Below are 71,899 nucleotides of genomic sequence, written 5' to 3' on the forward strand. Positions count from 1 at the left end.
GTTTGCAACTGAAAAGAAAGTTTGTGTTCCCAACACGCTAGGTGAAGGACGGCTTTCACACACAATTATCTCTCAGAACTGAGCAAGTGGAGAGACGTTCGTTCATCTAGCACCAAGGGAACGGGTTGCAGGAGACACTATTTCTCTGCTTTCTCAGTCTGTTTCCTAGTGCCGGTTTGAAGTTCCTGCAGTTTTCACTGTAAAACCGAGTTGGAGTTTGTACCTGCCCATATATATGTATGGAATGGAGTTTGCAACTGAAAAGAAACTTTGTGTTCCCAACAAGCTAGGTGAAGGACGGCTTTCACACCCACATATCTCTCAGAACTGAGCAAGTGGAGAGACGTTCGTTCATCTAGCACCAAGGGAACGGGTTGCAGGAGACACTTTTTCTCTGCTTTCTCAGTCTTTTTCTTAGTGCCGGTTTGAAGTTCCTGCAGTTTTCACTGTCAAACCGAGTTGGAGCTTGTACCTCCCCATATATATGTATGGAATGGAGTTTGCAACTGAAAAGAAACTTTGTGTTCCCAACAAGCTAGGTGAAGGACGGCATTCACACACACTTATCTCTCAGAACTGAGCAAGTGGAGAGACGTTCGTTCATCTAGCACCAATGGAACGGGTTGCAGGAGACACTTTTTCTCTGCTTTCTCAGTCTGTTTCCTAGTGCCGGTTTGAAGTTCCTGCAGTTTCACTGTAAAACCGATTTGGAGCTAGTACCTCCCCATATATATGTATGGAATGGAGTTTGCAACTGAAAAGAAACTTTGTGTTCCCAACAAGCTAGCTGAAGGACGGCTTTCACACACATTTATCTCTCAGAACTGAGCAAGTGGAGAGACGTTCGTTCATCTAGCACCAAGGGAACGGGATGGAGGAGACACTTTTCTCTGCTTTCTCAGTCTGTTTCCTAGTGCCGGTTTGATGTTCCTGCAGTTTTCACTGTAAAACCGAGTTGGAGCTTGTACCTCCCATATATATGTATGGAATGGAGTTTGCAACTGAAAAGAAAGTTTGTGTTCCCAACACGCTAGGTGAAGGACGGCTTTCACACACAATTATCTCTCAGAACTGAGCAAGTGGAGAGACGTTCGTTCATCTAGCACCAAGGGAACGGGTTGCAGGAGACACTTTTTCTCTGCTTTCTCAGTCTGTTTCCTAGTGCCGGTTTGAAGTTCCTGCAGTTTTCACTGTAAAACCGAGTTGGAGTTTGTACCTCCCCATATATATGTATGGAATGGAGTTTGCAACTGAAAAGAAACTTTGTGTTCCCAACAAGCTAGGTGAAGTACGGCTTTCACACCCACTTATCTCTCAGAACTGAGCAAGTGGAGAGACGTTCGTTCATCTAGCACCAAGGGAACGGGTTGCAGGAGACACTTTTTCTCTGCTTTCTCAGTCTGTTTCCTAGTGCCGGTTTGAAGTTCCTGCAGTTTTCACTGTGAAACCGAGTTGGAGTTTGTACCTCCCCATATATATGTATGGAATGGAGTTTGCTACTGAAAAGAAACTTTGTGTTCCCAACAAGCTAGGTGAAGGACGGCTTTCACACACACTTATCTCTCAGAACTGAGCAAGTGGAGAGACGTTCGTTCATCTAGCACCAAGGGAACGGGTTGCAGGAGACACTTTTTCTCTGCTTTCTCTGTGTGTTTCCTACTGCCGGTTTGAAGTTCCTGCAGTTTTCACTGTAAAACCGAGTTGGAGCTAGTACCTCCCCATATATATGTATGGAATGGAGTTTGCAACTGAAAAGAAACTTTGTGTTCCCAACAAGCTAGGTGAAGGACGGCTTTCACACACACTTATCTCTCAGAACTGAGGAAGTGGAGAGACGTTCGTTCATCTAGCACCAAGGGAACGGATTGGAGGAGACACTTTTCTCTGCTTTCTCAGTCTGTTTCCTAGTGCCGGTTTGAAGTTCCTGCAGTTTTCACTGTAAAACCGAGTTGGAGCTTGTACCTCCCATATATATGTATGGAATGGAGTTTGCAACTGAAAAGAAACTTTGTGTTCCCAACACGCTAGGTGAAGGACGGCTTTCACACACACTTATCTCTCAGAACTGAGCAAGTGGAGAGACGTTCGTTCATCTAGCACCAAGGGAACGGGTTGCAGGAGACACTATTTCTCTGCTTTCTCAGTCTGTTTCCTAGTGCCGGTTTGAAGTTCCTGCAGTTTTCACTGTAAAACAGAGTTGGAGTTTGTACCTCCCCATATATATGTATGGAATGGAGTTTGCAACTGAAAAGAAACTTTGTGTTCCCAACAAGATAGGTGAAGGACGGCTTTCACACCCACATATCTCTCAGAACTGAGCAAGTGGAGAGACGTTCGTTCATCTAGCACCAACGGAACGGGTTGCAGGAGACACTTTTTCTCTGCTTTCTCAGTCTGTTTCTTAGAGCCGGTTTGAAGTTCCTGCAGTTTTCACTGTCAAACCGAGTTGGAGCTTGTACCTCCCCATATATATGTATGGAATGGAGTTTGCAACTGAAAAGAAACTTTGTGTTCCCAACAAGCTAGGTGAAGGACGGTATTCACACACACTTATCTGTCAGAACTGAGCAAGTGGAGAGACGTTCGTTCATCTAGCACCAAGGGAACGGGTTGCAGGAGACACTTTTTCTCTGCTTTCTCAGTCTGTTTCCTAGTGCCGGTTTGAAAATCCTGCAGTTTTCACTGTAAAACCGAGTTGGAGCTAGTACCTCCCCATATATATGTATGGAATGGAGTTTGCAACTGAAAAGAAACTTTGTGTTCCCAACAAGCTAGCTGAAGGACGGCTTTCACACACACTTATCTCTCAGAACTGAGCAAGTGGAGAGACGTTCGTTCATCTAGCACCAAGGGAACGGGTTGCAGGAGACACTTTTTCTCTGCTTTCTCAGTCTGTTTCCTAGTGCCGGTTTGAAGTTCCTGCAGTTTTCCCTGTCAAACCGAGTTGGAGCTTGTACCTCCCCATATATATGTATGGATTGGAGTTTGCAACTGAAAAGAAACTTTGTGTTCCCAACAACCTAGCTGAAGGACGGCTTTCACACACACTTATCTCTCAGAACTGAGCAAGTGGAGAGACGTTCGTTCATCTAGCACCAAGTGAACGGGTTGCAGGAGACACTTTTTCTCTGCTTTCTCAGTCTGTTTCCTAGTGCCGGTTTGAAGTTCCTGCAGTTTTCACTGTGAAACCGTGTTGGAGTTTGTACCTCCCCATATATATGTATGGAATGGAGTTTGCAACTGAAAAGAAACTTTGTGTTCCCAACAAGCTAGCTGAAGGACGGCTTTCACACACACTTATCTCTCAGAACTGAGCAAGTGGAGAGACGTTCGTTCATCTAGCACCAAGGGAACGGGTTGCAGGAGGCACTTTTTCTCTGCTTTCTCTGTCTGTTTCCTACTGCTGGTTTGAAGTTCCTGCAGTTTTCACTGTAAAACCGAGTTGGAGCTAGTACCTCCCCATATATATGTATGGAATGGAGTTTGCAACTGAAAAGAAACTTTGTGTTCCCAACAAGCTAGGTGAAGGACGGCTTTCACACACACTTATCTCTCAGAACTGAGCAAGTGGAGAGACGTTCGTTCATCTAGCACCAAAGGAACGGGTTGCAGGAGACACTTTTTCTCTGCTTTCTCTGTGTGTTTCCTACTGCCGGTTTGAAGTTCCTGCAGTTTTCACTGTAAAACCGAGTTGGAGCTAGTACCTCCCCATATATATGTATGGAATGGAGTTTGCAACTGAAAAGAAACTTTGTGTTCCCAACAAGCTAGGTGAAGGACGGCTTTCACACACACTTATCTCTCAGAACTGAGCAAGTGGAGAGACGTTCGTTCATCTAGCACCAAGGGAACGGGTTGCAGGAGACACTTTTTCTCTGCTTTCTCAGTCTGTTTCTTAGTGCCGGTTTGATGTTCCTGCAGTTTTCACTGTCAAACCGATTTGGAGCTTGTACCTCCCCATATATATGTATGGAATGGAGTTTGCAACTGAAAAGGAACTTTGTGTTCACAACAAGCTAGGTGAAGTACGGCATTCACACACAATTATCTCTCAGAACTGAGTAAGTGGAGAGACGTTCGTTCATCTAGCACCAAGGGAACGGGTTGCAGGAGACACTTTTTCTCTGCTTTCTCAGTCTGTTTCCTAGTGCCGGTTTGAAGTTCCTGCAGTTTTCACTGTCAAACCGAGTTGGAGTTTGTACCTCCCCATATATATGTATGGAATGGAGTTTGCAACTGAAAAGAAACTTTGTGTTCCCAACAAGCTAGGTGAAGGACGGCTTTCACACACACTTATCTCTCAGAACTGAGCAAGTGGAGAGACGTTCGTTCATCTAGCACCAAGGGAACGGGTTGCAGGAGACACTTTTTCTCTGCTTTCTCAGTCTGCTTCCTAGTGCCGGTTTGAAGTTCCTGCAGTTTTCACTGTCAAACCGAGTTGGGGCTAGTACCTCCCCATATATATGTATGGAATGGAGTTTGCAACTGAAAAGAAACTTTGTGTTCACAACAAGCTAGGTGAAGGACGGCATTCACACACAATTATCTCTCAGAACTGAGCAAGTGGAAAGACGTTCGTTCATCTAGCACCAAGGGAACGGGTTGCAGGAGACACTTTTTCTCTGCTTTCTCAGTCTGTTTCCTAGTGCCGGTTTGAAGTTCCTGCAGTTTTCACTGTAAAACCGAGTTGGAGTTTGTACCTCCCCATATATATGTATGGAATGGAGTTTGCAACTGAAAAGAAACTTTGTGTTCCCAAAACGCTAGGTGAAGGACGGCTTTCACACACACTTATCTCTCAGAACTGAGCAAGTGGAGAGACGTTCGTTCATCTAGCACCAAGGGAACGGGTTGCAGGAGACAAATTTTCTCTGCTTTCTCAGTCTGTTTCCTAGTGCCGGTTTGAAGTTCCTGCAGTTTTCACTGTCAAACCGAGTTGGAGCTTGTACCTCCCCATATATATGTATGGAATGGAGTTTGCAACTGAAAAGAAACTTTATGTTCCCAACAAGCAAGGTGAAGGACGGCATTCACACACACTTATCTCTCAGAACTGAGCAAGTGGAGAGACGTTCGTTCATCTAGCAACAAGGGAACGGGTTGCAGGAGACACTTTTTCTCTGCTTTCTCAGTCTGTTTCCTAGTGCCGGTTTGAAGTTCCTGCAGTTTTCACTGTAAAACCGAGTTGGAGCTAGTACCTCCCCATATATATGTATGGAATGGAGTTTGCAACTGAAAAGAAACTTTGTGTTCCCAACAAGCTAGGTGAAGGACGGCTTTCACACACACATATCTCTCAGAACTGAGGAAGTGGAGAGACGTTCGTTCATCTAGCACCAAGGGAACGGGTTGCAGGAGACACTTTTTCTCTGCTTTCTCAGTCTGTTTCCTAGTGCCGGTATGAAGTTCCTGCAGTTTTCACTGTGAAACCGAGTTGGAGTTTGTACCTCCCCATATATATGTATGGAATGGAGTTTGCTACTGAAAAGAAACTTTGTGTTCCCAACACGCTAGGTGAAGGACGGCTTTCACTCACACTTATCTCTCAGAACTGAGCAAGTGGAGAGACGTTCGTTCATCTAGCACCAAGGGAACGGGTTGCAGGAGACACTTTTTCTCTGCTTCTTCTGTCTGTTTCCTAGTGCCGGTTTGAAGTTCCTGCAGTTTTCACTGTAAAACCGAGTTGGAGCTAGTACCTCCCCATATATATGTATGGAATGGAGTTTGCAACTGAAAAGAAACTTTGTGTTCCCAACAAGCTAGGTGAAGGACGGCTTTCACACACACTTATCTCTCAGAACTGAGGAAGTGGAGAGACGTTCGTTCATCTAGCACCAAGGGAACGGGTTGGAGGAGACACTTTTCTCTACTTTCTCAGTCTGTTTCCTAGTGCCGGTTTGAAGTTCCTGCAGTTTTCACTGTAAAACCGAGTTGGAGATTGTACCTCCCATATATATGTATGGAATGGAGTTTGCAACTGAAAAGAAACTTTGTGTTCCCAACACGCTAGGTGAAGGACGGCTTTCACACACACTTATCTCTCAGAACTGAGGAAGTGGAGAGACGTTCGTTCATCTAGCACCAAGGGAACGGGTTGCAGGAGACACTTTTTCTCTGCTTTCTCAGTCTGTTTCCTAGTGCCGGTTTGAAATTCCTGCAGTTTTCACTGTGAAACCGAGTTGGAGTTTGTACCTCCCCATATATATGTATGGAATGGAGTTTGCTACTGAAAAGAAACTTTGTGTTCCCAACAAGCTAGGTGAAGGACGGCTTTCACACACACTTATCTCTCAGAACTGAGCAATTGGAGAGACGTTCGTTCATCTAGCACCAAGGGAACGGGTTGGAGGAGACACTTTTCTCTGCTTTCTCAGTCTGTTTCCTAGTGCCGGTTTGAAGTTCCTGCAGTTTTCACTGTAAAACCGAGTTTGAGCTTGTACCTCCCATATATATGTATGGAATGGAGTTTGCAACTGAAAAGAAAGTTTGTGTTCCCAACACGCTAGGTGAAGGACGGCTTTCACACACAATTATCTCTCAGAACTGAGCAAGTGGAGAGACGTTCGTTCATCTAGCACCAAGGGAACGGGTTGCAGGAGACACTATTTCTCTGCTTTCTCAGTCTGTTTCCTAGTGCCGGTTTGAAGTTCCTGCAGTTTTCACTGTAAAACCGAGTTGGAGTTTGTACCTGCCCATATATATGTATGGAATGGAGTTTGCAACTGAAAAGAAACTTTGTGTTCCCAACAAGCTAGGTGAAGGACGGCTTTCACACCCACATATCTCTCAGAACTGAGCAAGTGGAGAGACGTTCGTTCATCTAGCACCAAGGGAACGGGTTGCAGGAGACACTTTTTCTCTGCTTTCTCAGTCTTTTTCTTAGTGCCGGTTTGAAGTTCCTGCAGTTTTCACTGTCAAACCGAGTTGGAGCTTGTACCTCCCCATATATATGTATGGAATGGAGTTTGCAACTGAAAAGAAACTTTGTGTTCCCAACAAGCTAGGTGAAGGACGGCATTCACACACACTTATCTCTCAGAACTGAGCAAGTGGAGAGACGTTCGTTCATCTAGCACCAATGGAACGGGTTGCAGGAGACACTTTTTCTCTGCTTTCTCAGTCTGTTTCCTAGTGCCGGTTTGAAGTTCCTGCAGTTTCACTGTAAAACCGAGTTGGAGCTAGTACCTCCCCATATATATGTATGGAATGGAGTTTGCAACTGAAAAGAAACTTTGTGTTCCCAACAAGCTAGCTGAAGGACGGCTTTCACACACATTTATCTCTCAGAACTGAGCAAGTGGAGAGACGTTCGTTCATCTAGCACCAAGGGAACGGGATGGAGGAGACACTTTTCTCTGCTTTCTCAGTCTGTTTCCTAGTGCCGGTTTGATGTTCCTGCAGTTTTCACTGTAAAACCGAGTTGGAGCTTATACCTCCCATATATATGTATGGAATGGAGTTTGCAACTGAAAAGAAAGTTTGTGTTCCCAACACGCTAGGTGAAGGACGGCTTTCACACACAATTATCTCTCAGAACTGAGCAAGTGGAGAGACGTTCGTTCATCTAGCACCAAGGGAACGGGTTGCAGGAGACACTATTTCTCTGCTTTCTCAGTCTGTTTCCTAGTGCCGGTTTGAAGTTCCTGCAGTTTTCACTGTAAAACCGAGTTGGAGTTTGTACCTGCCCATATATATGTATGGAATGGAGTTTGCAACTGAAAAGAAACTTTGTGTTCCCAACAAGCTAGGTGAAGGACGGATTTCACACCCACATATCTCTCAGAACTGAGCAAGTGGAGAGACGTTCGTTCATCTAGCACCAAGGGAACGGGTTGCAGGAGACACTTTTTCTCTGCTTTCTCAGTCTTTTTCTTAGTGCCGGTTTGAAGTTCCTGCAGTTTTCACTGTCAAACCGAGTTGGAGCTTGTACCTCCCCATATATATGTATGGAATGGAGTTTGCAACTGAAAAGAAACTTTGTGTTCCCAACAAGCTAGGTGAAGGACGGCATTCACACACACTTATCTCTCAGAACTGAGCAAGTGGAGAGACGTTCGTTCATCTAGCACCAATGGAACGGGTTGCAGGAGAGACTTTTTCTCTGCTTTCTCAGTCTGTTTCCTAGTGCCGGTTTGAAGTTCCTGCAGTTTCACTGTAAAACCGATTTGGAGCTAGTACCTCCCCATATATATGTATGGAATGGAGTTTGCAACTGAAAAGAAACTTTGTGTTCCCAACAAGCTAGCTGAAGGACGGCTTTCACACACATTTATCTCTCAGAACTGAGCAAGTGGAGAGACGTTCGTTCATCTAGCACCAAGGGAACGGGATGGAGGAGACACTTTTCTCTGCTTTCTCAGTCTGTTTCCTAGTGCCGGTTTGATGTTCCTGCAGTTTTCACTGTAAAACCGAGTTGGAGCTTGTACCTCCCATATATATGTATGGAATGGAGTTTGCAACTGAAAAGAAAGTTTGTGTTCCCAACACGCTAGGTGAAGGACGGCTTTCACACCCACTTATCTCTCAGAACTGAGCAAGTGGAGAGACGTTCGTTCATCTAGCACCAAGGGAACGGGTTGCAGGAGACACTTTTTCTCTGCTTTCTCAGTCTGTTTCCTAGTGCCGGTTTGAAGTTCCTGCAGTTTTCACTGTGAAACCGAGTTGGAGTTTGTACCTCCCCATATATATGTATGGAATGGAGTTTGCTACTGAAAAGAAACTTTGTGTTCCCAACAAGCTAGGTGAAGGACGGCTTTCACACACACTTATCTCTCAGAACTGAGCAAGTGGAGAGACGTTCGTTCATCTAGCACCAAGGGAACGGGTTGCAGGAGACACTTTTTCTCTGCTTTCTCTGTGTGTTTCCTACTGCCGGTTTGAAGTTCCTGCAGTTTTCACTGTAAAACCGAGTTGGAGCTAGTACCTCCCCATATATATGTATGGAATGGAGTTTGCAACTGAAAAGAAACTTTGTGTTCCCAACAAGCTAGGTGAAGGACGGCTTTCACACACACTTATCTCTCAGAACTGAGGAAGTGGAGAGACGTTCGTTCATCTAGCACCAATGGAACGGATTGGAGGAGACACTTTTCTCTGCTTTCTCAGTCTGTTTCCTAGTGCCGGTTTGAAGTTCCTGCAGTTTTCACTGTAAAACCGAGTTGGAGCTTGTACCTCCCATATATATGTATGGAATGGAGTTTGCAACTGAAAAGAAACTTTGTGTTCCCAACACGCTAGGTGAAGGACGGCTTTCACACACACTTATCTCTCAGAACTGAACAAGTGGAGAGACGTTCGTTCATCTAGCACCAAGGGAACGGGTTGCAGGAGACACTATTTCTCTGCTTTCTCAGTCTGTTTCCTAGTGCCGGTTTGAAGTTCCTGCAGTTTTCACTGTAAAACAGAGTTGGAGTTTGTACCTCCCCATATATATGTATGGAATGGAGTTTGCAACTGAAAAGAAACTTTGTGTTCCCAACAAGATAGGTGAAGGACGGCTTTCACACCCACATATCTCTCAGAACTGAGCAAGTGGAGAGACGTTCGTTCATCTAGCACCAACGGAACGGGTTGCAGGAGACACTTTTTCTCTGCTTTCTCAGTCTGTTTCTTAGAGCCGGTTTGAAGTTCCTGCAGTTTTCACTGTCAAACCGAGTTGGAGCTTGTACCTCCCCATATATATGTATGGAATGGAGTTTGCAACTGAAAAGAAACTTTGTGTTCCCAACAAGCTAGGTGAAGGACGGCATTCACACACACTTATCTGTCAGAACTGAGCAAGTGGAGAGACGTTCGTTCATCTAGCACCAAGGGAACGGGTTGCAGGAGACACTTTTTCTCTGCTTTCTCAGTCTGTTTCCTAGTGCCGGTTTGAAAATCCTGCAGTTTTCACTGTAAAACCGAGTTGGAGCTAGTACCTCCCCATATATATGTATGGAATGGAGTTTGCAACTGAAAAGAAACTTTGTGTTCCCAACAAGCTAGCTGAAGGACGGCTTTCACACACACTTATCTCTCAGAACTGAGCAAGTGGAGAGACGTTCGTTCATCTAGCACCAAGGGAACGGGTTGCAGGAGACACTTTTTCTCTGCTTTCTCAGTCTGTTTCCTAGTGCCGGTTTGAAGTTCCTGCAGTTTTCCCTGTCAAACCGAGTTGGAGCTTGTACCTCCCCATATATATGTATGGAATGGAGTTTGCAACTGAAAAGAAACTTTGTGTTCCCAACAACCTAGCTGAAGGACGGCTTTCACACACACTTATCTCTCAGAACTGAGCAAGTGGAGAGACGTTCGTTCATCTAGCACCAAGTGAACGGGTTGCAGGAGACACTTTTTCTCTGCTTTCTCAGTCTGTTTCCTAGTGCCGGTTTGAAGTTCCTGCAGTTTTCACTGTGAAACCGTGTTGGAGTTTGTACCTCCCCATATATATGTATGGAATGGAGTTTGCAACTGAAAAGAAACTTTGTGTTCCCAACAAGCTAGCTGAAGGACGGCTTTCACACACACTTATCTCTCAGAACTGAGCAAGTGGAGAGACGTTCGTTCATCTAGCACCAAGGGAACGGGTTGCAGGAGGCACTTTTTCTCTGCTTTCTCTGTCTGTTTCCTACTGCTGGTATGAAGTTCCTGCAGTTTTCACTGTAAAACCGAGTTGGAGCTAGTACCTCCCCATATATATGTATGGAATGGAGTTTGCAACTGAAAAGAAACTTTGTGTTCCCAACAAGCTAGGTGAAGGACGGCTTTCACACACACTTATCTCTCAGAACTGAGCAAGTGGAGAGACGTTCGTTCATCTAGCACCAAAGGAACGGGTTGCAGGAGACACTTTTTCTCTGCTTTCTCTGTGTGTTTCCTACTGCCGGTTTGAAGTTCCTGCAGTTTTCACTGTAAAACCGAGTTGGAGCTAGTACCTCCCCATATATATGTATGGAATGGAGTTTGCAACTGAAAAGAAACTTTGTGTTCCCAACAAGCTAGGTGAAGGACGGCTTTCACACACACTTATCTCTCAGAACTGAGCAAGTGGAGAGACGTTCGTTCATCTAGCACCAAGGGAACGGGTTGCAGGAGACACTTTTTCTCTGCTTTCTCAGTCTGTTTCTTAGTGCCGGTTTGATGTTCCTGCAGTTTTCACTGTCAAACCGAGTTGGAGCTTGTACCTCCCCATATATATGTATGGAATGGAGTTTGCAACTGAAAAGAAACTTTGTGTTCCCAACAAGCTAGGTGAAGGACGGCATTCACACACACTTATCTCTCAGAACTGAGCAATTGGAGAGACGTTCGTTCATCTAGCACCAAGGGAACGGGTTGCAGGAGACACTTTTTCTCTGCTTTCTCAGTCTGTTTCCTAGTGCCGGTTTGAAGTTCCTGCAGTTTTCACTGTAAAACCGGGTTGGAGCTTTTACCTCCCCATATATATTTATGGAATGGAGTTTGCAACTGAAAAGAAACTTTGTGTTCCCAACAAGCTAGGTGAAGGACGGCTTTCACTCACAATTATCTCTCAGAACTGAGCAAGTGGAGAGACGTTCGTTCATCTAGCACCAAGGGAACGGGTTGCAGGAGACACTTTTTCTCTGCTTTCTCAGTCTGTTTCCTAGTGCCGGTGTGATGTTCCTTCAGTTTTCACTGTAAAACCGGGTTGGAGCTTTTACCTCCCCATATATATTTATGGAATGGAGTTTGCAACTGAAAAGAAACTTTGTGTTCCCAACAAGCTATGTGAAGGACGGCTTTCACTCACACTTGTATCTCAGAACTGAGCAAGTGGAGAGACGTTCGTTCATCTAGCACCAAGGGAACGGGTTGCAGGAGACACTTTTTCTCTGCTTTCTCAGTCTGTTTCCTAGTGCCGGTTTGAAGTTCCTGCAGGTTTCACTGTAAAACCGAGTTGGAGCTAGTACCTCCCCATACATATGTTTGGAATGGAGTTTGCAACTGAAAAGAAACTTTGTGTTCCCAACAAGCTAGCTGAAGGACGGCTTTCACACACACTTATCTCTCAGAACTGAGCAAGTGGAGAGACGTTCGTTCATCTAGCACCAAGGGAACGGGTTGCAGGAGACACTTTTTCTCTGCTTTCTCTGTGTGTTTCCTACTGCCGGTTTGAAGTTCCTGCAGTTTTCACTGTAAAACCGAGTTGGAGCTAGTACCTCCCCATATATATGTATGGAATGGAGTTTGCTACTGAAAAGAAACTTTGTGTTCCCAACAAGCTAGGTGAAGGACGGCTTTCACACACACTTATCTCTCAGAACTGAGCAAGTGGAGAGACGTTCGTTCATCTAGCACCAAGGGAACGGGTTGCAGGAGACACTTTTTCTCTGCTTTCTCAGTCTGTTTCCTAGTGCCGGTTTGAAGTTCCTGCAGTTTTCACTGTAAAACCGGGTTTGAGCTTTTACCTCCCCATATATATGTATGGAATGGAGTTTGCAACTGAAAAGAAACTTTGTGTTCCCAACAAGCTAGGTGAAGGACGGCATTCACACACACTTATCTCTCAGAACTGAGCAATTGGAGAGACGTTCGTTCATCTAGCACCAAGGGAACGGGTTGCAGGAGACACTTTTTCTCTGCTTTCTCAGTCTGTTTCCTAGTGCCGGTTTGAAAATCCTGCAGTTTTCACTGTAAAACCGAGTTGGAGCTAGTACCTCCCCATATATATGTATGGAATGGAGTTTGCAACTGAAAAGAAACTTTGTGTTCCCAACAAGCTAGCTGAAGGACGGCTTTCACACACACTTATCTCTCAGAACTGAGCAAGTGGAGAGACGTTCGTTCATCTAGCACCAAGGGAACGGGTTGCAGGAGACACTTTTTCTCTGCTTTCTCAGTCTGTTTCCTAGTGCCGGTTTGAAGTTCCTGCAGTTTTCACTGTAAAACCGGGTTGGAGCTTTTACCTCCCCATATATATTTATGGAATGGAGTTTGCAACTGAAAAGAAACTTTGTGTTCCCAACAAGCTAGGTGAAGGACGGCTTTCACTCACAATTATCTCTCAGAACTGAGCAAGTGGAGAGACGTTCGTTCATCTAGCACCAAGGGAACGGGTTGCAGGAGACACTTTTTCTCTGCTTTCTCAGTCTGTTTCCTAGTGCCGGTTTGATGTTCCTGCAGTTTTCACTGTAAAACCGGGTTGGAGCTTTTACCTCCCCATATATATTTATGGAATGGAGTTTGCAACTGAAAAGAAACTTTGTGTTCCCAACAAGCTATGTGAAGGACGGCTTTCACTCACACTTGTATCTCAGAACTGAGCAAGTGGAGAGACTTTCGTTCATCTAGCACCAAGGGAACGGGTTGCAGGAGACACTTTTTCTCTGCTTTCTCAGTCTGTTTCCTAGTGCCGGTTTGAAGTTCCTGCAGGTTTCACTGTAAAACCGAGTTGGAGCTAGTACCTCCCCATACATATGTTTGGAATGGAGTTTGCAACTGAAAAGAAACTTTGTGTTCCCAACAAGCTAGCTGAAGGACGGCTTTCACACACACTTATCTCTCAGAACTGAGCAAGTGGAGAGACGTTCGTTCATCTAGCACCAAGGGAACGGGTTGCAGGAGACACTTTTTCTCTGCTTTCTCTGTGTGTTTCCTACTGCCGGTTTGAAGTTCCTGCAGTTTTCACTGTAAAACCGAGTTGGAGCTAGTACCTCCCCATATATATGTATGGAATGGAGTTTGCAACTGAAAAGAAACTTTGTGTTCCCAACAAGCTAGGTGAAGGACGGCTTTCACACACACTTATCTCTCAGAACTGAGCAAGTGGAGAGACGTTCGTTCATCTAGCACCAAGGGAACGGGTTGCAGGAGACACTTTTTCTCTGCTTTCTCAGTCTGTTTCCTAGTGCCGGTTTGAAGTTCCTGCAGTTTTCACTGTAAAACCGGGTTGGAGCTTTTACCTCCCCATATATATTTATGGAATGGAGTTTGCAACTGAAAAGAAACTTTGTGTTCCCAACAAGCTAGGTGAAGGACGGCTTTCACTCAAAATTATCTCTCAGAACTGAGCAAGTGGAGAGACGTTCGTTCATCTAGCACCAAGGGAACGGGTTGCAGGAGACACTTTTTCTCTGCTTTCTCAGTCTGTTTCCTAGTGCCGGTTTGATGTTCCTGCAGTTTTCACTGTAAAACCGGGTTGGAGCTTTTACCTCCCCATATATATTTATAGAATGGAGTTTGCAACTGAAAAGAAACTTTGTGTTCACAACAAGCTATGTGAAGGACGGCTTTCACTCACACTTATCTCTCAGAACTGAGCAAGTGGAGAGACGTTCGTTCATCTAGCACCAAGGGAACGGGTTGCAGGAGACACTTTTTCTTTGCTTTCTCAGTCTGTTTCCTAGTGCCGGTTTGAAGTTCCTGCAGGTTTCACTGTAAAACCGAGTTGGAGCTAGTACCTCCCCATACATATGTATGGAATGGAGTTTGCAACTGAAAAGAAACTTTGTGTTCCCAACAAGCTAGCTGAAGGACGGCTTTCACACACACTTATCTCTCAGAACTGAGCAAGTGGAGAGACGTTCGTTCATCTAGCACCAAGGGAACGGGTTGCAGGAGACACTTTTTCTCTGCTTTCTCTGTCTGTTTCCTACTGCTGGTTTGAAGTTCCTGCAGTTTTCACTGTAAAACCGAGTTGGAGCTAGTACCTCCCCATATATATGTATGGAATGGAGTTTGCAACTGAAAAGAAACTTTGTGTTCCCAACAAGCTAGGTGAAGGACGGCTTTCACACACACTTATCTCTCAGAACTGAGCAAGTGGAGAGACGTTCGTTCATCTAGCACCAAGGGAACGGGTTGCAGGAGACACTTTTTCTCTGCTTTCTCTGTGTGTTTCCTACTGCCGGTTTGAAGTTCCTGCAGTTTTCACTGTAAAACCGAGTTGGAGCTAGTACCTCCCCATATATATGTATGGAATGGAGTTTGCAACTGAAAAGAAACTTTGTGTTCCCAACAAGCTAGGTGAAGGACGGCTTTCACACACACTTATCTCTCAGAACTGAGGAAGTGGAGAGACGTTCGTTCATCTAGCACCAAGGGAACGGATTGGAGGAGACACTTTTCTCTGCTTTCTCAGTCTGTTTCCTAGTGCCGGTTTGAAGTTCCTGCAGTTTTCACTGTAAAACCGAGTTGGAGCTTGTACCTCCCATATATATGTATGGAATGGAGTTTGCAACTGAAAAGAAACTTTGTGTTCCCAACACGCTAGGTGAAGGACGGCTTTCACACACACTTATCTCTCAGAACTGAGCAAGTGGAGAGACGTTCGTTCATCTAGCACCAAGGGAACGGGTTGCAGGAGACACTATTTCTCTGCTTTCTCAGTCTGTTTCCTAGTGCCGGTTTGAAGTTCCTGCTGTTTTCACTGTAAAACAGAGTTGGAGTTTGTACCTCCCCATATATATGTATGGAATGGAGTTTGCAACTGAAAAGAAACTTTGTGTTCCCAACAAGATAGGTGAAGGACGGCTTTCACACACACTTATCTCTCAGAACTGAGCAAGTGGAGAGACGTTCGTTCATCTAGCACCAAGGGAACGGGTTGCAGGAGACACTTTTTCTCTGCTTTCTCAGTCTGTTTCTTAGTGCCGGTTTGAAGTTCCTGCAGTTTTCACTGTCAAACCGAGTTGGAGCTTGTACCTCCCCATATATATGTATGGAATGGATTTTGCAACTGAAAAGAAACTTTGTGTTCCCAACAAGCTAGGTGAAGGACGGCATTCACACACACTTATCTCTCAGAACTGAGCAAGTGGAGAGACGTTCGTTCATCTAGCACCAAGGGAACGGGTTGCAGGAGACACTTTTTCTCTGCTTTCTCAGTCTGTTTCCTAGTGCCGGTTTGAAAATCCTGCAGTTTTCACTGTAAAACCGGGTTGGAGCTTTTACCTCCCCATATATATGTATGGAATGGAGTTTGCAACTGAAAAGAAACTTTGTGTTCCCAACAAGCTATGTGAAGGACGGCTTTCACTCACACTTATCTCTCAGAACTGAGCAAGTGGAGAGACGTTCGTTCATCTAGCACCAAGGGAACGGGTTGCAGGAGACACATTTTCTCTGCTTTCTCAGTCTGTTTCCTAGTGCCGGTTTGAAGTTCCTGCAGGTTTCACTGTAAAACCGAGTTGGAGCTAGTACCTCCCCATACATATGTATGGAATGGAGTTTGCAACTGAAAAGAAACTTTGTGTTCCCAACAAGCTAGCTGAAGGACGGCTTTCACACACACTTATCTCTCAGAACTGAGCAAGTGGAGAGACGTTCGTTCATCTAGCACCAAGGGAACGGGTTGCAGGAGACACTTTTTCTCTGCTTTCTCTGTCTGTTTCCTACTGCTGGTTTGAAGTTCCTGCAGTTTTCACTGTAAAACCGAGTTGGAGCTAGTACCTCCCCATATATATGTATGGAATGGAGTTTGCAACTGAAAAGAAACTTTGTGTTCCCAACAAGCTAGGTGAAGGACGGCTTTCACACACACTTATCTCTCAGAACTGAGCAAGTGGAGAGACGTTCGTTCATCTAGCACCAAGGGAACGGGTTGCAGGAGACACTTTTTCTCTGCTTTCTCTGTGTGTTTCCTACTGCCGGTTTGAAGTTCCTGCAGTTTTCACTGTAAAACCGAGTTGGAGCTAGTACCTCCCCATATATATGTATGGAATGGAGTTTGCAACTGAAAAGAAACTTTGTGTTCCCAACAAGCTAGGTGAAGGACGGCTTTCACACACACTTATCTCTCAGAACTGAGGAAGTGGAGAGACGTTCGTTCATCTAGCACCAAGGGAACGGATTGGAGGAGACACTTTTCTCTGCTTTCTCAGTCTGTTTCCTAGTGCCGGTTTGAAGTTCCTGCAGTTTTCACTGTAAAACCCAGTTGGAGCTTGTACCTCCCATATATATGTATGGAATGGAGTTTGCAACTGAAAAGAAACTTTGTGTTCCCAACACGCTAGGTGAAGGACGGCTTTCACACACACTTATCTCTCAGAACTGAGCAAGTGGAGAGACGTTCGTTCATCTAGCACCAAGGGAACGGGTTGCAGGAGACATTATTTCTCTGCTTTCTCAGTCTGTTTCCTAGTGCCGGTTTGAAGTTCCTGCAGTTTTCACTGTAAAACAGAGTTGGAGTTTGTACCTCCCCATATATATGTATGGAATGGAGTTTGCAACTGAAAAGAAACTTTGTGTTCCCAAGAAGATAGGTGAAGGACGGCTTTCACACCCACATATCTCTCAGAACTGAGCAAGTGGAGAGACGTTCGTTCATCTAGCACCAAGGGAACGGGTTGCAGGAGACACTTTTTCTCTGCTTTCTCAGTCTGTTTCTTAGTGCCGGTTTGAATTTCCTGCAGTTTTCACTGTCAAACCGAGTTGGAGCTTGTACCTCCCCATATATATGTATGGAATGGAGTTTGCAACTGAAAAGAAACTTTGTGTTCCCAACAAGCTAGGTGAAGGACGGCATTCACACACACTTATCTCTCAGAACTGAGCAAGTGGAGAGACGTTCGTTCATCTAGCACCAATGGAACGGGTTGCAGGAGACACTTTTTCTCTGCTTTCTCAGTCTGTTTCCTAGTGCCGGTTTGAAGTTCCTGCAGTTTCACTGTAAAACCGAGTTGGAGCTAGTACCTCCCCATATATATGTATGGAATGGAGTTTGCAACTGAAAAGAAACTTTGTGTTCCCAACAAGCTAGCTGAAGGACGGCTTTCACACACATTTATCTCTCAGAACTGAGCAAGTGGAGAGACGTTCGTTCATCTAGCACCAAGGGAACGGGATGGAGGGGACACTTTTCTCTGCTTTCTCAGTCTGTTTCCTAGTGCCGGTTTGATGTTCCTGCAGTTTTCACTGTAAAACCGAGTTGGAGCTTGTACCTCCCATATATATGTATGGAATGGAGTTTGCAACTGAAAAGAAACTTTGTGTTCCCAACACGCTAGGTGAAGGACGGCTTTCACACACAATTATCTCTCAGAACTGAGCAAGTGGAGAGACTTTCGTTCATCTAGCACCAAGGGAACGGGTTGCAGGAGACACTTTTTCTCTGCTTTCTCAGTCTGTTTCCTAGTGCCGGTTTGAAGTTCCTGCAGTTTTCACTGTGAAACCGTGTTGGAGTTTGTACCTCCCCATATATATGTATGGAATGGAGTTTGCAACTGAAAAGAAACTTTGTGTTCCCAACAAGCTAGCTGAAGGACGGCTTTCACACCCACTTATCTCTCAGAACTGAGCAAGTGGAGAGACGTTCGTTCATCTAGCACCAAGGGAACGGGTTGCAGGAGACACTTTTTCTCTGCTTTCTCAGTCTGTTTCCTAGTGCCGGTTTGAAGTTCCTGCAGTTTTCACTGTGAAACCGAGTTGGAGTTTGTACCTCCCCATATATATGTATGGAATGGAGTTTGCTACTGAAAAGAAACTTTGTGTTCCCAACAAGCTAGGTGAAGGACGGCTTTCACACACACTTATCTCTCAGAACTGAGCAAGTGGAGAGACTTTCGTTCATCTAGCACCAAGGGAACGGGTTGCAGGAGACACTTTTTCTCTGCTTTCTCTGTGTGTTTCCTACTGCCGGTTTGAAGTTCCTGCAGTTTTCACTGTAAAACCGAGTTGGAGCTAGTACCTCCCCATATATATGTATGGAATGGAGTTTGCAACTGAAAAGAAACTTTGTGTTCCCAACAAGCTAGGTGAAGGACGGCTTTCACACACACTTATCTCTCAGAACTGAGGAAGTGGAGAGACGTTCGTTCATCTAGCACCAAGGGAACGGATTGGAGGAGACACTTTTCTATGCTTTCTCAGTCTGTTTCCTAGTGCCGGTTTGAAGTTCCTGCAGTTTTCACTGTAAAACCGAGTTGGAGCTTGTACCTCCCATATATATGTATGGAATGGAGTTTGCAACTGAAAAGAAACTTTGTGTTCCCAACACGCTAGGTGAAGGACGGCTTTCACACACACTTATCTCTCAGAACTGAGCAAGTGGAGAGACGTTCGTTCATCTAGCACCAAGGGAACGGGTTGCAGTAGACACTATTTCTCTGCTTTCTCAGTCTGTTTCCTAGTGCCGGTTTGAAGTTCCTGCAGTTTTCACTGTAAAACAGAGTTGGAGTTTGTACCTCCCCATATATATGTATGGAATGGAGTTTGCAACTGAAAAGAAACTTTGTGTTCCCAACAAGATAGGTGAAGGACGGCTTTCACACCCACATATCTCTCAGAACTGAGCAAGTGGAGAGACGTTCGTTCATCTAGCACCAACGGAACGGGTTGCAGGAGACACTTTTTCTCTGCTTTCTCAGTCTGTTTCTTAGAGCCGGTTTGAAGTTCCTGCAGTTTTCACTGTCAAACCGAGTTGGAGCTTGTACCTCCCCATATATATGTATGGAATGGAGTTTGCAACTTAAAAGAAACTTTGTGTTCCCAACAAGCTAGGTGAAGGACGGCATTCACACACACTTATCTGTCAGAACTGAGCAAGTGGAGAGACGTTCGTTCATCTAGCACCAAGGGAACGGGTTGCAGGAGACACTTTTTCTCTGCTTTCTCAGTCTGTTTCCTAGTGCCGGTTTGAAAATCCTGCAGTTTTCACTGTAAAACCGAGTTGGAGCTAGTACCTCCCCATATATATGTATGGAATGGAGTTTGCAACTGAAAAGAAACTTTGTGTTCCCAACAAGCTAGCTGAAGGACGGCTTTCACACACACTTATCTCTCAGAACTGAGCAAGTGGAGAGACGTTCGTTCATCTAGCACCAAGGGAACGGGTTGCAGGAGACACTTTTTCTCTGCTTTCTCAGTCTGTTTCCTAGTGCCGGTTTGAAGTTCCTGCAGTTTTCCCTGTCAAACCGAGTTGGAGCTTGTACCTCCCCATATATATGTATGGAATGGAGTTTGCAACTGAAAAGAAACTTTGTGTTCCCAACAACCTAGCTGAAGGACGGCTTTCACACACACTTATCTCTCAGAACTGAGCAAGTGGAGAGACGTTCGTTCATCTAGCACCAAGTGAACGGGTTGCAGGAGACACTTTTTCTCTGCTTTCTCAGTCTGTTTCCTAGTGCCGGTTTGAAGTTCCTGCAGTTTTCACTGTGAAACCGTGTTGGAGTTTGTACCTCCCCATATATATGTATGGAATGGAGTTTGCAACTGAAAAGAAACTTTGTGTTCCCAACAAGCTAGCTGAAGGACGGCTTTCACACACACTTATCTCTCAGAACTGAGCAAGTGGAGAGACGTTCGTTCATCTAGCACCAAGGGAACGGGTTGCAGGAGGCACTTTTTCTCTGCTTTCTCTGTCTGTTTCCTACTGCTGGTTTGAAGTTCCTGCAGTTTTCACTGTAAAACCGAGTTGGAGCTAGTACCTTCCCGTATATATGTATGGAATGGAGTTTGCAACTGAAAAGAAACTTTGTGTTCCCAACAAGCTAGGTGAAGGACGGCTTTCACACACACTTATCTCTCAGAACTGAGCAAGTGGAGAGACGTTCGTTCATCTAGCACCAAAGGAACGGGTTGCAGGAGACACTTTTTCTCTGCTTTCTCTGTGTGTTTCCTACTGCCGGTTTGAAGTTCCTGCAGTTTTCACTGTAAAACCGAGTTGGAGCTAGTACCTCCCCATATATATGTATGGAATGGAGTTTGCAACTGAAAAGAAACTTTGTGTTCCCAACAAGCTAGGTGAAGGACGGCTTTCACACACACTTATCTCTCAGAACTGAGCAAGTGGAGAGACGTTCGTTCATCTAGCACCAAGGGAACGGGTTGCAGGAGACACTTTTTCTCTGCTTTCTCAGTCTGTTTCTTAGTGCCGGTTTGATGTTCCTGCAGTTTTCACTGTCAAACCGAGTTGGAGCTTGTACCTCCCCATATATATGTATGGAATGGAGTTTGCAACTGAAAAGAAACTTTGTGTTCCCAACAAGCTAGGTGAAGGACGGCATTCACACACACTTATCTCTCAGAACTGAGCAATTGGAGAGACGTTCGTTCATCTAGCACCAAGGGAACGGGTTGCAGGAGACACTTTTTCTCTGATTTCTCAGTCTGTTTCCTAGTGCCGGTTTGAAAATCCTGCAGTTTTCACTGTAAAACCGAGTTGGAGCTAGTACCTCCCCATATATATGTATGGAATGGAGTTTGCAACTGAAAAGAAACTTTGTGTTCCCAACAAGCTAGCTGAAGGACGGCTTTCACACACACTTATCTCTCAGAACTGAGCAAGTGGAGAGACGTTCGTTCATCTAGCACCAAGGGAACGGGTTGCAGGAGACACTTTTTCTCTGCTTTCTCAGTCTGTTTCCTAGTGCCGGTTTGAAGTTCCTGCAGTTTTCACTGTAAAACCGGGTTGGAGCTTTTACCTCCCCATATATATTTATGGAATGGAGTTTGCAACTGAAAAGAAACTTTGTGTTCCCAACAAGCTAGGTGAAGGACGGCTTTCACTCACACTTATCTCTCAGAACTGAGCAAGTGGAGAGACGTTCGTTCATCTAGCACCAAGGGAACGGGTTGCAGGAGACACTTTTTCTCTGCTTTCTCAGTCTGTTTCCTAGTGCCGGTTTGATGTTCCTGCAGTTTTCACTGTAAAACCGGGTTGGAGCTTTTACCTCCCCATATATATTTATGGAATGGAGTTTGCAACTGAAAAGAAACTTTGTGTTCCCAACAAGCTATGTGAAGGACGGCTTTCACTCACACTTGTATCTCAGAACTGAGCAAGTGGAGAGACGTTCGTTCATCTAGCACCAAGGGAACGGGTTGCAGGAGACACTTTTTCTCTGCTTTCTCAGTCTGTTTCCTAGTGCCGGTTTGAAGTTCCTGCAGGTTTCACTGTAAAACCGAGTTGGAGCTAGTACCTCCCCATACATATGTTTGGAATGGAGTTTGCAACTGAAAAGAAACTTTGTGTTCCCAACAAGCTAGCTGAAGGACGGCTTTCACACACACTTATCTCTCAGAACTGAGCAAGTGGAGAGACGTTCGTTCATCTAGCACCAAGGGAACGGGTTGCAGGAGACACTTTTTCTCTGCTTTCTCTGTGTGTTTCCTACTGCCGGTTTGAAGTTCCTGCAGTTTTCACTGTAAAACCGATTTGGAGCTAGTACCTCCCCATATATATGTATGGAATGGAGTTTGCAACTGAAAAGAAACTTTGTGTTCCCAACAAGCTAGGTGAAGGACGGCTTTCACACACACTTATCTCTCAGAACTGAGCAAGTGGAGAGACGTTCGTTCATCTAGCACCAAGGGAACGGGTTGCAGGAGACACTTTTTCTCTGCTTTCTCAGTCTGTTTCCTAGTGCCGGTTTGAAGTTCCTGCAGTTTTCACTGTAAAACCGGGTTGGAGCTTTTACCTCCCCATATATATTTATGGAATGGAGTTTGCAACTGAAAAGAAACTTTGTGTTCCCAACAAGCTAGGTGAAGGACGGCTTTCACTCAAAATTATCTCTCAGAACTGAGCAAGTGGAGAGACGTTCGTTCATCTAGCACCAAGGGAACGGGTTGCAGGAGACACTTTTTCTCTGCTTTCTCAGTCTGTTTCCTAGTGCCGGTTTGATGTTCCTGCAGTTTTCACTGTAAAACCGGGTTGGAGCTTTTAAATCCCCATATATATTTATAGAATGGAGTTTGCAACTGAAAAGAAACTTTGTGTTCCCAACAAGCTATGTGAAGGACGGCTTTCACTCACACTTATCTCTCAGAACTGAGCAAGTGGAGAGACGTTCGTTCATCTAGCACCAAGGGAACGGGTTGCAGGAGACACTTTTTCTTTGCTTTCTCAGTCTGTTTCCTAGTGCCGGTTTGAAGTTCCTGCAGGTTTCACTGTAAAACCGAGTTGGAGCTAGTACCTCCCCATACATATGTATGGAATGGAGTTTGCAACTGAAAAGAAACTTTGTGTTCCCAACAAGCTAGCTGAAGGACGGCTTTCACACACACTTATCTCTCAGAACTGAGCAAGTGGAGAGACGTTCGTTCATCTAGCACCAAGGGAACGGGTTGCAGGAGACACTTTTTCTCTGCTTTCTCTGTCTGTTTCCTACTGCTGGTTTGAAGTTCCTGCAGTTTTCACTGTAAAACCGAGTTGGAGCTAGTACCTCCCCATATATATGTATGGAATGGAGTTTGCAACTGAAAAGAAACTTTGTGTTCCCAACAAGCTAGGTGAAGGACGGCTTTCACACACACTTATCTCTCAGAACTGAGCAAGTGGAGAGACGTTCGTTCATCTAGCACCAAGGGAACGGGTTGCAGGAGACACTTTTTCTCTGCTTTCTCTGTGTGTTTCCTACTGCCGGTTTGAAGTTCCTGCAGTTTTCACTGTAAAACCGAGTTGGAGCTAGTACCTCCCCATATATATGTATGGAATGGAGTTTGCAACTGAAAAGAAACTTTGTGTTCCCAACAAGCTAGGTGAAGGACGGCTTTCACACACACTTATCTCTCAGAACTGAGCAAGTGGAGAGACGTTCGTTCATCTAGCACCAAGGGAACGGGTTGCAGGAGACACTATTTCTCTGCTTTCTCAGTCTGTTTCCTAGTGCCGGTTTGAAGTTCCTGCAGTTTTCACTGTAAAACAGAGTTGGAGTTTGTACCTCCCCATATATATGTATGGAATGGAGTTTGCAACTGAAAAGAAACTTTGTGTTCCCAACAAGATAGGTGAAGGACGGCTTTCACACCCACATATCACTCAGAACTGAGCAAGTGGAGAGACGTTCGTTCATCTAGCACCAAGGGAACGGGTTGCAGGAGACACTTTTTCTCTGCTTTCTCAGTCTGTTTCTTAGTGCCGGTTTGAAGTTCCTGCAGTTTTCACTGTCAAACCGAGTTGGAGCTTGTACCTCCCCATATATATGTATGGAATGGATTTTGCAACTGAAAAGAAACTTTGTGTTCCCAACAAGCTAGGTGAAGGACGGCATTCACACACACTTATCTCTCAGAACTGAGCAAGTGGAGAGACGTTCGTTCATCTAGCACCAAGGGAACGGGTTGCAGGAGACACTTTTTCTCTGCTTTCTCAGTCTGTTTCCTAGTGCCGGTTTGAAAATCCTGCAGTTTTCACTGTAAAACCGAGTTGGAGCTAGTACCTCCCCATATATATGTATGGAATGGAGTTTGCAACTGAAAAGAAACTTTGTGTTCCCAACAAGCTACCTGAAGGACGGCTTTCACACACACTTATCTCTCAGAACTGAGCAAGTGGAGAGACGTTCGTTCATCTAGCACCAAGGGAACGGGTTGCAGGAGACACTTTTTCTCTGCTTTCTCAGTCTGTTTCCTAGTGCCGGTTTGATGTTCCTGCAGTTTTCACTGTAAAACCGGGTTGGAGCTTTTACCTCCCCATATATATGTATGGAATGGAGTTTGCAACTGAAAAGAAACTTTGTGTTCCCAACAAGCTATGTGAAGGACGGCTTTCACTCACACTTATCTCTCAGAACTGAGCAAGTGGAGAGACGTTCGTTCATCTAGCACCAAGGGAACGGGTTGCAGGAGACACTTTTTCTCTGCTTTCTCAGTCTGTTTCCTAGTGCCGGTTTGAAGTTCCTGCAGGTTTCACTGTAAAACCGAGTTGGAGCTAGTACCTCCCCATACATATGTATGGAATGGAGTTTGCAACTGAAAAGAAACTTTGTGTTCCCAACAAGCTAGCTGAAGGACGGCTTTCACACACACTTATCTCTCAGAACTGAGCAAGTGGAGAGACGTTCGTTCATCTAGCACCAAGGGAACGGGTTGCAGGAGACACTTTTTCTCTGCTTTCTCTGTCTGTTTCCTACTGCTGGTTTGAAGTTCCTGCAGTTTTCACTGTAAAACCGAGTTGGAGCTAGTACCTCCCCATATATATGTATGGAATGGAGTTTGCAACTGAAAAGAAACTTTGTGTTCCCAACAAGCTAGGTGAAGGACGGCTTTCACACACACTTATCTCTCAGAACTGAGCAAGTGGAGAGACGTTCGTTCATCTAGCACCAAGGGAAAGGGTTGCAGGAGACACTTTTTCTCTGCTTTCTCTGTGTGTTTCCTACTGCCGGTTTGAAGTTCCTGCAGTTTTCACTGTAAAACCGAGTTGGAGCTAGTACCTCCCCATATATATGTATGGATTGGAGTTTGCAACTGAAAAGAAACTTTGTGTTCCCAACAAGCTAGGTGAAGGACGGCTTTCACACACACTTATCTCTCAGAACTGAGGAAGTGGAGAGACGTTCGTTCATCTAGCACCAAGGGAACGGATTGGAGGAGACACTTTTCTCTGCTTTCTCAGTCTGTTTCCTAGTGCCGGTTTGAAGTTCCTGCAGTTTTCACTGTAAAACCGAGTTGGAGCTTGTACCTCCCATATATATGTATGGAATGGAGTTTGCAACTGAAAAGAAACTTTGTGTTCCCAACACGCTAGGTGAAGGACGGCTTTCACACACACTTATCTCTCAGAACTGAGCAAGTGGAGAGACGTTCGTTCATCTAGCACCAAGGGAACGGGTTGCAGGAGACATTATTTCTCTGCTTTCTCAGTCTGTTTCCTAGTGCCGGTTTGAAGTTCCTGCAGTTTTCACTGTAAAACAGAGTTGGAGTTTGTACCTCCCCATATATATGTATGGAATGGAGTTTGCAACTGAAAAGAAACTTTGTGTTCCCTACAAGATAGGTGAAGGACGACTTTCACACCCACATATCTCTCAGAACTGAGCAAGTGGAGAGACGTTCGTTCATCTAGCACCAAGGGAACGGGTTGCAGGAGACACTTTTTCTCTGCTTTCTCAGTCTGTTTCTTAGTGCCGGTTTGAAGTTCCTGCAGTTTTCACTGTCAAACCGAGTTGGAGCTTGTACCTCCCCATATATATGTATGGAATGGAGTTTGCAACTGAAAAGAAACTTTGTGTTCCCAACAAGCTAGGTGAAGGACGGCATTCACACACACTTATCTCTCAGAACTGAGCAAGTGGAGAGACGTTCGTTCATCTAGCACCAAGGGAACGGGTTGCAGGAGACACTTTTTCTCTGCTTTCTCAGTCTGTTTCCTAGTGCCGGTTTGAAAATCCTGCAGTTTTCACTGTAAAACCGAGTTGGAGCTAGTACCTCCCCATATATATGTATGGAATGGAGTTTGCAACTGAAAAGAAACTTTGTGTTCCCAACAAGCTAGCTGAAGGACGGCTTTCACACACACTTATCTCTCAGAACTGAGCAAGTGGAGAGACGTTCGTTCATCTAGCACCAAGGGAACGGGTTGCAGGAGACACTTTTTCTCTGCTTTCTCAGTCTGTTTCCTAGTGCCGGTTTGATGTTCCTGCAGTTTTCACTGTAAAACCGTGTTGGAGATTTTACCTCCCCATATATAATTATGGAATGGAGTTTGCAACTGAAAAGAAACTTTGTGTTCCCAACAAGCTAGGTGAAGGACGGCTTTCACTCACAATTATCTCTCAGAACTGAGCAAGTGGAGAGACGTTCGTTCATCTAGCACCAAGGGAACGGGTTGCAGGAGACACTTTTTCTCTGCTTTCTCAGTCTGTTTCCTAGTGCCGGTTTGATGTTCCTGCAGTTTTCACTGTAAAACCGGGTTGGAGCTTTTACCTCCCCATATATATTTATGGAATGGAGTTTGCAACTGAAAAGAAACTTTGTGTTCCCAACAAGCTATGTGAAGGACGGCTTTCACTCACACTTATCTCTCAGAACTGAGCAAGTGGAGAGACGTTCGTTCATCTAGCACCAAGGGAACGGGTTGCAGGAGACACTTTTTCTCTGCTTTCTCAGTCTGTTTCCTAGTGCCGGTTTGAAGTTCCTGCAGGTTTCACTGTAAAACCGAGTTGGAGCTAGTACCTCCCCATACATATGTATGGAATGGAGTTTGCAACTGAAAAGAAACTTTGTGTTCCCAACAAGCTAGCTGAAGGACGGCTTTCACACATATCTCTCAGAACTGAGGAAGTGGAGAGACGTTCGTTCATCTAGCACCAAGGGAACGGATTGGAGGAGACACTTTTCTCTGCTTTCTCAGTCTGTTTCCTAGTGCCGGTTTGAAGTTCCTGAAGTTTTCACTGTAAAACCGAGTTGGAGCTTGTACCTCCCATATATATGTATGGAATGGAGTTTGCAACTGAAAAGAAACTTTGTGTTCCCAACACGCTAGCTGAAGGACGGCTTTCACACACACTTATCTCTCCGAACTGAGCAAGTGGAGAGACGTTCGTTCATCTAGCACCAAGGGAACGGGTTGCAGGAGACACTATTTCTCTGCTTTCTCAGTCTGTTTCCTAGTGCCGGTTTGAAGTTCCTGCAGTTTTCACTGTAAAACAGAGTTGGAGTTTGTACCTCCATATATATGTATGGAATGGAGTTTGCAACTGAAAAGAAACTTTGTGTTCCCAACAAGATAGGTGAAGGACGGCTTTCACACCCACATATCTCTCAGAACTGAGCAAGTGGAGAGACGTTCGTTCATCTAGCACCAAGGGAACGGGTTGCAGGAGACACATTTTCTCTGCTTTCTCAGTCTGTTTCTTAGTGCCGGTTTGAAGTTCCTGCAGTTTTCACTGTCAAACCGAGTTGGAGCTTGTACCTCCCCATATATATGTATGGAATGGAGTTTGCAACTGAAAAGAAACTTTGTGTTCCCAACAAGCTAGGTGAAGGACGGCATTCACACACACTTATCTCTCAGAACTGAGCAAGTGGAGAGACGTTCGTTCATCTAGCACCAAGGGAACGGGTTGCAGGAGACACTTTTTCTCTGCTTTCTCAGTCTGTTTCCTAGTGCCGGTTTGAAAATCCTGCAGTTTTCACTGTAAAACCGAGTTGGAGCTAGTACCTCCCCATATATATGTATGGAATGGAGTTTGCAACTGAAAAGAAACTTTGTGTTCCCAACAAGCTAGCTGAAGGACGGCTTTCACACACACTTATCTCTCAGAACTGAGCAAGTGGAGAGACGTTCGTTCATCTAGCACCGGGGGAATGGGTTGCAGGAGACACTTTTTCTCTGCTTTCTCAGTCTGTTTCCTAGTGCCGGTTTGAAGTGCCTGCAGTTTTCACTGTAAAACCGAGTTGGAGCTTGTACCTCCCCATATATATGTATGGAATGGAGTTTGCAACTGAAAAGAAACTTTGTGTTCCCAACAAGCTAGGTGAAGGACGGCTTTCACACACAATTATCTCTCAGAACTGAGCAAGTGGAGAGACGTTCGTTCATCTAGCACCGGGAGAACGGGTTGCAGGAGACACTTTTTCTCTGCTTTCTCAGTCTGTTTCCTAGTGCCCGTTTGAAGTTCCTGCAGTTTTCACTGTAAAACCGAGTTGGAGCTTGTACCTCCCCATATATATGTATGGAATGGAGTTTGCAACTGAAAAGAATCTTTGTGTTCCCAACAAGCTAGGTGAAGGACGGCTTTCACACACACTTATCTCTCAGAACTGAGCAAGTGGAGAGACGTTCGTTCATCTAGCACCAAGGGAACGGGTTGCAGGAGACACTTTTTCTCTGCTTTCTCAGTCTGTTTCCTAGTGCCGGTTTGAAGTTCCTGCAGTTTTCCCTGTCAAACCGAGTTGGAGCTAGTACCTCCCCATATATATGTATGGAATGGAGTTTGCAACTGAAAAGAAACTTTGTGTTCCCAACAAGCTAGGTGAAGGACGGCTTTCACACACACTTATCTCTCAGAACTGAGCAAGTGGAGAGACGTTCGTTCATCTAGCACCAAGGGAACGGGTTGCAGGAGACACTTTTTCTCTGCTTTCTCAGTCTGTTTCCTAGTGCCGGTTTGATGTTCCTGCAGTTTTCACTGTAAAACCGGGTTGGAGCTTTTACCTCCCCATATATATTTATGGAATGGAGTTTGCAACTGAAAAGAAACTTTGTGTTCCCAACAAGCTATGTGAAGGACGGCTTTCACTCACACTTTTCTCTCAGAACTGAGCAAGTGGAGAGACGTTCGTTCATCTAGCACCAAGGGAACGGTTTGCAGGAGACACTTTTTCTCTGCTTTCTCTGTGTGTTTCCTACTGCCGGTTTGAAGTTCCTGCAGTTTTCACTGTAAAACCGAGTTGGAGCTAGTACCTCCCCATATATATGTATGGAATGGAGTTTGCAACTGAAAAGAAACTTTGTGTTCCCAACAAGCTAGGTGAAGGACGGCTTTCACACACACTTATCTCTCAGAACTGAGGAAGTGGAGAGACGTTCGTTCATCTAGCACCAAGGGAACGGATTGGAGGAGACACTTTTCTCTGCTTTCTCAGTCTGTTTCCTAGTGCCGGTTTGAAGTTCCTGCAGTTTTCACTGTAAAACCGAGTTGGAGCTTGTACCTCCCATATATATGTATGGAATGGAGTTTGCAACTGAAAAGAAACTTTGTGTTCCCAACACGCTAGGTGAAGGACGGCTTTCACACACACTTATCTCTCAGAACTGAGCAAGTGGAGAGACGTTCGTTCATCTAGCACCAAGGGAACGGGTTGCAGGAGACACTATTTCTCTGCTTTCTCAGTCTGTTTCCTAGTGCCGGTTTGAAGTTCCTGCAGTTTTCACTGTAAAACCGAGTTGGAGCTAGTACCTCCATATATATGTATGGAATGGAGTTTGCAACTGAAAAGAAACTTTGTGTTCCCAACAAGATAGGTGAAGGACGGCTTTCACACCCACATATCTCTCAGAACTGAGCAAGTGGAGAGACGTTCGTTCATCTAGCACCAAGGGAACGGGTTGCAGGAGACACATTTTCTCTGCTTTCTCAGTCTGTTTCTTAGTGCCGGTTTGAAGTTCCTGCAGTTTTCACTGTCAAACCGAGTTGGAGCTTGTACCTCCCCATATATATGTATGGAATGGAGTTTGCAACTGAAAAGAAACTTTGTGTTCCCAACAAGCTAGGTGAAGGACGGCATTCACACACACTTATCTCTCAGAACTGAGCAAGTGGAGAGACGTTCGTTCATCTAGCACCAAGGGAACGGGTTGCAGGAGACACTTTTTCTCTGCTTTCTCAGTCTGTTTCCTAGTGCCGGTTTGAAAATCCTGCAGTTTTCACTGTAAAACCGAGTTGGAGCTAGTACCTCCCCATATATATCTACGGAATGGAGTTTGCAACTGAAAAGAAACTTTGTGTTCCCAACAAGCTAGCTGAAGGACGGCTTTCACACACACTTATCTCTCAGAACTGAGCAAGTGGAGAGACGTTCGTTCATCTAGCACCGGGGGAATGGGTTGCAGGAGACACTTTTTCTCTGCTTTCTCAGTCTGTTTCCTAGTGCCGGTTTGAAGTGCCTGCAGTTTTCACTGTAAAACCGAGTTGGAGCTTGTACCTCCCCATATATATGTATGGAATGGAGTTTGCAACTGAAAAGAATCTTTGTTTTCCCAACAAGCTAGGTGAAGGACGGCTTTCACACACACTTATCTCTCAGAACTGAGCAAGTGGAGAGACGTTCGTTCATCTAGCACCAAGGGAACGGGTTGCAGGAGACACTTTTTCTCTGCTTTCTCAGTCTGTTTCCTAGTGCCGGTTTGAAGTTCCTGCAGTTTTCCCTGTCAAACCGAGTTGGAGCTAGTACCTCCCCATATATATGTATGGAATGGAGTTTGCAACTGAAAAGAAACTTTGTGTTCCCAACAAGCTAGGTGAAGGACGGCTTTCACACACACTTATCTCTCAGAACTGAGCAAGTGGAGAGACGTTCGTTCATCTAGCACCAAGGGAACGGGTTGCAGGAGACACTTTTTCTCTGCTTTCTCAGTCTGTTTCCTAGTGCCGGTTTGATGTTCCTGCAGTTTTCACTGTAAAACCGGGTTGGAGCTTTTACCTCCCCATATATATTTATGGAATGGAGTTTGCAACTGAAAAGAAACTTTGTGTTCCCAACAAGCTATTTGAAGGACGGCTTTCACTCACACTTATCTCTCAGAACTGAGCAAGTGGAGAGACGTTCGTTCATCTAGCACCAAGGGAACGGGTTGCAGGAGACACTTTTTCTCTGCTTTCTCAGTCTGTTTCGTAGTGCCGGTTTGAAGTTCCTGCAGGTTTCACTGTAAATCCGAGTTGGAGCTAGTACCTCCCCATACATATGTATGGAATGGAGTTTGCAACTGTAAAGAAACTTTGTGTTCCCAACAAGCTAGCTGAAGGACGGCTTTCACACACACTTATCTCTCAGAACTGAGCAAGTGGAGAGACGTTCGTTCATCTAGCACCAAGGGAACGGGTTGCAGGAGACACTTTTTCTCTGCTTTCTCAGTCTGTTTCCTAGTGCCGGTTTGAAGTTCCTGCAGTTTTCACTGTAAAACCGGGTTGGAGCTTGTACCTCCCCATATATATTTATGGAATGGAGTTTGCAATTGAAAAGAAACTTTGTGTTCCCAACAAGCTAGGTGAAGGACGACTTTCACTCACACTTATCTCTCAGAACTGAGCAAATGGAGAGACGTTCGTTCATCTAGCACCAAGGGAACGGGTTGCAGGAGACACTTTTTCTCTGCTTTCTCAGTCTGTTTCCTAGTGCCGGTTTGAAGTTCCTGCAGTTTTCACTGTAAAACCGAGTTGGAGCTAGTACCTCCCCATATATATGTATGGAATGGAGTTTACAACTGAATAGAAACTTTGTGTTCCCAACAAGCTAGGTGAAGGACGGCTTTCACACACAATTATCTCTCTAGAACTGAGCAAGTGGAGAGACGTTCGTTCATCTAGCACCAAGGGAACGGGTTGCAGGAGACACTTTTTCTCTGCTTTCTCAGTCTGTTTCCTAGTGCCGGTTTGAAGTTCCTGCAGTTTTCACTGTAAAACCGAGTTGGAGCTAGTACCTCCCCATATATATGTATGGAATGGAGTTTGCAACTGAAAAGAAACTTTGTGTTCCCAACAAGCTAGCTGAAGGACGGCTTTCACACACAATTATCTCTCAGAACTGAGCAAGTGGAGAGACGTTCGTTCATCTAGCACCGGGGGAACGGGTTGCAGGAGACACTTTTTCTCTGCTTTCTCAGTCTGTTTCCTAGTGCCGGTTTGAAGTTCCTGCAGTTTTCACTGTAAAACCGGGTTGGAGCTTGTACCTCCCCATATATATTTATGGAATGGAGTTTGCAATTGAAAAGAAACTTTGTGTTCCCAACAAGCTAGGTGAAGGACGGCTTTCACTCACACTAATTTCTCAGAACTGAGCAAGTGGAGAGACGTTCGTTCATCTAGCACCAAGGGAACGGGTTGCAGGAGACACTTTTTCTCTGCTTTCTCAGTCTGTTTCCTAGTGCCGGTTTGAAGTTCCTGCAGTTTTCACTGTAAAACCGAGTTGGAGCTAGTACCTCCCCATATATATGTATGGAATGGAGTTTGCAACTGAATAGAAACTTTGTGTTCCCAACAAGCTAGCTGAAGGACGGCTTTCACACACAATTATCTCTCTAGAACTGAGCAAGTGGAGAGACGTTCGTTCATCTAGCACCAAGGGAACGGGTTGCCGGAGACACTTTTTCTCTGCTTTCTCAGTCTGTTTCCTAGTGCCGGTTTGAAGTTCCTGCAGTTTTCACTGTAAAACCGAGTTGGAGCTAGTACCTCCCCATATATATGTATGGAAAGGAGTTTGCAACTGAAAAGAAACTTTGTGTTCCCAACAAGCTTGGTGAAGGACGGCTTTCACACACACTTATCTCTCAGAACTGAGCAAGTGGAGAGACGTTCGTTCATCTAGCACCAAGGGAACGGGTTGCAGGAGACAATTTTTCTCTGCTTTCTCAGTCTGTTTCCTAATGCCGGTTTGAAGTTCCTGCAGGTTTCACTGTAAAACCGAGTTGGAGCTAGTACCTCCCCATATATATGTATGGAATGGAGTTTGCAACTGAAAAGAAACTTTGTGTTCCCAACAAGCTAAGTGAAGGACGGCTTTCACACACAGTTATCTCTCAGAACAGAACAAGTGGAGAGACGTTCCTTCATCTAGCACCAAGGGAACGGGTTGCAGGAGACACTTTTTCTCTGCTTTCTCAGTCTGTTTCCTAGTGCCGGTTTGAAGTTCCTGCAGTTTTCACTGTAAAACCGTGTTGGAGCTTGTACCTCCCCATATATATATATGGAATGGAGTTTGCATCTGAAAAGAAACTTTGTGTTCCCAACAAGCTAGGTGAAGGACGGCTTTCACACACACTTATCTCTCAGAACTGAGCAAGTGGAGAGACGTTCGTTCATCTAGCACCAAGGGAACGGGTTGCAGGAGACACTTTTTCTCTGCTTTCTCAGTCTATTTCCTAGTGCCCGTTTGAAGTTCCTGCAGTTTTCTCTGTCAAACCGAGTTGGAGCTAGTACCTCCCCATATATATGTATGGAATGGAGTTTGCAACTGAAAAGAAACTTTGTGTTCCCAACAAGCTATTTGAAGGACGGCTTTCACACACACTAATCTCTCAGAAATGAGCAAGTGGAGAGACGTTCGTTCATCTAGCACCAAGGGAACGGGTTGCAGGAGACAGTTTTTCTCTGCTTTCTCAGTCTGTTTCCTAGTGCCGGTTTGAAGTTCCTGCAGTTTTCACTGTAAAACAGAGTTGGAGTTTGTACCTCCATATATATGTATGGAATGGAGTTTGCAACTGAATAGAAACTTTGTGTTCCCAACAAGATAGGTGAAGGACGGCTTTCACACCCACATATCTCTCAGAACTGAGCAAGTGGAGAGACGTTCGTTCATCTAGCACCGGGGGAATGGGTTGCAGGAGACACTTTTTCTCTGCTTTCTCAGTCTGTTTCCTAGTGCCGGTTTGAAGTGCCTGCAGTTTTCACTGTAAAACCGAGTTGGAGCTTGTACCTCCCCATATATATGTATGGAATGGAGTTTGCAACTGAAAAGAAACTTTGTGTTCCCAACAAGCTAGGTGAAGGACGGCTTTCACACACAATTATCTCTCAGAACTGAGCAAGTGGAGAGACGTTCGTTCATCTAGCACCTGGGGAACGGGTTGCAGGAGACACATTTTCTCTGCTTTCTCAGTCTGTTTCCTAGTGCCGGTTTGAAGTTCCTGCAGTTTTCACTGTAAAACAGAGTTGGAGCTTGTACCTCCCCAAATATATGTATGGAATGGAGTTTGCAACTGAAAAGAAACTTTGTGTTCCCAACAAGCTAGGTGAAGGACGGCTTTCACACACACTTGTCTCTCAGAACTGAGCAAGTGGGGAGACGTTCGTTCATCTAGCACCAAGGGAACAGGTTGCAGGAGACACTTTTTCTCTGCTTTCTCAGTCTGTTTCCTTGTGCCGGTTTGAAGTTCCTGCAGTTTTCACTGTCAAAACGAGTTGGAGCTAGTACCTCCCCATATATATGTATGGAATGGAATTTGCAACTGAAAAGAAACTTTGTGTTCCCAACAAGCTAGCTGAAGGACGGCTTTCACACACACTTATCTCTCAGAACTGAGCAAGTGGACAGACGTTCGTTCACCTAGCACCAAGGGAACGGGTTGCAGGAGACACTTTTTCTCTGATTTCTCAGTCTGTTTCCTAGTGCCGGTTTGAAGTTCCTGCAGTTTTCACTGTAAAACCGGGTTGGAGCTTGTACCTCCCCATATATATTTATGGAATGGAGTTTGCAATTGAAAAGAAACTTTGTGTTCCCAACAAGCTAGGTGAAGGACGACTTTCACTCACACTTATCTCTCAGAACTGAGCAAATGGAGAGACGTTCGTTCATCTAGCACCAAGGGAACGGGTTGCAGGAGACACTTTTTCTCTGCTTTCTCAGTCTGTTTCCTAGTGCCGGTTTGAAATTCCTGCAGTTTTCACTGTAAAACCGAGTTGGAGCTAGTACCTCCCCATATATATGTATGGAATGGAGTTTACAACTGAATAGAAACTTTGTGTTCCCAACAAGCTAGGTGAAGGACGGCTTTCACACACAATTATCTCTCTAGAACTGAGCAAGTGGAGAGACGTTCGTTCATCTAGCACCAAGGGAACGGGTTGCAGGAGACACTTTTTCTCTGCTTTCTCAGTCTGTTTCCTAGTGCCGGTTTGAAGTTCCTGCAGTTTTCACTGTAAAACCGAGTTGGAGCTAGTACCTCCCCATATATATGTATGGAATGGAGTTTGCAACTGAAAAGAAACTTTGTGTTCCCAACAAGCTAGCTGAAGGACGGCTTTCACACACACTTATCTCTCAGAACTGAGCAAGTGGAGAGACGTTCGTTCATCTAGCACCGGGGGAACGGGTTGCAGGAGACACTTTTTCTCTGCTTTCTCAGTCTGTTTCCTAGTGCCGGTTTGAAGTTCCTGCAGTTTTCACTGTAAAACCGGGTTGGAGCTTGTACCTCCCTATATATATTTATGGAATGGAGTATGCAATTGAAAAGAAACTTTGTGTTCCCAACAAGCTAGGTGAAGGACGGCTTTCACTCACACTTATTTCTCAGAACTGAGCAAGTGGAGAGACGTTCGTTCATCTAGCACCAAGGGAACGGGTTGCAGGAGACACTTTTTCTCTGCTTTCTCAGTCTGTTTCCTAGTGCCGGTTTGAAGTTCCTGCAGTTTTCACTGTAAAACCGAGTTGGAGCTAGTACCTCCCCATATATATGTATGGAATGGAGTTTGCAACTGAATAGAAACTTTGTGTTCCCAACAAGCTAGCTGAAGGACGGCTTTCACACACAATTATCTCTCTAGAACTGAGTAAGTGGAGAGACGTTCGTTCATCTAGCACCAAGGGAACGGGTTGCCGGAGACACTTTTTCTCTGCTTTCTCAGTCTGTTTCCTAGTGCCGGTTTGAAGTTCCTGCAGTTTTCACTGTAAAACCGAGTTGGAGCTAGTACCTCCCAATATATATGTATGGAAAGGAGTTTGCAACTGAAAAGAAACTTTGTGTTCCCAACAAGCTAGGTGAAGGACGGCTTTCACACACACTTATCTCTCAGAACTGAGCAAGTGGAGAGACGTTCGTTCATCTAGCACCAAGGGAACGGGTTGCAGGAGACACTTTTTCTCTGCTTTCTCAGTCTGTTTCCTAATGCCGGTTTGAAGTTCCTGCAGGTTTCACTGTAAAACCGAGTTGGAGCTAGTACCTCCCCATATATATGTATGGAATGGAGTTTGCAACTGAAAAGAAACTTTGTGTTCCCAACAAGCTAAGTGAAGGACGGCTTTCACACACAGTTATCTCTCAGAACAGAACAAGTGGAGAGACGTTCCTTCATCTAGCACCATGGAACGGGTTGCAGGAGACACTTTTTCTCTGCTTTCTCAGTCTGTTTCCTAGTGCCGGTTTGAAGTTCCTGCAGTTTTCACTGTAAAACCGTGTTGGAGCTTGTACCTCCCCATATATATGTATGGAATGGAGTTTGCATCTGAAAAGAAACTTTGTGTTCCCAACAAGCTAGGTGAAGGACGGCTTTCACACACACTTATCTCTCAGAACTGAGCAAGTGGAGAGACGTTCGTTCATCTAGCACCAAGAGAACGGGTTGCAGGAGACAATTTTTCTCTGCTTTCTCAGTCTATTTCCTAGTGCCGGTTTGAAGTTCCTGCAGTTTTCTCTGTCAAACCGAGTTGGAGCTAGTACCTCCCCATATATATGTATGGAATGGAGTTTGCAACTGAAAAGAAACTTTGTGTTCCCAACAAGCTATTTGAAGGACGGCTTTCACACACACTAATCTCTCAGAAATGAGCAAGTGGAGAGACGTTCGTTCATCTAGCACCAAGGGAACGGGTTGCAGGAGACAGTTTTTCTCTGCTTTCTCAGTCTGTTTCCTAGTGCCGGTTTGAAGTTCCTGCAGTTTTCACTGTAAAACCGAGTTGGAGTTTGTACCTCTCCATATATATGCATGGAATGGAGTTTGCAACTGAAAAGAAACTTTGTGTTCCCAACAAGCTAGTTGAAGGACGGCTTTCACACACAATTATCTCTCAGAACTGAGCAAGTGGAGAGACGTTCGTTCATCTAGCACCGGGGGAACGGGTTGCAGGAGACACTTTTTCTCTGCTTTCTCAGTCTGTTTCCTAGTGCCGGTTTGAAGTTCCTGCAGTTTTCACTGTAAAACAGAGTTGGAGCTTGTACCTCCCCATATATATGTATGGAATGGAGTTTGCAACTGAAAAGAAACTTTGTGTTCCCAACAAGCTAGGTGAAGGACGGCTTTCACACACACTTATCTCTCAGAACTGAGCAAGTGGAGAGACGTTCGTTCACCTAGCACCAAGGGAACGGGTTGCAGGAGACACTTTTTCTCTGCTTTCTTAGTCTGTTTCCTAGTGCCGGTTTGAAGTTCCTGCAGTTTTCACTGTAAAACCGAGTTGGAGCTAGTACCTCCCCATATATATGTATGGAATGGAGTTTGCAACTGAATAGAAACTTTGTGTTCCCAACAAGCTAGGTGAAGGACGGCTTTCACACACAATTATCTCTCTTGAACTGAGCAAGTGGAGAGACGTTCGCTCATCTAGCACCAAGGGAACGGGTTGCAGGAGACACTTTTTCTCTGCTTTCTCAGTCTGTTTCCTAGTGCCGGTTTGAAGTTCCTGCAGTTTTCACTGTAAAACCGGGTTGGAGCTTGTACCTCCCCATATATATTTATGGAATGGAGTTTGCAATTGAAAAGAAACTTTGTGTTCCCAACAAGCTAGGTGAAGGACGGCTTTCACTCACACTTATTTCTCAGAACTGAGCAAGTGGAGAGACGTTCGTTCATCTAGCACCAAGGGAACGGGTTGCAGGAGACACTTTTTCTCTGCTTTCTCAGTCTGTTTCCTAGTGCCGGTTTGAAGTTCCTGCAGTTTTCACTGTAAAACCGAGTTGGAGCTAGTACCTCCCCATATATATGTATGGAATGGAGTTTGCAACTGAAAAGAAACTTTGTGTTCCCAACAAGCTAAGTGAAGGACGGCTTTCACACACACTTATCTCTCAGAACAGAGCAAGTGGAGAGACGTTCCTTCATCTAGCACCAAGGGAACGGGTTGCAGGAGACACTTTTTCTCTGTTTTCTCAGTCTGTTTCCTAGTGCCGGTTTGAAGTTCCTGCAGTTTTCTCTGTCAAACCGAGTTGGAGCTAGTACCTCCCCATATATATGTATGGAATGGAGTTTGCAACTGAAAAGAAACTTTGTGTTCCCAACAAGCTATTTGAAGGACGGCTTTCACACACACTACTCTCTCAGAAATGAGCAAGTGGAGAGACGTTCGTTCATCTAGCACCAAGGGAACGGGTTGCAGGAGACAGTTTTTCTCTGCTTTCTCAGTCTGTTTCCTAGTGCCGGTTTGAAGTTCCTGCAGTTTTCACTGTAAATCCGAGTTGGAGTTTGTACCTCCCCATATATATGCATGGAATGGAGTTTGCAACTGAAAAGAAACTTTGTGTTCCCAACAAGCTAGGTGAAGGACGGCTTTCACACACAATTATCTCTCAGAACTGAGCAAGTGGAGAGACGTTCGTTCATCTAGCACCGGGGGAACGGGTTGCAGGAGACACTTTTTCTCTGCTTTCTCAGTCTGTTTCCTAGTGCCGGTTTGAAGTTCCTGCAGTTTTCACTGTCAAACCGAGTTGGAGCTAGTAACTCCCCATATATATGTATGGAATGGAGTTTGCAACTGAAAAGAATCTTTGTGTTCCCAACAAGCTAGGTGAAGGACGGTATTCACACACACTTATCTCTCAGAACTGAGCAAGTGGAGAGACGTTCGTTCATCTAGCACCAAGGGAACGGGTTGCAGGAGACACTTTTTCTCTGCTTTCTCAGTCTGTTTCCTAGTGCCGGTTTGAAAATCCTGCAGTTTTCACTGTAAAACCGAGTTGGAGCTAGTACCTCCCCATATATATGTATGGAATGGAGTTTGCAACTGAAAAGAAACTTTGTGTTCCCAACAAGCTAGGTGAAGGACGGCTTTCACACACACTTATCTCTCAGAACTGAGCAAGTGGAGAGACGTTCGTTCATCTAGCACCAAGGGAACGGGTTGCAGGAGACACTTTTTCTCTGCTTTCTCAGTCTGTTTCCTAGTGCCGGTTTGAAGTTCCTGCAGTTTTCACTGTAAAACCGGGTTGGAGCTTGTACCTCCCCATATATATTTATGGAATGGAGTTTGCAATTGAAAAGAAACTTTGTGTTCCCAACAAGCTAGGTGAAGGACGGCTTTCACTCACACTTATTTCTCAGAACTGAGCAAGTGGAGAGACGTTCGTTCATCTAGCACCAAGGGAACGGGTTGCAGGAGACACTTTTTCTCTGCTTTCTCAGTCTGTTTCCTAGTGCCGGTTTGAAGTTCCTGCAGTTTTCACTGTAAAACCGAGTTGGAGCTAGTACCTCCCCATATATATGTATGGAATGGAGTTTGCAACTGAAAAGAAACTTTGTGTTCCCAACAAGCTAAGTGAAGGACGGCTTTCACACACACTTATCTCTCAGAACAGAGCAAGTGGAGAGACGTTCCTTCATCTAGCACCAAGGGAACGGGTTGCAGGAGACACTTTTTCTCTGCTTTCTCAGTCTGTTTCCTAGTGCCGGTTTGAAGTTCCTGCAGTTTTCTCTGTCAAACCGAGTTGGAGCTAGTACCTCCCCATATATATGTATGGAATGGAGTTTGCAACTGAAAAGAATCTTTGTGTTCCCAACAAGCTATTTGAAGGACGGCTTTCACACACACTAATCTCTCAGAAATGAGCAAGTGGAGAGACGTTCGTTCATCTAGCACCAAGGGAACGGGTTGCAGGAGACAGTTTTTCTCTGCTTTCTCAGTCTGTTTCCTAGTGCCGGTTTGAAGTTCCTGCAGTTTTCACTGTAAAACCGAGTTGGAGTTTGTACCTCCCCATATATATGTATGGAATGGAGTTTGCAACTGAAAAGAAACTTTGTGTTCCCAACAAGCTAGCTGAAGGACGGCTTTCACACACACTTATCTCTCAGAACTGAGCAAGTGGAGAGACGTTCGTTCATCTAGCACCGGGGGAATGGGTTGCAGGAGACACTTTTTCTCTGCTTTCTCAGTCTGTTTCCTAGTGCCGGTTTGAAGTGCCTGCAGTTTTCACTGTAAAACCGAGTTGGAGCTTGTACCTCCCCATATATATGTATGGAATGGAGTTTGCAACTGAAAAGAAACTTTGTGTTCCCAACAAGCTAGGTGAAGGACGGCTTTCACACACAATTATCTCTCAGAACTGAGCAAGTGGAGAGACGTTCGTTCATCTAGCACCTGGTGAACGGGTTGCAGGAGACACATTTTCTCTGCTTTCTCAGTCTGTTTCCTAGTGCCGGTTTGAAGTTCCTGCAGTTTTCACTGTAAAACAGAGTTGGAGCTTGTACCTCCCCAAATATATGTATGGAATGGAGTTTGCAACTGAAAAGAAACTTTGTGTTCCCAACAAGCTAGGTGAAGGACGGCTTTCACACACACTTGTCTCTCAGAACTGAGCAAGTGGGGAGACGTTCGTTCATCTAGCACCAAGGGAACAGGTTGCAGGAGACACTTTTTCTCTGCTTTCTCAGTCTGTTTCCTTGTGCCGGTTTGAAGTTCCTGCAGTTTTCACTGTCAAAACGAGTTGGAGCTAGTACCTCCCCATATATATGTATGGAATGGAATTTGCAACTGAAAAGAAACTTTGTGTTCCCAACAAGCTAGGTGAAGGACGGCTTTCACACACACTTATCTCTCAGAACTGAGCAAGTGGACAGACGTTCGTTCACCTAGCACCAAGGGAACGGGTTGCAGGAGACACTTTTTCTCTGCTTTCTCAGTCTGTTTCCTAGTGCCGGTTTGAAGTTCCTGCAGTTTTCACTGTAAAACCGGGTTGGAGCTTGTACCTCCCCATATATATTTATGGAATGGAGTTTGCAATTGAAAAGAAACTTTGTGTTCCCAACAAGCTAGGTGAAGGACGACTTTCACTCACACTTATCTCTCAGAACTGAGCAAATGGAGAGACGTTCGTTCATCTAGCACCAAGGGAACGGGTTGCAGGAGACACTATTTCTCTGCTTTCTCAGTCTGTTTCCTAGTGCCGGTTTGAAGTTCCTGCAGTTTTCACTGTAAAACCGAGTTGGAGCTAGTACCTCCCCATATATATGTATGGAATGGAGTTTACAACTGAATAGAAACTTTGTGTTCCCAACAAGCTAGGTGAAGGACGGCTTTCACACACAATTATCTCTCTAGAACTGAGCAAGTGGAGAGACGTTCGTTCATCTAGCACCAAGGGAACGGGTTGCAGGAGACACTTTTTCTCTGCTTTCTCAGTCTGTTTCCTAGTGCCGGTTTGAAGTTCCTGCAGTTTTCACTGTAAAACCGAGTTGGAGCTAGTACCTCCCCATATATATGTATGGAATGGAGTTTGCAACTGAAAAGAAACTTTGTGTTCCCAACAAGCTAGCTGAAGGACGGCTTTCACACACAATTATCTCTCAGAACTGAGCAAGTGGAGAGACGTTCGTTCATCTAGCACCGGGGGAACGGGTTGCAGGAGACACTTTTTCTCTGCTTTCTCAGTCTGTTTCCTAGTGCCGGTTTGAAGTTCCTGCAGTTTTCACTGTAAAACCGGGTTGGAGCTTGTACCTCCCTATATATATTTATGGAATGGAGTTTGCAATTGAAAAGAAACTTTGTGTTCCCAACAAGCTAGGTGAAGGACGGCTTTCACTCACACTTATTTCTCAGAACTGAGCAAGTGGAGAGACGTTCGTTCATCTAGCACCAAGGGAACGGGTTGCAGGAGACACTTTTTTTCTGCTTTCTCAGTCTGTTTCCTAGTGCCGGTTTGAAGTTCCTGCAGTTTTCACTGTAAAACCGAGTTGGAGCTAGTACCTCCCCATATATATGTATGGAATGGAGTTTGCAACTGAATAGAAACTTTGTGTTCCCAACAAGCTAGCTGAAGGACGGCTTTCACACACAATTATCTCTCTAGAACTGAGCAAGTGGAGAGACGTTCGTTCATCTAGCACCAAGGGAACGGGTTGCCGGAGACACTTTTTCTCTGCTTTCTCAGTCTGTTTCCTAGTGCCGGTTTGAAGTTCCTGCAGTTTTCACTGTAAAACCGAGTTGGAGCTAGTACCTCCCCATATATATGTATGGAAAGGAGTTTGCAACTGAAAAGAAACTTTGTGTTCCCAACAAGCTAGGTGAAGGACGGCTTTCACACACACTTATCTCTCAGAACTGAGCAAGTGGAGAGACGTTCGTTCATCTAGCACCAAGGGAACGGGTTGCAGGAGACACTTTTTCTCTGCTTTCTCAGTCTGTTTCCTAATGCCGGTTTGAAGTTCCTGCAGGTTTCACTGTAAAACCGAGTTGGAGCTAGTACCTCCCCATATATATGTATGGAATGGAGTTTGCAACTGAAAAGAAACTTTGTGTTCCCAACAAGCTAAGTGAAGGACGGCTTTCACACACAGTTATCTCTCAGAACAGAACAAGTGGAGAGACGTTCCTTCATCTAGCACCAAGGGAACGGGTTGCAGGAGACACTTTTTCTCTGCTTTCTCAGTCTGTTTCCTAGTGCCGGTTTGAAGTTCCTGCAGTTTTCACTGTAAAACCGTGTTGGAGCTTGTACCTCCCCATATATATGTATGGAATGGAGTTTGCATCTGAAAAGAAACTTTGTGTTCCCAACAAGCTAGGTGAAGGACGGCTTTCACACACACTTATCTCTCAGAACTGAGCAAGTGGAGAGACGTTCGTTCATCTAGCACCAAGGGAACGGGTTGCAGGAGACACTTTTTCTCTGCTTTCTCAGTCTATTTCCTAGTGCCGGTTTGAAGTTCCTGCAGTTTTCTCTGTCAAACCGAGTTGGAGCTAGTACCTCCCCATATATATGTATGGAATGGAGTTTGCAACTGAAAAGAAACTTTGTGTTCCCAACAAGCTATTTGAAGGACGGCTTTCACACACACTAATCTCTCAGAAATGAGCAAGTGGAGAGACGTTCGTTCATCTAGCACCAAGGGAACGGGTTGCAGGAGACAGTTTTTCTCTGCTTTCTCAGTCTGTTTCCTAGTGCCGGTTTGAAGTTCCTGCAGTTTTCACTGTAAAACCGAGTTGGAGTTTGTACCTCTCCATATATATGCATGGAATGGAGTTTGCAACTGAAAAGAAACTTTGTGTTCCCAACAAGCTAGGTGAAGGACGGCTTTCACACACAATTATCTCTCAGAACTGAGCAAGTGGAGAGACGTTCGTTCATCTAGCACCGGGGGAACGGGTTGCAGGAGACACTTTTTCTCTGCTTTCTCAGTCTGTTTCCTAGTGCCGGTTTGAAGTTCCTGCAGTTTTCACTGTAAAACAGAGTTGGAGCTTGTACCTCCCCATATATATGTATGGAATGGAGTTTGCAACTGAAAAGAAACTTTGTGTTCCCAACAAGCTAGGTGAAGGACGGCTTTCACACACACTTATCTCTCAGAACTGAGCAAGTGGAGAGACGTTCGTTCACCTAGCACCAAGGGAACGGGTTGCAGGAGACACTTTTTCTCTGCTTTCTTAGTCTGTTTCCTAGTGCCGGTTTGAAGTTCCTGCAGTTTTCACTGTAAAACCGAGTTGGAGCTAGTACCTCCCATATATATGTATGGAATGGAGTTTGCAACTGAATAGAAACTTTGTGTTCCCAACAAGCTAGGTGAAGGACGGCTTTCACACACAATTATCTCTCTTGAACTGAGCAAGTGGAGAGACGTTCGTTCATCTAGCACCAAGGGAACGGGTTGCAGGAGACACTTTTTCTCTGCTTTCTCAGTCTGTTTCCTAGTGCCGGTTTGAAGTTCCTGCAGTTTTCACTGTAAAACCGGGTTGGAGCTTGTACCTCCCCATATATATTTATGGAATGGAGTTTGCAATTGAAAAGAAACTTTGTGTTCCCAACAAGCTAGGTGAAGGACGGCTTTCACTCACACTTATTTCTCAGAACTGAGCAAGTGGAGAGACGTTCGTTCATCTAGCACCAAGGGAACGGGTTGCAGGAGACACTTTTTCTCTGTTTCTCAGTCTGTTTCCTAGTGCCGGTTTGAAGTTCCTGCAGTTTTCACTGTAAAACCGAGTTGGAGCTAGTACCTCCCCATATATATGTATGGAATGGAGTTTGCAACTGAAAAGAAACTTTGTGTTCCCAACAAGCTAAGTGAAGGACGGCTTTCACACACACTTATCTCTCAGAACAGAGCAAGTGGAGAGACGTTCCTTCATCTAGCACCAAGGGAACGGGTTGCAGGAGACACTTTTTCTCTGTTTTCTCAGTCTGTTTCCTAGTGCCGGTTTGAAGTTCCTGCAGTTTTCTCTGTCAAACCGAGTTGGAGCTAGTACCTCCCCATATATATGTATGGAATGGAGTTTGCAACTGAAAAGAAACTTTGTGTTCCCAACAAGCTATTTGAAGGACGGCTTTCACACACACTACTCTCTCAGAAATGAGCAAGTGGAGAGACGTTCGTTCATCTAGCACCAAGGGAACGGGTTGCAGGAGACAGTTTTTCTCTGCTTTCTCAGTCTGTTTCCTAGTGCCGGTTTGAAGTTCCTGCAGTTTTCACTGTAAATCCGAGTTGGAGTTTGTACCTCCCCATATATATGCATGGAATGGAGTTTGCAACTGAAAAGAAACTTTGTGTTCCCAACAAGCTAGGTGAAGGACGGCTTTCACACACAATTATCTCTCAGAACTGAGCAAGTGGAGAGACGTTCGTTCATCTAGCACCGGGGGAACGGGTTGCAGGAGACACTTTTTCTCTGCTTTCTCAGTCTGTTTCCTAGTGCCGGTTTGAAGTTCCTGCAGTTTTCACTGTAAAACAGAGTTTGAGCTTGTACCTCCCCATATATATGTATGGAATGGAGTTTGCAACTGAAAAGAAACTTTGTGTTCCCAACAAGCTAGTTGAAGGACGGCTTTCACACACACTTATCTCTCAGAACTGAGCAAGTGGAGAGACGTTCGTTCATCTAGCACCAAGGGAACGGGTTGCAGGAGACACTTTTTCTCTGCTTTCTCAGTCTGTTTCCTAGTGCCGGTTTGAAGTTCCTGCAGTTTTCACTGTAAAACCGGGTTGGAGCTTGTACCTCCCCATATATATTTATGGAATGGAGTTTGCAATTGAAAAGAAACTTTGTGTTCCCAACAAGCTAGGTGAAGGACGGCTTTCACTCACACTTATTTCTCAGAACTGAGCAAGTGGAGAGACGTTCGTTCATCTAGCACCAAGGGAACGGGTTGCAGGAGACACTTTTTCTCTGCTTTCTCAGTCTGTTTCCTAGTGCCGGTTTGAAGTTCCTGCAGTTTTCACTGTAAAACCGAGTTGGAGCTAGTACCTCCCCATATATATGTATGGAATGGAGTTTGCAACTGAAAAGAAACTTTGTGTTCCCAACAAGCTAAGTGAAGGACGGCTTTCACACACACTTATCTCTCAGAACAGAGCAAGTGGAGAGACGTTCCTTCATCTAGCACCAAGGGAACGGGTTGCAGGAGACACTTTTTCTCTGCTTTCTCAGTCTGTTTCCTAGTGCCGGTTTGAAGTTCCTGCAGTTTTCTCTGTCAAACCGAGTTGGAGCTAGTACCTCCCCATATATATGTATGGAATGGAGTTTGCAACTGAAAAGAATCTTTGTGTTCCCAACAAGCTATTTGAAGGACGGCTTTCACACACACTAATCTCTCAGAAATGAGCAAGTGGAGAGACGTTCGTTCATCTAGCACCAAGGGAACGGGTTGCAGGAGACAGTTTTTCTCTGCTTTCTCAGTCTGTTTCCTAGTGCCGGTTTGAAGTTCCTGCAGTTTTCACTGTAAAACCGAGTTGGAGTTTGTACCTCCCCATATATATGCATGGAATGGAGTTTGCAACTGAAAAGAAACTTTGTGTTCCCAACAAGCTAGGTGAAGGACGGCTTTCACACACAATTATCTCTCAGAACTGAGAAAGTGGAGAGACGTTCGTTCATCTAGCACCGGGGGAACGGGTTGCAGGAGACACTTTTTCTCTGCTTTCTCAGTCTGTTTCCTAGTGCCGGTTTGAAGTTCCTGCAGTTTTCACTGTAAAACAGGGTTGGAGCTTGTACCTCCCCATATATATGTATGGAATGGAGTTTGCAACTGAAAAGAAACTTTGTGTTCCCAACAAGCTAGGTGAAGGACGGCTTTCACACACACTTATCTCTCAGAACTGAGCAAGTGGAGAGCCGTTCGTTCACCTAGCACCAAGGGAACGGGTTGCAGGAGACACTTTTTCTCTGCTTTCTCAGTCTGTTTCCTAGTGCCGGTTTGAAGTTCCTGCAGTTTTCACTGTAAAACCGAGTTGGAGCTAGTACCTCCCCATATATATGTATGGAATGGAGTTTGCAACTGAATAGAAACTTTGTGTTCCCAACAAGCTAGGTGAAGGACGGCTTTCACACACAATTATCTCTCTAGAACTGAGCAAGTGGAGAGACGTTCGTTCATCTAGCACCAAGGGAACGGGTTGCAGGAGACACTTTTTCTCTGCTTTCTCAGTCTGTTTCCTAGTGCCGGTTTGAAGTTCCTGCAGTTTTCACTGTAAAACCGGGTTGGAGCTTGTACCTCCCCATATATATGTATGGAATGGAGTTTGCATCTGAAAAGAAACTTTGTGTTCCCAACAAGCTAGGTGAAGGACGGCTTTCACACACACTTATCTCTCAGAACTGAGCAAGTGGAGAGACGTTCGTTCATCTAGCACCAAGGGAACGGGTTGCAGGAGACACTTTTTCTCTGCTTTCTCAGTCTATTTCCTAGTGCCGGTTTGAAGTTCCTGCAGTTTTCTCTGTCAAACCGAGTTGGAGCTAGTACCTCCCCATATATATGTATGGAATGGAGTTTGCAACTGAAAAGAATCTTTGTGTTCCCAACAAGCTATTTGAAGGACGGCTTTCACACACACTAATCTCTCAAAAATGAGCAAGTGGAGAGACGTTCGTTCATCTAGCACCAAGGGAACGGGTTGCAGGAGACAGTTTTTCTCTGCTTTCTCAGTCTGTTTCCTAGTGCCAGTTTGAAGTTCCTGCAGTTTTCACTGTAAAACCGAGTTGGAGTTTGTACCTCCCCATATATATGCATGGAATGGAGTTTGCAACTGAAAAGAAACTTTGTGTTCCCAACAAGCTAGGTGAAGGACGGCTTTCACACACAATTATCTCTCAGAACTGAGAAAGTGGAGAGACGTTCGTTCATCTAGCACCGGGGGAACGGGTTGCAGGAGACACTTTTTCTCTGCTTTCTCAGTCTGTTTTCTAGTGCCGGTTTGAAGTTCCTGCAGTTTTCACTGTAAAACAGGGTTGGAGCTTGTACCTCCCCATATATATGTATGGAATGGAATTTGCAACTGAAAAGAAACTTTGTGTTCCCAACAAGCTAGGTGAAGGACGGCTTTCACACACACTTATCTCTCAGAACTGAGCAAGTGGAGAGACGTTCGTTCACCTAGCACCAAGGGAACGGGTTGCAGGAGACACTTTTTCTCTGCTTTCTCAGTCTGTTTCCTAGTGCCGGTTTGAAGTTCCTGCAGTTTTCACTGTAAAACCGAGTTGGAGCTAGTACCTCCCCATATATATGTATGGAATGGAGTTTGCAACTGAAAAGAAACTTTGTGTTCCCAACAAGCTAGGTGAAGGACGGCTTTCACACACAATTATCTCTCTAGAACTGAGCAAGTGGAGAGACGTTCGTTCACCTAGCACCAAGGGAACGGGTTGCAGGAGACACTTTTTCTCTGCTTTCTCAGTCTGTTTCCTAGTGCCGGTTTGAAGTTCCTGCAGTTTTCACTGTAAAACCGAGTTGGAGCTAGTACCTCCCCATATATATGTATGGAATGGAGTTTGCAACTGAATAGAAACTTTGTGTTCCCAACAAGCTAGGTGAAGGACGGCTTTCACACACAATTATCTCTCTAGAACTGAGCAAGTGGAGAGACGTTCGTTCATCTAGCACCAAGGGAACGGGTTGCAGGAGACACTTTTTCTCTGCTTTCTCAGTCTGTTTCCTAGTGCCGGTTTGAAGTTCCTGCAGTTTTCACTGTAAAACCGTGTTGGAGCTTGTACCTCCCCATATATATGTATGGAATGGAGTTTGCATCTGAAAAGAAACTTTGTGTTCCCATCAAGCTAGGTGAAGGACGGCTTTCACACACACTTATCTCTCAGAACTGAGCAAGTGGAGAGACGTTCGTTCATCTAGCACCAAGGGAACGGGTTGCAGGAGACACTTTTTCTCTGCTTTCTCAGTCTATTTCCTAGTGCCGGTTTGAAGTTCCTGCAGTTTTCTCTGTCAAACCGAGTTGGAGCTAGTACCTCCCCATATATATGTATGGAATGGAGTTTGCAACTGAAAAGAAACTTTGTGTTCCCAACAAGCTATTTGAAGGACGGCTTTCACACACACTAATCTCTCAGAACTGAGCAAGTGGAGAGACGTTCGTTCACCTAGCACCAAGGGAACGGGTTGCAGGAGACACTTTTTCTCTGCTTTCTCAGTCTGTTTCCTAGTGCCGGTTTGAAGTTCCTGCAGTTTTCACTGTAAAACCGAGTTGGAGCTAGTACCTCCCCATATATATGTATGGAATGGAGTTTGCAACTGAATAGAAACTTTGTGTTCCCAACAAGCTAGGTGAAGGACGGCTTTCACACACAATTATCTCTCTAGAACTGAGCAAGTGGAGAGACGTTCGTTCATCTAGCACCAAGGGAACGGGTTGCAGGAGACACTTTTTCTCTGCTTTCTCAGTCTGTTTCCTAGTGCCGGTTTGAAGTTCCTGCAGTTTTCACTGTAAAACCGGGTTGGAGCTTGTACCTCCCCATATATATTTATGGAATGGAGTTTGCAATTGAAAAGAAACTTTGTGTTCCCAACAAGCTAGGTGAAGGACGGCTTTCACTCACACTTATTTCTCAGAACTGAGCAAGTGGAGAGACGTTCGTTCATCTAGCACCAAGGGAACGGGTTGCAGGAGACACTTTTTCTCTGCTTTCTCAGTCTGTTTCCTAGTGCCGGTTTGAAGTTCCTGCAGTTTTCACTGTAAAACCGAGTTGGAGCTAGTACCTCCCCATATATATGTATGGAATGGAGTTTGCAACTGAATAGAAACTTTGTGTTCCCAACAAGCTAGCTGAAGGACGGCTTTCACACACAATTATCTCTCTAGAACTGAGCAAGTGGAGAGACGTTCGTTCATCTAGCACCAAGGGAACGGGTTGCAGGAGACACTTTTTCTCTGCTTTCTCAGTCTGTTTCCTAGTGCCGGTTTGAAGTTCCTGCAGTTTTCACTGTAAAACCGAGTTGGAGCTAGTACCTCCCCATATATATGTATGGAATGGAGTTTGCAACTGAAAAGAAACTTTGTGTTCCCAACAAGCTAGGTGAAGGACGGCTTTCACACACATTTATCTCTCAGAACTGAGCAAGTGGAGAGACGTTCATTCATCTAGCACCTAGGGAATGGGTTGCAGGAGACACTTATTCTCTGCTTTCTCAGTCTGTTTCCTAGTGCCGGTATGAAGTTCCTGCAGTTTTCAGTGTAAAACCGAGTTGGAGCTAGTACCTCCCCATATATATGTATGGAATGGAGTTTGCAACTGAAAAGAAACTTTGTGTTCCCAACAAGCTAAGTGAAGGACGGCTTTCACACACACTTATCTCTCAGAACAGAGCAAGTGGAGAGACGTTCCTTCATCTAGCACCAAGGGAACGGGTTGCAGGAGACACTTTTTCTCTGTTTTCTCAGTCTGTTTCCTAGTGCCGGTTTGAAGTTCCTGCAGTTTTCTGTGTCAAACCGTGTTGGAGCTAGTACCTCCCCATATATATGTATGGAATGGAGTTTGCAACTGAAAAGAAACTTTGTGTTCCCAACAAGCTATTTGAAGGACGGCTTTCACACACACTACTCTCTCAGAAATGAGCAAGTGGAGAGACGTTCGTTCATCTAGCACCAAGGGAACGGGTTGCAGGAGACAGTTTTTCTCTGCTTTCTCAGTCTGTTTCCTAGTGCCGGTTTGAAGTTCCTGCAGTTTTCACTGTAAAACCGAGTTGGAGTTTGTACCTCCCCATATATATGCATGGAATGGAGTTTGCAACTGAAAAGAAACTTTGTGTTCCCAACAAGCTAGGTGAAGGACGGCTTTCACACACAATTATCTCTCAGAACTGAGCAAGTGGAGAGACGTTCGTTCATCTAGCACCGGGGGAACGGGTTGCAGGAGACACTTTTTCTCTGCTTTCTCAGTCTGTTTCGTAGTGCCGGTTTGAAGTTCCTGCAGTTTTCACTGTAAAACAGAGTTTGAGCTTGTACCTCCCCATATATATGTATGGAATGGAGTTTGCAACTGAAAAGAAACTTTGTGTTCCCAACAAGCTAGGTGAAGGACGGCTTTCACACACACTTATCTCTCAGAACTGAGCAAGTGGAGAGACGTTCGTTCATCTAGCACCAAGGGAACGGGTTGCAGGAGACACTTTTTCTCTGCTTTCTCAGTCTGTTTCCTAGTGCCGGTTTGAAGTTCCTGCAGTTTTCACTGTAAAACCGTGTTGGAGCTTGTACCTCCCCATATATATTTATGGAATGGAGTTTGCAATTGAAAAGAAACTTTGTGTTCCCAACAAGCTAGCTGAAGGACGGCTTTCACACACAATTATCTCTCTAGAACTGAGCAAGTGGAGAGACGTTCGTTCATCTAGCACCAAGGGAACGGGTTGCAGGAGACACTTTTTCTCTGCTTTCTCAGTCTGTTTCCTAGTGCCGGTTTGAAGTTCCTGCAGTTTTCACTGTAAAACCGAGTTGGAGCTAGTACCTCCCCATATATATGTATGGAATGGAGTTTGCAACTGAAAAGAAACTTTGTGTTCCCAACAAGCTAGGTGAAGGACGGCTTTCACACACATTTATCTCTCAGAACTGAGCAAGTGGAGAGACGTTCATTCATGTAGCACCTAGGGAATGGGTTGCAGGAGACACTTATTCTCTGCTTTCTCAGTCTGTTTCCTAGTGCCGGTATGAAGTTCCTGCAGTTTTCAGTGTAAAACCGAGTTGGAGCTAGTACCTCCCCATATATATGTATGGAATGGAGTTTGCAACTGAAAAGAAACTTTGTGTTCCCAACAAGCTAAGTGAAGGACGGCTTTCACACACACTTATCTCTCAGAACAGAGCAAGTGGAGAGACGTTCCTTCATCTAGCACCAAGGGAACGGGTTGCAGGAGACACTTTTTCTCTGTTTTCTCAGTCTGTTTCCTAGTGCCGGTTTGAAGTTCCTGCAGTTTTCTCTGTCAAACCGTGTTGGAGCTAGTACCTCCCCATATATATGTATGGAATGGAGTTTGCAACTGAAAAGAAACTTTGTGTTCCCAACAAGCTATTTGAAGGACGGCTTTCACACACACTACTCTCTCAGAAATGAGCAAGTGGAGAGACGTTCGTTCATCTAGCACCAAGGGAACGGGTTGCAGGAGACAGTTTTTCTCTGCTTTCTCAGTCTGTTTCCTAGTGCCGGTTTGAAGTTCCTGCAGTTTTCACTGTAAAACCGAGTTGGAGTTTGTACCTCCCCATATATATGCATGGAATGGAGTTTGCAACTGAAAAGAAACTTTGTGTTCCCAACAAGCTAGGTGAAGGACGGCTTTCACACACAATTATCTCTCAGAACTGAGCAAGTGGAGAGACGTTCGTTCATCTAGCACCGGGGGAACGGGTTGCAGGAGACACTTTTTCTCTGCTTTCTCAGTCTGTTTCCTAGTGCCGGTTTGAAGTTCCTGCAGTTTTCACTGTAAAACAGAGTTTGAGCTTGTACCTCCCCATATATATGTATGGAATGGAGTTTGCAACTGAAAAGAAACTTTGTGTTCCCAACAAGCTAGGTGAAGGACGGCTTTCACACACACTTATCTCTCAGAACTGAGCAAGTGGAGAGACGTTCGTTCATCTAGCACCAAGGGAACGGGTTGCAGGAGACACTTTTTCTCTGCTTTCTCAGTCTGTTTCCTAGTGCCGGTTTGAAGTTCCTGCAGTTTTCACTGTAAAACCGTGTTGGAGCTTGTACCTCCCCATATATATTTATGGAATGGAGTTTGCAATTGAAAAGAAACTTTGTGTTCCCAACAAGCTAGGTGAAGGACGGCTTTCACTCACACTTATTTCTCAGAACTGAGCAAGTGGAGAGACGTTCGTTCATCTAGCACCAAGGGAACGGGTTGCAGGAGACACTTTTTCTCTGCTTTCTCAGTCTGTTTCCTAGTGCCGGTTTGAAGTTCCTGCAGTTTTCACTGTAAAACCGAGTTGGAGCTAGTACCTCCCCATATATATGTATGGAATGGAGTTTGCAACTGAAAAGAAACTTTGTGTTCCCAACAAGCTAAGTGAAGGACGGCTTTCACACACACTTATCTCTCAGAACAGAGCAAGTGGAGAGACGTTCCTTCATCTAGCACCAAGGGAACGGGTTGCAGGAGACACTTTTTCTCTGCTTTCTCAGTCTGTTTCCTAGTGCCGGTTTGAAGTTCCTGCAGTTTTCTCTGTCAAACCGAGTTGGAGCTAGTACCTCCCCATATATATGTATGGAATGGAGTTTGCAACTGAAAAGAATCTTTGTGTTCCCAACAAGCTATTTGAAGGACGGCTTTCACACACACTAATCTCTCAGAAATGAGCAAGTGGAGAGACGTTCGTTCATCTAGCACCAAGGGAACGGGGTGCAGGAGACAGTTTTTCTCTGCTTTCTCAGTCTGTTTCCTAGTGCCGGTTTGAAGTTCCTGCAGTTTTCACTGTAAAACCGAGTTGGAGTTTGTACCTCCCCATATATATGCATGGAATGGAGTTTGCAACTGAAAAGAAACTTTGTGTTCCCAACAAGCTAGGTGAAGGACGGCTTTCACACACAATTATCTCTCAGAACTGAGAAAGTGGAGAGACGTTCGTTCATCTAGCACCGGGGGAACGGGTTGCAGGAGACACTTTTTCTCTGCTTTCTCAGTCTGTTTCCTAGTGCCGGTTTGAAGTTCCTGCAGTTTTCACTGTAAAACAGAGTTGGAGCTTGTACCTCCCCATATATATGTATGGAATGGAGTTTGCAACTGAAAAGAAACTTTGTGTTCCCAACAAGCTAGGTGAAGGACGGCTTTCACACACACTTATCTCTCAGAACTGAGCAAGTGGAGAGACGTTCGTTCACCTAGCACCAAGGGAACGGGTTGCAGGAGACACTTTTTCTCTGCTTTCTCAGTCTGTTTCCTAGTGCCGGTTTGAAGTTCCTGCAGTTTTCACTGTAAAACCGAGTTGGAGCTAGTACCTCCCCATATATATGTATGGAATGGAGTTTGCAACTGAATAGAAACTTTGTGTTCCCAACAAGCTAGGTGAAGGACGGCTTTCACACACAATTATCTCTCTAGAACTGAGCAAGTGGAGAGACGTTCGTTCATCTAGCACCAAGGGAACGGGTTGCAGGAGACACTTTTTCTCTGCTTTCTCAGTCTGTTTCCTAGTGCCGGTTTGAAGTTCCTGCAGTTTTCACTGTAAAACCGGGTTGGAGCTTGTACCTCCCCATATATATGTATGGAATGGAGTTTGCATCTGAAAAGAAACTTTGTGTTCCCAACAAGCTAGGTGAAGGACGGCTTTCACACACACTTATCTCTCAGAACTGAGCAAGTGGAGAGACGTTCGTTCATCTAGCACCAAGGGAACGGGTTGCAGGAGACACTTTTTCTCTGCTTTCTCAGTCTATTTCCTAGTGCCGGTTTGAAGTTCCTGCAGTTTTCTCTGTCAAACCGAGTTGGAGCTAGTACCTCCCCATATATATGTATGGAATGGAGTTTGCAACTGAAAAGAAACTTTGTGTTCCCAACAAGCTATTTGAAGGACGGCTTTCACACACACTAATCTCTCAGAACTGAGCAAGTGGAGAGACGTTCGTTCACCTAGCACCAAGGGAACGGGTTGCAGGAGACACTTTTTCTCTGCTTTCTCAGTCTGTTTCCTAGTGCCGGTTTGAAGTTCCTGCAGTTTTCACTGTAAAACCGAGTTGGAGCTAGTACCTCCCCATATATATGTATGGAATGGAGTTTGCAACTGAATAGAAACTTTGTGTTCCCAACAAGCTAGGTGAAGGACGGCTTTCACACACAATTATCTCTCTAGAACTGAGCAAGTGGAGAGACGTTCGTTCATCTAGCACCAAGGGAACGGGTTGCAGGAGACACTTTTTCTCTGCTTTCTCAGTCTGTTTCCTAGTGCCGGTTTGAAGTTCCTGCAGTTTTCACTGTAAAACCGGGTTGGAGCTTGTACCTCCCCATATATATTTATGGAATGGAGTTTGCAATTGAAAAGAAACTTTGTGTTCCCAACAAGCTAGGTGAAGTACGGCTTTCACTCACACTTATTTCTCAGAACTGAGCAAGTGGAGAGACGTTCGTTCATCTAGCACCAAGGGAACGGGTTGCAGGAGACACTTTTTCTCTGCTTTCTCAGTCTGTTTCCTAGTGCCGGTTTGAAGTTCCTGCAGTTTTCACTGTAAAACCGAGTTGGAGCTAGTACCTCCCCATATATATGTATGGAATGGAGTTTGCAACTGAAAAGAATCTTTGTGTTCCCAACAAGCTATTTGAAGGACGGCTTTCACACACACTAATCTCTCAGAAATGAGCAAGTGGAGAGACGTTCGTTCATCTAGCACCAAGGGAACGGGTTGCAGGAGACAGTTTTTCTCTGCTTTCTCAGTCTGTTTCCTAGTGCCGGTTTGAAGTTCCTGCAGTTTTCACTGTAAAACCGAGTTGGAGTTTGTACCTCCCCATATATATGCATGGAATGGAGTTTGCAACTGAAAAGAAACTTTGTGTTCCCAACAAGCTAGGTGAAGGACGGCTTTCACACACAATTATCTCTCAGAACTGAGAAAGTGGAGAGACGTTCGTTCATCTAGCACCGGGGGAACGGGTTGCAGGAGACACTTTTTCTCTGCTTTCTCAGTCTGTTTCCTAGTGCCGGTTTGAAGTTCCTGCAGTTTTCACTGTAAAACAGGGTTGGAGCTTGTACCTCCCCATATATATGTATGGAATGGAATTTGCAACTGAAAAGAAACTTTGTGTTCCCAACAAGCTAGGTGAAGGACGGCTTTCACACACACTTATCTCTCAGAACTGAGCAAGTGGAGAGACGTTCGTTCACCTAGCACCAAGGGAACGGGTTGCAGGAGACACTTTTTCTCTGCTTTCTCAGTCTGTTTCCTAGTGCCGGTTTGAAGTTCCTGCAGTTTTCACTGTAAAACCGAGTTGGAGCTAGTACCTCCCCATATATATGTATGGAATGGAGTTTGCAACTGAATAGAAACTTTGTGTTCCCAACAAGCTAGGTGAAGGACGGCTTTCACACACAATTATCTCTCTAGAACTGAGCAAGTGGAGAGACGTTCGTTCATCTAGCACCAAGGGAACGGGTTGCAGGAGACACTTTTTCTCTGCTTTCTCAGTCTGTTTCCTAGTGCCGGTTTGAAGTTCCTGCAGTTTTCACTGTAAAACCGGGTTGGAGCTTGTACCTCCCCATATATATGTATGGAATGGAGTTTGCATCTGAAAAGAAACTTTGTGTTCCCAACAAGCTAGGTGAAGGACGGCTTTCACACACACTTATCTCTCAGAACTGAGCAAGTGGAGAGACGTTCGTTCATCTAGCACCAAGGGAACGGGTTGCAGGAGACACTTTTTCTCTGCTTTCTCAGTCTATTTCCTAGTGCCGGTTTGAAGTTCCTGCAGTTTTCTCTGTCAAACCGAGTTGGAGCTAGTACCTCCCCATATATATGTATGGAATGGAGTTTGCAACTGAAAAGAAACTTTGTGTTCCCAACAAGCTATTTGAAGGACGGCTTTCACACACACTAATCTCTCAGAACTGAGCAAGTGGAGAGACGTTCGTTCACCTAGCACCAAGGGAACGGGTTGCAGGAGACACTTTTTCTCTGCTTTCTCAGTCTGTTTCCTAGTGCCGGTTTGAAGTTCCTGCAGTTTTCACTGTAAAACCGAGTTGGAGCTAGTACCTCCCCATATATATGTATGGAATGGAGTTTGCAACTGAATAGAAACTTTGTGTTCCCAACAAGCTAGGTGAAGGACGGCTTTCACACACAATTATCTCTCTAGAACTGAGCAAGTGGAGAGACGTTCGTTCATCTAGCACCAAGGGAACGGGTTGCAGGAGACACTTTTTCTCTGCTTTCTCAGTCTGTTTCCTAGTGCCGGTTTGAAGTTCCTGCAGTTTTCACTGTAAAACCGGGTTGGAGCTTGTACCTCCCCATATATATTTATGGAATGGAGTTTGCAATTGAAAAGAAACTTTGTGTTCCCAACAAGCTAGGTGAAGGACGGCTTTCACTCACACTTATTTCTCAGAACTGAGCAAGTGGAGAGACGTTCGTTCATCTAGCACCAAGGGAACGGGTTGCAGGAGACACTTTTTCTCTGCTTTCTCAGTCTGTTTCCTAGTGCCGGTTTGAAGTTCCTGCAGTTTTCACTGTAAAACCGAGTTGGAGCTAGTACCTCCCCATATATATGTATGGAATGGAGTTTGCAACTGAATAGAAACTTTGTGTTCCCAACAAGCTAGCTGAAGGACGGCTTTCACACACAATTATCTCTCTAGAACTGAGCAAGTGGAGAGACGTTCGTTCATCTAGCACCAAGGGAACGGGTTGCAGGAGACACTTTTTCTCTGCTTTCTCAGTCTGTTTCCTAGTGCCGGTTTGAAGTTCCTGCAGTTTTCACTGTAAAACCGAGTTGGAGCTAGTACCTCCCCATATATATGTATGGAATGGAGTTTGCAACTGAAAAGAAACTTTGTGTTCCCAACAAGCTAGGTGAAGGACGGCTTTCACACACACTTATCTCTCAGAACTGAGCAAGTGGAGAGACGTTCGTTCATCTAGCACCTAGGGAATGGGTTGCAGGAGACACTTATTCTCTGCTTTCTCAGTCTGTTTCCTAGTGCCGGTATGAAGTTCCTGCAGTTTTCAGTGTAAAACCGAGTTGGAGCTAGTACCTCCCCATATATATGTATGGAATGGAGTTTGCAACTGAAAAGAAACTTTGTGTTCCCAACAAGCTAAGTGAAGGACGGCTTTCACACACACTTATCTCTCAGAACAGAGCAAGTGGAGAGACGTTCCTTCATCTAGCACCAAGGGAACGGGTTGCAGGAGACACTTTTTCTCTGTTTTCTCAGTCTGTTTCCTAGTGCCGGTTTGAAGTTCCTGCAGTTTTCTCTGTCAAACCGTGTTGGAGCTAGTACCTCCCCATATATATGTATGGAATGGAGTTTGCAACTGAAAAGAAACTTTGTGTTCCCAACAAGCTATTTGAAGGACGGCTTTCACACACACTACTCTCTCAGAAATGAGCAAGTGGAGAGACGTTCGTTCATCTAGCACCAAGGGAACGGGTTGCAGGAGACAGTTTTTCTCTGCTTTCTCAGTCTGTTTCCTAGTGCCGGTTTGAAGTTCCTGCAGTTTTCACTGTAAAACCGAGTTGGAGTTTGTACCTCCCCATATATATGCATGGAATGGAGTTTGCAACTGAAAAGAAACTTTGTGTTCCCAACAAGCTAGGTGAAGGACGGCTTTCACACACAATTATCTCTCAGAACTGAGCAAGTGGAGAGACGTTCTTTCATCTAGCACCGGGGGAACGGGTTGCAGGAGACACTTTTTCTCTGCTTTCTCAGTCTGTTTCCTAGTGCCGGTTTGAAGTTCCTGCAGTTTTCACTGTAAAACAGAGTTTGAGCTTGTACCTCCCCATATATATGTATGGAATGGAGTTTGCAACTGAAAAGAAACTTTGTGTTCCCAACAAGCTAGGTGAAGGACGGCTTTCACACACACTTATCTCTCAGAACTGAGCAAGTGGAGAGACGTTCGTTCATCTAGCACCAAGGGAACGGGTTGCAGGAGACACTTTTTCTCTGCTTTCTCAGTCTGTTTCCTAGTGCCGGTTTGAAGTTCCTGCAGTTTTCACTGTAAAACCGTGTTGGAGCTTGTACCTCCCCATATATATTTATGGAATGGAGTTTGCAATTGAAAAGAAACTTTGTGTTCCCAACAAGCTAGGTGAAGGACGGCTTTCACTCACACTTATTTCTCAGAACTGAGCAAGTGGAGAGACGTTCGTTCATCTAGCACCAAGGGAACGGGTTGCAGGAGACACTTTTTCTCTGCTTTCTCAGTCTGTTTCCTAGTGCCGGTTTGAAGTTCCTGCAGTTTTCACTGTAAAACCGAGTTGGAGCTAGTACCTCCCCATATATATGTATGGAATGGAGTTTGCAACTGAAAAGAAACTTTGTGTTCCCAACAAGCTAAGTGAAGGACGGCTTTCACACACACTTATCTCTCAGAACAGAGCAAGTGGAGAGACGTTCCTTCATCTAGCACCAAGGGAACGGGTTGCAGGAGACACTTTTTCTCTGCTTTCTCAGTCTGTTTCCTAGTGCCGGTTTGAAGTTCCTGCAGTTTTCTCTGTCAAACCGAGTTGGAGCTAGTACCTCCCCATATATATGTATGGAATGGAGTTTGCAACTGAAAAGAATCTTTGTGTTCCCAACAAGCTATTTGAAGGACGGCTTTCACACACACTAATCTCTCAGAAATGAGCAAGTGGAGAGACGTTCGTTCATCTAGCACCAAGGGAACGGGTTGCAGGAGACAGTTTTTCTCTGCTTTCTCAGTCTGTTTCCTAGTGCCGGTTTGAAGTTCCTGCAGTTTTCACTGTAAAACCGAGTTGGAGTTTGTACCTCCCCATATATATGCATGGAATGGAGTTTGCAACTGAAAAGAAACTTTGTGTTCCCAACAAGCTAGGTGAAGGACGGCTTTCACACACAATTATCTCTCAGAACTGAGAAAGTGGAGAGACGTTCGTTCATCTAGCACCGGGGGAACGGGTTGCAGGAGACACTTTTTCTCTGCTTTCTCAGTCTGTTTCCTAGTGCCGGTTTGAAGTTCCTGCAGTTTTCACTGTAAAACAGAGTTGGAGCTTGTACCTCCCCATATATATGTATGGAATGGAGTTTGCAACTGAAAAGAAACTTTGTGTTCCCAACAAGCTAGGTGAAGGACGGCTTTCACACACACTTATCTCTCAGAACTGAGCAAGTGGAGAGACGTTCGTTCACCTAGCACCAAGGGAACGGGTTGCAGGAGACACTTTTTCTCTGCTTTCTCAGTCTGTTTCCTAGTGCCGGTTTGAAGTTCCTGCAGTTTTCACTGTAAAACCGAGTTGGAGCTAGTACCTCCCCATATATATGTATGGAATGGAGTTTGCAACTGAATAGAAACTTTGTGTTCCCAACAAGCTAGGTGAAGGACGGCTTTCACACACAATTATCTCTCTAGAACTGAGCAAGTGGAGAGACGTTCGTTCATCTAGCACCAAGGGAACGGGTTGCAGGAGACACTTTTTCTCTGCTTTCTCAGTCTGTTTCCTAGTGCCGGTTTGAAGTTCCTGCAGTTTTCACTGTAAAACCGGGTTGGAGCTTGTACCTCCCCATATATATGTATGGAATGGAGTTTGCATCTGAAAAGAAACTTTGTGTTCCCAACAAGCTAGGTGAAGGACGGCTTTCACACACACTTATCTCTCAGAACTGAGCAAGTGGAGAGACGTTCGTTCATCTAGCACCAAGGGAACGGGTTGCAGGAGACACTTTTTCTCTGCTTTCTCAGTCTATTTCCTAGTGCCGGTTTGAAGTTCCTGCAGTTTTCTCTGTCAAACCGAGTTGGAGCTAGTACCTCCCCATATATATGTATGGAATGGAGTTTGCAACTGAAAAGAAACTTTGTGTTCCCAACAAGCTATTTGAAGGACGGCTTTCACACACACTAATCTCTCAGAACTGAGCAAGTGGAGAGACGTTCGTTCACCTAGCACCAAGGGAACGGGTTGCAGGAGACACTTTTTCTCTGCTTTCTCAGTCTGTTTCCTAGTGCCGGTTTGAAGTTCCTGCAGTTTTCACTGTAAAACCGAGTTGGAGCTAGTACCTCCCCATATATATGTATGGAATGGAGTTTGCAACTGAATAGAAACTTTGTGTTCCCAACAAGCTAGGTGAAGGACGGCTTTCACACACAATTATCTCTCTAGAACTGAGCAAGTGGAGAGACGTTCGTTCATCTAGCACCAAGGGAACGGGTTGTAGGAGACACTTTTTCTCTGCTTTCTCAGTCTGTTTCCTAGTGCCGGTTTGAAGTTCCTGCAGTTTTCACTGTAAAACCGGGTTGGAGCTTGTACCTCCCCATATATATTTATGGAATGGAGTTTGCAATTGAAAAGAAACTTTGTGTTCCCAACAAGCTAGGTGAAGTACGGCTTTCACTCACACTTATTTCTCAGAACTGAGCAAGTGGAGAGACGTTCGTTCATCTAGCACCAAGGGAACGGGTTGCAGGAGACACTTTTTCTCTGCTTTCTCAGTCTGTTTCCTAGTGCCGGTTTGAAGTTCCTGCAGTTTTCACTGTAAAACCGAGTTGGAGCTAGTACCTCCCCATATATATGTATGGAATGGAGTTTGCAACTGAATAGAAACTTTGTGTTCCCAACAAGCTAGCTGAAGGACGGCTTTCACACACAATTATCTCTCTAGAACTGAGCAAGTGGAGAGACGTTCGTTCATCTAGCACCAAGGGAACGGGTTGCAGGAGACACTTTTTCTCTGCTTTCTCAGTCTGTTTCCTAGTGCCGGTTTGAAGTTCCTGCAGTTTTCACTGTAAAACCGAGTTGGAGCTAGTACCTCCCCATATATATGTATGGAATGGAGTTTGCAACTGAAAAGAAACTTTGTGTTCCCAACAAGCTAGGTGAAGGACGGCTTTCACACACACTTATCTCTCAGAACTGAGCAAGTGGAGAGACGTTCGTTCATCTAGCACCTAGGGAATGGGTTGCAGGAGACACTTATTCTCTGCTTTCTCAGTCTGTTTCCTAGTGCCGGTATGAAGTTCCTGCAGTTTTCAGTGTAAAACCGAGTTGGAGCTAGTACCTCCCCATATATATGTATGGAATGGAGTTTGCAACTGAAAAGAAACTTTGTGTTCCCAACAAGCTAAGTGAAGGACGGCTTTCACACACACTTATCTCTCAGAACAGAGCAAGTGAAGAGACGTTCCTTCATCTAGCACCAAGGGAACGGGTTGCAGGAGACACTTTTTCTCTGCTTTCTCAGTCTGTTTCCTAGTGCCGGTTTGAAGTTCCTGCAGTTTTCTCTGTCAAACCGAGTTGGAGCTAGTACCTCCCCATATATATGTATGGAATGGAGTTTGCAACTGAAAAGAAACTTTGTGTTCCCAACAAGCTATTTGAAGGACGGCTTTCACACACACTAATCTCTCAGAAATGAGCAAGTGGAGAGACGTTCGTTCATCTAGCACCAAGGGAACGGGTTGCAGGAGACAGTTTTTCTCTGCTTTCTCAGTCTGTTTCCTAGTGCCGGTTTGAAGTTCCTGCAGTTTTCACTGTAAAACCGAGTTGGAGTTTGAACCTCCCCATATATATGCATGGAATGGAGTTTGCAAATGAAAAGAAACTTTGTGTTCCCAACAAGCTAGGTGAAGGACGGCTTTCACACACAATTATCTCTCAGAACTGAGCAAGTGGAGAGACGTTCGTTCATCTAGCACCGGGGGAACGGGTTGCAGGAGACACTTTTTCTCTGCTTTCTCAGTCTGTTTCCTAGTGCCGGTTTGAAGTTCCTGCAGTTTTCACTGTAAAACAGAGTTGGAGCTTGTACCTCCCCATATATATGTATGGAATGGAGTTTGCAACTGAAAAGAAACTTTGTGTTCCCAACAAGCTAGGTGAAGGACGGCTTTCACACACACTTATCTCTCAGATCTGAGCAAGTGGAGAGACGTTCGTTCACCTAGCACCAAGGGAACGGGTTGCAGGAGACACTTTTTCTCTGCTTTCTCAGTCTGTTTCCTAGTGCCGGTTTGAAGTTCCTGCAGTTTTCACTGTAAAACCGAGTTGGAGATAGTACCTCCCCATATATATGTATGGAATGGAGTTTGCAACTGAATAGAAACTTTGTGTTCCCAACAAGCTAGGTGAAGGACGGCTTTCACACACAATTATCTCTCTAGAACTGAGCAAGTGGAGAGACGTTCGTTCATCTAGCACCAAGGGAACGGGTTGCAGGAGACACTTTTTCTCTGCTTTCTCAGTCTGTTTCCTAGTGCCGGTTTGAAGTTCCTGCAGTTTTCACTGTAAAACCGGGTTGGAGCTTGTACCTCCCCATATATATTTATGGAATGGAGTTTGCAATTGAAAAGAAACTTTGTGTTCCCAACAAGCTAGGTGAAGGACGGCTTTCACTCACACTTATTTCTCAGAACTGAGCAAGTGGAGAGACGTTCGTTCATCTAGCACCAAGGGAACGGGTTGCAGGAGACACTTTTTCTCTGCTTTCTCAGTCTGTTTCCTAGTGCCGGTTTGAAGTTCCTGCAGTTTTCACTGTAAAACCGAGTTGGAGCTAGTACCTCCCCCTATATATGTATGGAATGGAGTTTGCAACTGAATAGAAACTTTGTGTTCCCAACAAGCTAGCTGAAGGACGGCTTTCACACACAATTATCTCTCTAGAACTGAGCAAGTGGAGAGACGTTCGTTCATCTAGCACCAAGGGAACGGGTTGCAGGAGACACTTTTTCTCTGCTTTCTCAGTCTGTTTCCTAGTGCCGGTTTGAAGTTCCTGCAGTTTTCACTGTAAAACCGAGTTGGAGCTAGTACCTCCCCATATATATGTATGGAATGGAGTTTGCAACTGAAAAGAAACTTTGTGTTCCCAACAAGCTAGGTGAAGGACGGCTTTCACACACACTTATCTCTCAGAACTGAGCAAGTGGAGAGACGTTCGTTCATCTAGCACCTAGGGAATGGGTTGCAGGAGACACTTATTCTCTGCTTTATCAGTCTGTTTCCTAGTGCCGGTATGAAGTTCCTGCAGTTTTCAGTGTAAAACCGAGTTGGAGCTAGTACCTCCCCATATATATGTATGGAATGGAGTTTGCAACTGAAAAGAAACTTTGTGTTCCCAACAAGCTAAGTGAAGGACGGCTTTCACACACACTTATCTCTCAGAACAGAGCAAGTGGAGAGACGTTCCTTCATCTAGCACCAAGGGAACGGGTTGCAGGAGACACTTTTTCTCTGCTTTCTCAGTCTGTTTCCTAGTGCCGGTTTGAAGTTCCTGCAGTTTTCTCTGTCAAACCGAGTTGGAGCTAGTACCTCCCCATATATATGTATGGAATGGAGTTTGCAACTGAAAAGAATCTTTGTGTTCCCAACAAGCTATTTGAAGGACGGCTTTCACACACACTAATCTCTCAGAAATGAGCAAGTGGAGAGACGTTCGTTCATCTAGCACCAAGGGAACGGGTTGCAGGAGACAGTTTTTCTCTGCTTTCTCAGTCTGTTTCCTAGTGCCGGTTTGAAGTTCCTGCAGTTTTCACTGTAAAACCGAGTTGGAGTTTGTACCTCCCCATATATATGAATGGAATGGAGTTTGCAACTGAAAAGAAACTTTGTGTTCCCAACAAGCTAGGTGAAGGACGGCTTTCACACACAATTATCTCTCAGAACTGAGCAAGTGGAGAGACGTTCGTTCATCTAGCACCGGGGGAACGGGTTGCAGGAGACACTTTTTCTCTGCTTCCTCAGTCTGTTTCCTAGTGCCGGTTTGAAGTTCCTGCAGTTTTCACTGTAAAACAGAGTTGGAGCTTGTACCTCCCCATATATATGTATGGAATGGAGTTTGCAACTGAATAGAAACTTTGTGTTCCCAACAAGCTAGCTGAAGGACGGCTTTCACACACAATTATCTCTCTAGAACTGAGCAAGTGGAGAGACGTTCGTTCATCTAGCACCAAGGGAACGGGTTGCAGGAGACACTTTTTCTCTGCTTTCTCAGTCTGTTTCCTAGTGCCGGTTTGAAGTTCCTGCAGTTTTCACTGTAAAACCGAGTTGGAGCTAGTACCTCCCCATATATATGTATGGAATGGAGTTTGCAACTGAAAAGAAACTTTGTGTTCCCAACAAGCTAGGTGAAGGACGGCTTTCACACACACTTATCTCTCAGAACTGAGCAAGTGGAGAGACGTTCATTCATCTAGCACCTAGGGAATGGGTTGCAGGAGACACTTATTCTCTGCTTTATCAGTCTGTTTCCTAGTGCCGGTATGAAGTTCCTGCAGTTTTCAGTGTAAAACCGAGTTGGAGCTAGTACCTCCCCATATATATGTATGGAATGGAGTTTGCAACTGAAAAGAAACTTTGTGTTCCCAACAAGCTAAGTGAAGGACGGCTTTCACACACACTTATCTCTCAGAACAGAGCAAGTGGAGAGACGTTCCTTCATCTAGCACCAAGGGAACGGGTTGCAGGAGACACTTTTTCTCGGCTTTCTCAGTCTGTTTCCTAGTGCCGGTTTGAAGTTCCTGCAGTTTTCTCTGTCAAACCGAGTTGGAGCTAGTACCTCCCCATATATATGTATGGAATGGAGTTTGCAACTGAAAAGAATCTTTGTGTTCCCAACAAGCTATTTGAAGGACGGCTTTCACACACACTAATCTCTCAGAAATGAGCAAGTGGAGAGACGTTCGTTCATCTAGCACCAAGGGAACGGGTTGCAGGAGACAGTTTTTCTCTGCTTTCTCAGTCTGTTTCCTAGTGCCGGTTTGAAGTTCCTGCAGTTTTCACTGTAAAACCGAGTTGGAGTTTGTACCTCCCCATATATATGCATGGAATGGAGTTTGCAACTGAAAAGAAACTTTGTGTTCCCAACAAGCTAGGTGAAGGACGGCTTTCACACACACTTATCTCTCAGAACTGAGCAAGTGGAGAGACGTTCGTTCACCTAGCACCAAGGGAACGGGTTGCAGGAGACACTTTTTCTCTGCTTTCTCAGTCTGTTTCCTAGTGCAGGTTTGAAGTTCCTGCAGTTTTCACTGTAAAACCGAGTTGGAGCTAGTACCTCCCCATATATATGTATGGAATGGAGTTTGCAACTGAATAGAAACTTTGTGTTCCCAACAAGCTAGGTGAAGGACGGCTTTCACACACAATTATCTCTCTAGAACTGAGCAAGTGGAGAGACGTTCGTTCATCTAGCACCAAGGGAACGGGTTGCAGGAGACACTTTTTCTCTGCTTTCTCAGTCTGTTTCCTAGTGCCGGTTTGAAGTTCCTGCAGTTTTCACTGTAAAACCGTGTTGGAGCTTCTACCTCCCCATATATATGTATGGAATGGAGTTTGCATCTGAAAAGAAACTTTGTGTTCCCAACAAGCTAGGTGAAGGACGGCTTTCACACACAATTATCTCTCAGAACTGAGCAAGTGGAGAGACGTTCGTTCATCTAGCACCAAGGGAACGGGTTGCAGGAGACACTTTTTCTCTGCTTTCTCAGTCTATTTCCTAGTGCCGGTTTGAAGTTCCTGCAGTTTTCTCTGTCAAACCGAGTTGGAGCTAGTACCTCCCCATATATATGTATGGAATGGAGTTTGCAACTGAAAAGAAACTTTGTGTTCCCAACAAGCTATTTGAAGGACGGCTTTCACACACACTAATCTCTCAGAAATGAGCAAGTGGAGAGACGTTCGTTCATCTAGCACCAAGGGAACCGGTTGCAGGAGACAGTTTTTCTCTGCTTTCTCAGTCTGTTTCCTAGTGCCGGTTTGAAGTTCCTGCAGTTTTCACTGTAAAACCGAGTTGGAGTTTGTACCTCCCCATATATATGCATGGAATGGAGTTTGCAACTGAAAAGAAACTTTGTGTTCCCAACAAGCTAGGTGAAGGACGGCTTTCACACACAATTATCTCTCAGAACTGAGCAAGTGGAGAGACGTTCGTTCATCTAGCACCGGGGGAACGGGTTGCAGGAGACACTTTTTCTCTGCTTTCTCAGTCTGTTTCCTAGTGCCGGTTTGAAGTTCCTGCAGTTTTCACTGTAAAACAGAGTTGGAGCTTGTACCTCCCCATATATATGTATGGAATGGAGTTTGCAACTGAAAAGAAACTTTGTGTTCCCAACAAGCTAGGTGAAGGACGGCTTTCACACACACTTATCTCTCAGAACTGAGCAAGTGGAGAGACGTTCGTTCACCTAGCACCAAGGGAACGGGTTGCAGGAGACACTTTTTCTCTGCTTTCTCAGTCTGTTTCCTAGTGCCGGTTTGAAGTTCCTGCAGTTTTCACTGTAAAACCGGGTTGGAGCTTGTACCTCCCCATATATATTTATGGAATGGAGTTTGCAATTGAAAAGAAACTTTGTGTTCCCAACAAGCTAGGTGAAGGACGGCTTTCACTCACACTTATTTCTCAGAACTGAGCAAGTGGAGAGACGTTCGTTCATCTAGCACCAAGGGAACGGGTTGCAGGAGACACTTTTTCTCTGCTTTCTCAGTCTGTTTCCTAGTGCCGGTTTGAAGTTCCTGCAGTTTTCACTGTAAAACCGAGTTGGAGCTAGTACCTCCCCATATATATGTATGGAATAGAGTTTGCAACTGAATAGAAACTTTGTGTTCCCAACAAGCTAGCTGAAGGACGGCTTTCACACACAATTATCTCTCTAGAACTGAGCAAGTGGAGAGACGTTCGTTCATCTAGCACCAAGGGAACGGGTTGCAGGAGACACTTTTTCTCTGTTTCTCAGTCTGTTTCCTAGTGCCGGTTTGAAGTTCCTGCAGTTTTCACTGTAAAACCGAGTTGGAGCTAGTACCTCCCCATATATATGTATGGAATGGAGTTTGCAACTGAAAAGAAACTTTGTGTTCCCAACAAGCTAGGTGAAGGACGGCTTTCACACACACTTATCTCTCAGAACTGAGCAAGTGGAGAGACGTTCGTTCATCTAGCACCTAGGGAATGGGTTGCAGGAGACACTTATTCTCTGCTTTCTCAGTCTGTTTCCTAGTGCCGGTATGAAGTTCCTGCAGTTTTCAGTGTAAAACCGAGTTGGAGCTAGTACCTCCCCATATATATGTAAGGAATGGAGTTTGCAACTGAAAAGAAACTTTGTGTTCCCAACAAGCTAAGTGAAGGACGGCTTTCACACACACTTATCTCTCAGAACAGAGCAAGTGGAGAGACGTTCCTTCATCTAGCACCAAGGGAACGGGTTGCTGGAGACACTTTTTCTCTGCTTTCTCAGTCTGTTTCCTAGTGCCGGTTTGAAGTTCCTGCAGTTTTCTCTGTCAAACCGAGTTGGAGCTAGTACCTCCCCATATATATGTATGGAATGGAGTTTGCAACTGCAAAGAAACTTTGTGTTCCCAACAAGCTATTTGAAGGACGGCTTTCACACACACTAATCTCTCAGAAATGAGCAAGTGGAGAGACGTTCGTTCATCTAGCACCAAGGGAACGGGTTGCAGGAGACAGTTTTTCTCTGCTTTCTCAGTCTGTTTCCTAGTGCCGGTTTGAAGTTCCTGCAGTTTTCACTGTAAAACCGAGTTGGAGTTTGTACCTCCCCATATATATGCATGGAATGGAGTTTGCAACTGAAAAGAAACTTTGTGTTCCCAACAAGCTAGGTGAAGGACGGCTTTCACACACAATTATCTCTCAGAACTGAGCAAGTGGAGAGACGTTCGTTCATCTAGCACCGGGGGAACGGGTTGCAGGAGACACTTTTTCTCTGCTTTCTCAGTCTGTTTCCTAGTGCCGGTTTGAAGTTCCTGCAGTTTTCACTGTAAAACCGGGTTGGAGCTTGTACCTCCCCATATATATTTATGGAATGGAGTTTGCAATTGAAAAGAAACTTTGTGTTCCCAACAAGCTAGGTGAAGGACGGCTTTCACTCACACTTATTTCTCAGAACTGAGCAAGTGGAGAGACGTTCGTTCATCTAGCACCAAGGGAACGGGTTGCAGGAGACACTTTTTCTCTGCTTTCTCAGTCTGTTTCCTAGTGCCGGTTTGAAGTTCCTGCAGTTTTCACTGTAAAACCGAGTTGGAGCTAGTACCTCCCCATATATATGTATGGAATGGAGTTTGCAACTGAATAGAAACTTTGTGTTCCCAACAAGCTAGCTGAAGGACGGCTTTCACACACAATTATGTCTCTAGAACTGAGCAAGTGGAGAGACGTTCGTTCATCTAGCACCAAGGGAACGGGATGCAGGAGACACTTTTCTCTGCTTTCTCAGTCTGTTTCCTAGTGCCGGTTTGAAGTTCCTGCAGTTTTCACTGTAAAACCGAGTTGGAGCTAGTACCTCCCCATATATATGTATGGAATGGAGTTTGCAACTGAAAAGAAACTTTGTGTTCCCAACAAGCTAGGTGAAGGACGGCTTTCACACACACTTATCTCTCAGAACTGAGCAAGTGGAGAGACGTTCGTTCATCTAGCACCTAGGGAATGGGTTGCAGGAGACACTTATTCTCTGCTTTATCAGTCTGTTTCCTAGTGCCGGTATGAAGTTCCTGCAGTTTTCAGTGTAAAACCGAGTTGGAGCTAGTACCTCCCCATATATATGTATGGAATGGAGTTTGCAACTGAAAAGAAACTTTGTGTTCCCAACAAGCTAAGTGAAGGACGGCTTTCACACACACTTATCTCTCAGAACAGAGCAAGTGGAGAGACGTTCCTTCATCTAGCACCAAGGGAACGGGTTGCAGGAGACACTTTTTCTCTGCTTTCTCAGTCTGTTTCCTAGTGCCGGTTTGAAGTTCCTGCAGTTTTCTCTGTCAAACCGAGTTGGAGCTAGTACCTCCCCATATATATGTATGGAATGGAGTTTGCAACTGAAAAGAAACTTTGTGTTCCCAACAAGCTATTTGAAGGACGGCTTTCACACACACTAATCTCTCAGAAATGAGCAAGTGGAGAGACGTTCGTTCATCTAGCACCAAGGGAACGGGTTGCAGGGGACACTTTTTCTCTGCTTTCTCAGTCTGTTTCCTAGTGCCGGTTTGAAGTTCCTGCAGTTTTCACTGTAAAACAGAGTTGGAGCTTGTACCTCCCCATATATATGTATGGAATGGAGTTTGCATCTGAAAAGAAACTTTGTGTTCCCAACAAGCTAGGTGAAGGACGGCTTTCACACACACTTATCTCTCAGAACTGAGCAAGTGGAGAGACGTTCGTTCATCTAGCACCAAGGGAACGGGTTGCAGGAGACACTTTTTCTCTGCTTTCTCAGTCTATTTCCTAGTGCCGGTTTGAAGTTCCTGCAGTTTTCTCTGTCAAACCGAGTTGGAGCTAGTACCTCCCCATATATATGTATGGAATGGAGTTTGCAACTGAAAAGAAACTTTGTGTTCCCAACAAGCTATTTGAAGGACGGCTTTCACACACACTAATCTCTCAGAAATGAGCAAGTGGAGAGACGTTCGTTCATCTAGCACCAAGGGAACGGGTTGCAGGAGACAGTTTTTCTCTGCTTTCTCAGTCTGTTTCCTAGTGCCGGTTTGAAGTTCCTGCAGTTTTCACTGTAAAACAGAGTTGGAGCTAGTACCTCCCCATATATATGTATGGAATGGAGTTTGCAACTGAATAGAAACTTTGTGTTCCCAACAAGCTAGGTGAAGGACGGCTTTCACACACAATTATCTCTCTAGAACTGAGCAAGTGGAGAGACGTTCGTTCATCTAGCACCAAGGGAACGGGTTGCAGGAGACACTTTTTCTCTGCTTTCTCAGTCTGTTTCCTAGTGCCGGTTTGAAGTTCCTGCAGTTTTCACTGTAAAAGCGAGTTGGAGTTTGTACCTCCCCATATATATGTATGGAATGGAGTTTGCAACTGAAAAGAAACTTTGTGTTCCCAACAAGCTAGGTGAAGGACGGCTTTCACACACACTTATCTCTCAGAACTGAGCAAGTGGAGAGACGTTCGTTCACCTAGCACCAAGGGAACGGGTTGCAGGAGACACTTTTTCTCTGCTTTCTCAGTCTGTTTCCTAGTGCCGGTTTGAAGTTCCTGCAGTTTTCACTGTAAAACCGGGTTGGAGCTTGTACCTCCCCATATATATTTATGGAATGGAGTTTGCAATTGAAAAGAAAATTTGTGTTCCCAACAAGCTAGGTGAAGGACGGCTTTCACTCACACTTATTTCTCAGAACTGAGCAAGTGGAGAGACGTTCGTTCATCTAGCACCAAGGGAACGGGTTGCAGGAGACACTTTTTCTCTGCTTTCTCAGTCTGTTTCCTAGTGCCGGTTTGAAGTTCCTGCAGTTTTCACTGTAAAACCGAGTTGGAGCTAGTACCTACCCATATATATGTATGGAATGGAGTTTGCAACTGAAAAGAAACTTTGTGTTCCCAACAAGCTAGGTGAAGGACGGCTTTCACACACACTTATCTCTCAGAACTGAGCAAGTGGAGAGACGTTCGTTCATCTAGCACCTAGGGAATGGGTTGCAGTAGACACTTATTCTCTGCTTTCTCAGTGTGTTTCCTAGTGCCGGTATGAAGTTCCTGCAGTTTTCAGTGTAAAACCGAGTTGGAGCTAGTACCTCCCCTTATATATGTATGGAATGGAGTTTGCAACTGAAAAGAAACTTTGTGTTCCCAACAAGCTAAGTGAAGGACGGCTTTCACACACACTTATCTCTCAGAACAGAGCAAGTGGAGAGACGTTCCTTCATCTAGCACCAAGGGAACGGGTTGCAGGAGACACTTTTTCTCTGCTTTCTCAGTCTGTTTCCTAGTGCCGGTTTGAAGTTCCTGCAGTTTTCTCTGTCAAACCGAGTTGGAGCTAGTACCTCCCCATATATATGTATGGAATGGAGTTTGCAACTGAAAAGAAACTTTGTGTTCCCAACAAGCTATTTGAAGGACGGCTTTCACACACACTAATCTCTCAGAAATGAGCAAGTGGAGAGACGTTCGTTCATCTAGCACCAAGGGAACGGGTTGCAGGAGACACTTTTTCTCTGCTTTCTAACTCTGTTTCCTAGTGCCGGTTTGAAGTTCCTGCAGTTTTCTCTGTAAAACCGTGTTGGAGCTTGTACCTCCCCATATATATGTATGGAATGGAGTTTGCATCTTAAAAGAAACTTTGTGTTCCCAACAAGCTAGGTGAAGGACATCTTTCACACACACTTATCTCTCAGAACTGAGCAAGTGGAGAGACGTTCGTTCATCTAGCACCAAGGGAACGGGTTGCAGGAGACACTTTTTCTCTGCTTTCTCAGTCTATTTCCTAGTGCCGGTTTGAAGTTCCTGCAGTTTTCACTGTAAAACCGAGTTGGAGCTAGTACCTCCCCATATATATGTATGGAATGGAGTTTGCAACTGAAAAGAAACTTTGTGTTCCCAACAAGCTATTTGAAGGACGGCTTTCACACACACTAATCTCTCAGAAATGAGCAAGTGGAGAGACGTTCGTTCATCTAGCACCAAGGGAACGGGTTGCAGGAGACAGTTTTTCTCTGCTTTCTCAGTCTGTTTCCTAGTGCCGGTTTGAAGTTCCTGCAGTTTTCACTGTAAAACCGAGTTGGAGTTTGTACCTCCCCATATATATGCATGGAATGGAGTTTGCAACTGAAAAGAAACTTTGTGTTCCCAACAAGCTAGGTGAAGGACGGCTTTCACACACAATTATCTCTCAGAACTGAGCAAGTGGAGAGACGTTCGTTCATCTAGCACCGGGGGAACGGGTTGCAGGAGACACTTTTTCTCTGCTTTCTCAGTCTGTTTCCTAGTGCCGGTTTGAAGTTCCTGCAGTTTTCACTGTAAAACAGAGTTGGAGCTTGTACCTCCCCATATATATGTATGGAATGGAGTTTGCAACTGAAAAGAAACTTTGTGTTCCCAACAAGCTAGGTGAAGGACGGCTTTCACACACACTTATCTCTCAGAACTTAGCAAGTGGAGAGACGTTCGTTCACCTAGCACCAAGGGAACGGGTTGCAGGAGACACTTTTTCTCTGCTTTCTCAGTCTGTTTCCTAGTGCCGGTTTGAAGTTCCTGCAGTTTTCACTGTAAAA

The sequence above is a fragment of the Camelus bactrianus genome, chromosome 7 (genome assembly GCF_048773025.1).
Source record: "Camelus bactrianus isolate YW-2024 breed Bactrian camel chromosome 7, ASM4877302v1, whole genome shotgun sequence".
NCBI classification, from domain to species: domain Eukaryota; kingdom Metazoa; phylum Chordata; class Mammalia; order Artiodactyla; family Camelidae; genus Camelus; species Camelus bactrianus.